At 53.7% G+C, this 69,864-nt stretch overlaps 1 protein-coding gene across 7 annotated transcripts; it reads right to left on the reverse strand.

The window, feature by feature from the left end:
• Positions 1-5,027: 5,027 nt before the first annotated feature.
• On the reverse strand, positions 5,028-54,670 carry FOXP4 (forkhead box P4). Of its 7 annotated transcripts, none has more exons than XM_079147767.1 (17): positions 54,222-54,670; positions 35,859-36,081; positions 24,106-24,201; positions 18,045-18,167; positions 17,441-17,527; positions 15,889-16,036; positions 15,588-15,798; positions 15,250-15,354; positions 14,539-14,626; positions 13,434-13,517; positions 13,124-13,292; positions 12,957-13,033; positions 12,307-12,408; positions 8,900-9,021; positions 7,190-7,256; positions 6,875-7,044; positions 5,028-6,726 (listed from the first exon to the last, which is right to left on the reverse strand). In XM_079147767.1, exons 2-17 carry the CDS (start codon positions 36,063-36,065, stop codon positions 6,579-6,581), a joined length of 2,004 nt encoding a protein of 667 aa, XP_079003893.1. In that variant the 5' UTR covers positions 36,066-36,081; positions 54,222-54,670; the 3' UTR covers positions 5,028-6,578. The 7 variants fall into 7 exon arrangements, with proteins under 7 accessions (XP_079003893.1, XP_079003891.1, XP_079003892.1 ...); XM_079147765.1 differs by having other exon boundaries at positions 13,124-13,328; XM_079147766.1 differs by having other exon boundaries at positions 15,588-15,801.
• Positions 54,671-69,864: the final 15,194 nt, after the last annotated feature.

Genomic DNA, 69,864 nt, shown 5'->3' on the forward strand with positions numbered 1-69,864 from the left:
TTCCAGTATCATCTCTCAGGACTCCAGCCTCCCTTGCCTCCCTGGGTGTCCCCAAGATCCTACCCAGTCCCACTCTGGGCTTCTCTCTGTTTTGTGCCGCCCTTTGGGGAGCTCTTCTGCCAATTCTAATCTTCCCACTGAGGTTCCCCATCAGCCTTATCTCCTCCAGGAAGCCACTCTGACTACCTCTGAAGGCCACAGAGCATGGTGGTGGCCCCACTGATGTGCCTCTTCCCTGTGTACTGAAGTACAGGATCCCCCTCTGAATGCAAACTCCTCAATATGACACAGGCCGAGTCTTTTAGCTGTTAATAGCATCATCAGTACCCACACTTCCACATAATTCTCCCCTTAATCTTCTGATTAGTCAGAGATTTATTTTTTGGTAGGGGGTAGGGAGATTGAATCCGTGGGCGCTTAAGCACTGAGCCACATCCCAGCCTTCTTTATTTTTAGTTTTAGACAGGGTCTCACTAAGTTGCTTAGAACCTTGTTATATTTCTGAGGCTGGCCTCAAACATGTGATCCTCCTGCCTGAGCCTCCTGAGCGACTGGGATCACAGGTACGCACCTCCCTGCCTGGTTAGTACTGAGAGACTCTTAACACTGCTTTATAGGGAAGGAACTGCGCTCCATTCACTTACCCAAGACCTGGTCCAAGGACGCAAGTGTGGGCTGGTAAGGTCAGAGGGGGCCAGGTTGTTGGCACCCACAGGCCTCCTTGCCTCTGCCTCCCCACTTGGGGTCCACCACTTGTTCTCCCACATGAACTTCCCCAAGCCCCACCTCGGCCCCTCTGCAGGCCTCTCCCCTTTTCCAACGCAAATGTTCCCTTCTTAGCTACAGGGCTCTTCCAAAGAGTCTTCGGACACCTGGGTCCCCAACGAGCACTTGGACCTCCAAGCCTGTGTGGTAATGGACATTCAAGACGACATGCTATTAACAGCCATTGTGGAAGCTTCCCAAGGCCACAGAGCTGGCTGCTGGGGCGCAGAGGCGGGGTGGCCAACTCCTGCAGGGCCTGGACTTACTCCCTTGGGGCCCTGGACTCAAGAGAACGGGTTCCCTGAGACCAGAGACCTGTCCTGTATCCTCTGGTGACCACCAGCCCTTCCTGATGTGCATGAATACTACGTCCCAGAACAGGAGCAGGAAGGCCAGGCCAGAAACCCCGGGTGCTGACTGCCAACGCCCCTCAGCACTGTCCCCCGAGCCCAGGTTCACCTGGCTGCCTCCTGAAGGTGGCCAGCCCTCTAAGGCCCACCTGGCGACCCCCAGCCAGGACACAGGGCCCCTCAGCCAGGCTGCCAGCAGGACCACCTTCTGGGAAGGGGCTGTTTTTCTAAACTTTTGACCCAGGCCAGTGGAGGGGTCCCGGGACCTGAGTGATGGGGTGTCCCTGTGATCTCGGTGAGGCGCGGTCCCCGCCAGGCTGGCTGTTCATGGACTCATCACCCGAAGACGGTTAAACATGGAAGGGACCTCTTGACATAAACGGACCTGGCACGGGTGTGGCATGGGTGTGTCTTGGCGTGCTCAGGGGTGTGGGTGTGAGTGTGTGGGGGTGGTCCTAGTGCAGTCCCACCTCAACAATGGCCTCTCTGTCTTCACGGGCCTGGCTGGCTGCTCCATCAGGAGGCCCCCGAGTGATTATTTTTATAGGGTGTTTCAGTCTCTTTCTCCGGTTCACTCTGTCCTTTGGTGATTGTTCCAAGCTCAAATTTACCTCCTGCTACCTAGGGAAGGACGGAGACTGGGCACTCTGCAGCCAGGGCCGAGCCAGGGCTGAATTTCTGCGGCTGTTCATCAGTTTCCCCACTGGGAGTCTCCAGAGAAGCAGTGGAGGTGGAGGGGGAATGTCAAAGTCAACAGTGTCACTAGGAAGCTGGGACGAAGCCATAGAGCCTCCAGCTTCCCTCTTACCTTTCCCCACTGCGACCGATTCCTCCTTCTCAATGCTTTACCTGTTCGCCTCTTTGATTTCCTGTCTCAGTTTCCTCATCTGTAAAATGGGGATAATCATTGTATCTAATTCAGAGTTGTTGTTGTATTTAATGAAATACAGAGCTTCTAGAAGAATGTTTGGCATATAATAAGAGCACATTAAGTGTTGATATTTATTACTACTATTAAAAATATTTGAGCCCTTCACTGCTTGGCTCCAAAGCTCTCTTCTTTTCCACTCACTCTCTTCCTCCCTCTTGCCTCCTCCCGTTTTTCTGCAGGATGTTTCAAGGGTCACGGTTGGAAGGACCTGGCAAGCTCCAAACAGCAAAACGAACACTTTTCAGCCTTGGGCGAAGCCCGGGGCTGTGCGGCGGGAGCTGGTGAGCCCCGCCCCTCCTCCAAAGCACAAGTTGGTCCCGAGGAGCAGGTCTGCCTTGTCTACAGCGCCCTCTGCTGGCCCTTGGCAAAAGACCTTGGGCAGGGGTGGCAAGCGAAGCGTCTTGAGTGCAAGGGAGAGATCTGCCTGCGCAGAGCCCTTAAAACGTCCAGCTTGGAGTAATTCTCTTTGTTGCCAGCCTGAGAACGTATTCCAAACATAGCTCCCCCTTCAGGGAATAAGGATAAGACCAGAGAGAAGCTAGACAGCATGCAGGACTTCCTGAGAACCAAATGTGATTGAGGGACCGGCAGAGGAGTTGGTTCCTACTTAGAAGGTAATAATGGTGTGTGTGTGTTGTGGGGGTGCTGCCCCATGTGGGAAGATCAGTAGGAAAATTAGTTATTGAGTCTATAAGGTACATGCACCCAGAAGGTGGTGATCCAGGGCAGCCTCCTATTTCTTTTTTCTTATTTTAAAAATGTAATGAATATATTTTTGCCATACTGGGGATTGAACCCAGGGTACTCTACCATTGGGCTACATCCCCAGCCATTTTTATTTTAATTTATTTTGAGACAGGGTCTCACTAACTTACATAGGCTGACCTTAAACTTGCTTGACATCTTCCTGCCTTGGTTTCCTGATTAGCTGAGATTATAGGAGTGGGCAGTCTCCTATTTCTTTTCTTTCTTTCTTTTTTCTTTTGGTACCTGGGATTGAAACCAGGGGCACTTAACCAAACACTGAGCTATATCTCCAGTCCTTTTTATTTTTAAACAAGGTCTCAGTAAGTTGCTGAGACTGGCCTTGAACTTGTGATCCTCCTGTTTCAGTCTCCCAATTTGCTGGGATTCCAGGTGTGTGCCACTGTGTCTAGCCTCCTATTTCTTCCTTCCTTCTTTTTTTTTTTTTTTTGCCTTACTAGGAATTGAACCCGGGGCTGACTCATGCTGGACAAATGCTCTACCAATGAGTCACACTTTAGCTTTCTTTCTTTTTTAAATTTTAAGACAGGGTCTCACTGAGTTGCTGAGGCTGGCCTCGAACTTGGAATCCTCCTGCCTCAGCCTCCCAAGTCATGGGGATTACAAGTGTGCGCCAGCCCGTTTCTAACGTTGCAAGACCTCATTCTCTGCCAGTGCAGAGATAGTTCTTCCTTCTACCTCCCAGCAAACTGACCAGACTTTTACCATAGCTCTGTTGGAGGGAGAAAAGGTAAAGGACTCTAGTTGAAACTGAAGCTCTGCCAGGGGTACTGTCCAGTGAGGCTGGGTGCCATCTTGTCTGGAGTCTGGAGTAGGAAGGAGTCCCCTGGGACCAGCCTGCAGAACAGACTCTGCTCCCAGCGGCAGGGTAAGGGAGCCAGTTGGGTGCTTGGCAGTCAACACCTCTGGATCCTCAGAGGCTTTTGGAGCCAGAGGTGGCTGGTGGGTCTCAGCTGGGAGGGGGAGGGGAAGCGGCCGCAGCAAAGTCAAGGGTAATTGTTTTATTGCATTGTAGAGAATGCCGTGTCCACAGATTACATGCAGCTACATTCTGTTGTACAGGGCCCCGCGGCCTCCAGGGAGGGCCAGGAGGGCAGATTATAATACACAGCAGTGCTACTTCATACGGTGTCTGGGGGACAGACTGTGGGCAGAGGGCAGGGAAACTGAGACTCCAAGCTGAGCCCCCCAGCCCCTCTCCAGGTGCCAAGGAGGGACCAGGAATTCACCCCAGGCTCTGTGAAAGTGTGTTGAGCTCTGGGGTGGGGAGGAGCAGAGGCCATGGGGATGAGGGAGGCCACAGTGAGCCAGACAGGAGGAAGTAACCACGGTGGAAAAGGACACAGGCTGGCCAGAGCAGGACAGAAGCCAGCAGACTGCACCTCCGGGTCCTGCCGGCTTTCTCCTTAAATGTGGCTTCGGCAAAGCTCCCGCAGTTTGGGAGGAATCCGTGGAAAGGGTGATCCATCCCAGTTCTGGTGCTTTCTCAACAACCCCCCCCCCACCCCAGATGCACTTCCTTCCTGGGCCTGCCCCTGAGGCCGGAGGAGGGATTGTCTAGAAGGTGACCTTGGCAATGGAAGAAGGGACCCAGCAGGTGAGCCCTGTGAGACAGTCCAAGGCCTAGGAAGGTGGGAGGAACCAGGCTCTGACATGGAAGGGGACCCAGCTGGGCCTCGGGCCATAGGCCCGGGAGGTGCCAGCCCCTCTCTGGTGCAACAGCCCGGGCTGCCTCCTCTCTCCTTTTCCTCCCCTGACCGACCAGGGCCTCTTTGGGAGTCTGAATAATCCCCTTTCCAACCACCAGAGCGCCATCCCCAGCCTGGCCCAGGTGCTACCTCACCTGTGCGAGCACTAAGACAAGGACGATGGGCCCTGAAAGGCCCCAAGGCATGGGGACGGGGTGTCTCGAAGGGTGGAGGCCAAGGTAGAGGAGCCCTGCAGCCACCCCCCTCCCCCCAGCCCAGGAACAGACCAACTCCCTGGCTGAGGACACTCAGCAGAAACTTGGATTCCAAACCTGTGAAAAAATGGGTGGGGGTGCTGGGACCTAGGGAGAGGAGAGGCCCGCCTAAGCGTGGAGGGGCCAGGAGCAGAGGAACCAGACACCCTGGTCTGGGGCACACGCCCACGTGCCGCCCGCTCGGCCCGCCTGCTCCCACAGCAGCCTTCCAACTTGACACCCCTCCCCTCTCCCCTGGCTGACACACACAGGGCCCGGTGAATAGAGGACGTTTAATATTTCTGTGCTGGTCACACGGAACACAGGTGGGGACACATGGGGGAGGGGGAGGGCCCCTGCCTCTCAGGAGGGGTCGCTTGTGATGGGGTATGTTGGGGTTTCTTGGGAAATATCCAAGGAGTCTTCTCAGCAAAGGGGCCTGGCCGGGGTGTTCTGAGCACCCGACACACCCTGTCCTTGGCCTTAAGTTGGGGTCCCCCATAGGGGGTCTGTGGAGAGTCTCACTTTTCCAGCGTTTTTGCTGGAATCCACACTCCCAGCGTGATGGGGACTTGGTCCTAGAGAGGGATATGGAGAGCCCTCAGGAAGCAGCCCAGATTTGGGGACCAGGGCTCTAGTGCTCACGGCCTCCCCTCTGCCTTCTCTCCTTCCTCCAGGCAGGGAAAGAGCAGAGAGTAGGCAAGAGGGCCAGGTCCCAGGGTCCTCGGGCAGGGGTGGAGGGAGAGGGTCTTGCCACCAACAGACACTGTAAACTTTGGTTTAAAACAATAACTTAAGTGAAGGGAGGGCTTCCAGCCTGGGGCCAGGGCGGGAGCTGGGAGAGCAGGGTGTTGGGAGGCGACAAAGGAAAAAGCCAACAAAAAGTTTTGGTTTTTGCTTCCGGCATAAGAAAGGTCTTTGGTCATCCGTTTAACTGGGGGGATGGGGAAGGGGCGCTGAGGGAGGGGGAGGACTGCAGCGGGGTGCAGGCGGGAGGGGAGGCTGGGGCCAGCCTCCCCTTCCACTGCCCCATGCTTCCTAGTAGTGGGCACTGTCAGGCCCCAGCAGGCCCGGGCAGCTGGGCTTCACCTGCAGGAGTCCACCGGCACAGCCTCTGCAGGAGGTGGCGGGCACTGGTGCGGGGCACTGGAGGGGCACCCAGCAAAAGTGGGGCAGGAGGCTGTTGGGCCTGGACCTGGCCTCAGGTGGGGGGAGGGCTGGAGCCGGGAGGCCCCGCTGGCACAGACCCCCACTGGGCACGCACTGGTCCATCCCAACAGCCCAAGGGCTGGTTTCTTGCAGGTGGTGGGAAATTTCATTCCCCCGCCAGGGCCAGGGCAGGGCTAGGAGCTGGAGCTGGAGAGTTATTTCTTCACAGTACGGAAAAGAAGGTGGAAGGAAGCACAAACTAGGGAGGGCCTCTGGCCAGGTGCGGCCAGGGCTGGAGAGGGTGGCTTAGCCCCGCCTGCGGGTCTCCATGGCGCTGAGGGGCCCTGTAGGGGGAGCCGGTGGGGGACAAGGGCCCTGCTGCTGCTGGTGGTTGGGGGAGGTGGTGTTCAGATGTAGGGGAGGGTCTGAGAGGGGTCTGGGCCCTCCGTGTCCTTTGCCGGTCCCAGACCAGGGGTTCGGTGTCCCCTTGGGGGCAGGGACCATCCTGCCCCCAAGCGTTTGTCAGTCAGGTCGCAGTGGGAGGTGCTGGCCCAGGCCTCCCCATCTGAGTCCTGGAAGTGCCTTCAGGTTTGAGGGGCTGTGGAGAGGGGGTAGGTGGGGCCGGGTTTCTGGGCCGGAGGGGTCTCCCCGCTGCCCTGCCTGCCCCTCCAGGCCCTTAGGACAGCTCCTCTCCCGGCAGCTCCTCCTCCAGGTCCCTGTCTTCTGGAGGCCCCACAGTGCTGGGGTTGGGGGGACCCAGTGGGGGCCCAGGTCGCCTGTCTTCCTCCGCCTCAGCCGGCTCCTCTTTCACCTGCACTTGGTGGCTAGGGGCAGAAGAGATGAGCTGGACAGGCTTCCCCTCATCCTGTCTTCCCTCACGCACCCAAACCTCGGGCACAGTGGGGAGCCCCCAAGGTCTTTCCCAGGGCCCGAGATGCCCGAGGTCTGATGTCCCGGTAGTTCTCTGCTCACCTGTACTGGGGCGGGGAGAGGCGAGGGGGGCTGCTGCTGCCATTGGTGGGCAGCGGTTCCACGGGGGCACCCACGTCGTCATGGCTGAGGGGCAGGAGGCTGCTGGCAGAGCCGGGGTTCAGCATTCCAGGGCTGTTGAGGAGGGGGAAGCTGCTCTCGGCCAGGGCAGCCTGGAGCGAACAGGATTGAGCCGTGTCAGCGGCTCCAGGAAGCCAGTCCCCTCCTCCCGTGGGCCCTCTGCAGAGGGCCAGCTGAGGCCGGGGCAAGTCAGGGGTGAGGAGAAGGGAGCTGGGTGGGCTGGAGTGGCCCAGTCACCTGGTAGCTGGCATTAAGTGCTCCGTAACTGAGGCCAGAGATCATGTTCTTCACCAGGGTGGGGCTCCTGGGGGAGAGAAGGCAGACCGGCTCACTCGGCTCCCTACTCACGCCTTCTCCCTACTCACGCCTTCTCCCTACTCACGCCTTCTCCCTACTCACGCCTTCTCCCTACTCACGCCTTCTCCGGATCCGGAGGGTTTGTGGTGTGCCAGGGACTGTCCCTTCATTTCCCGGGAGGTCACAGCAGGATCAACCTGTCTGCTGAGGCCTGCTGTGTTCTTATCAGGCAGTCCTGAAACTCACCAGGCCCTGGGCAGCCACAGCCCCTGCCTAGGGGCTTAGCCCCCACAGGGGCACGGGCACCTGTCCAAAGTCTCAGGACTAGTAAGGGGAAGCAGGATCCCCCTACGTGTCTCCACATCAGGCCACCCCAGCCTTTTTTCTCTCTGCCTTGCATTTTCTAACGTTTGACAAAAGCCTGAGCTGTATCTTCCAGAGTTCCATGTCTGCAAAATCCACACTTTCTTGCCATCCTGAATTCTGGGACTATGCAATAAGTCATTTGCTCAGCTTGTCCCTGGGTACTCCATACAAAAGCCTCTTTTTTTTTTTTTTTTTTTTAAATACCAGAAAGTGTTGGGAGAAAGCAATGGTTCAAGGCTGCCTCTCTACCACCATGATGACCCTATTTACAAAACGTCTCAGAGATTTTAAAAAACTGGTTCAAGATCACACAGCTGATCAGACACAGAGGTGCAATTTGAACCCAGGTCTTTTTTTTTTTCCCTTTGGTACCGGGATTGAACCCAGGGTATGCTTAACCACTGAGCCACATCCCCAGTGCTTTATTGTGTATTATTCAGTTGAGTTGAGTTGAGTTGCTTAGGGCCTCACTAAATTGCTGAGGTTGGCCTTGAACTTGCAATTCTCCTGCCTCAGCCTCCTGAGCTGCTGGGATTACAGGTGTAATCTGGGCCTAACCCTGAACCCAGGTCTTCTTATTCCAAGTTGGTAATGAGACATGGCAGTAAACAGCGTAGAGACGGGTCTGTGGGAGATGGCTTCTCCTGGATGCCACCCAACTGCCTGGGGAGAAGGAATCCTGGAGGGGAAGGGGCACTACAGAAGGATTCTTCTAACTTGCTTCAGGTCTCGCTCTCCTGACCTACTTGCCTGACCCGGGGCCCCTGGCCCAAGAAGCACAGGAAGAGGTAGGCTGAGCGGGGGATGCCCAGGGTCAGGAGAAAGGTGCCATGAGGGAGGACAAGACGGAGGTCTGGATCCTCTCTGGGCTCCTCAAGTTCCATTTACAGTACTGTGTGACCTGCTGCTAGCCCTTTGCTCTCTGCCTTTCTCCCCTGCCAAATAAAGAGGGGGGCCCAGGGGTCTCAGAGGTTGGCTCATCCCATGATGAGTAGGGGAGTGTGGACCCTGGGGACAGCAGATGCCTACAACCCAGATCTCATTGTGGCTAGTTTGGGCTCTGTCTCTCTCTGGTACTAGGTCCCCTAACTTCCCCTCAGTCAGAACTGGGGGTAGAAAAAGATGTAAATGCCCACCTTCTGATTCCAGCTGTCCCTCTTTCAGCACTGGACTCCTTCACGCCTTTGCTCTCCCTGCTTCCCCTAGCCGGCCCCCTGGAGAGCCTTGGGGTGACCTGGCTCATGCCCAGGGCAGGTGTGGCCCACCCAGGCCTGGCCCACATACCCTGTCATCTTTGGTGGTCTCCGCTTCTGGTACTCCCGCTCGTCCACGGTCCACACAGCACCCTTGACGTTCTCCACGCGGACGAAGCACTTGTGCAGGCTGAGGTTGTGGCGCACGGCATTCTGGGGGTGCAGTGAGGAGGGGTTGAGGCAGTTGCTGGGCCCTCCTCCACTCAGGTAAGCCCACACAGGCATCTGGTCCAGTTCTACCTCCCAGGCCCAGCAGTCCCCTGTCCCAGGTCAGGGACAGGGAGGAGAAGGGCCGGGCAGGAGCAGGGCCAGTCAGAAAGTGGACTCCCAGCTTGCTCACCATGGACAGCCTTTGAGTACCTCCCCCTCTCCCTGCCACGTTTAGGAAGATTCTGTCTATGGACTATATGATATCTAGGTATTAATAATTCATCTTCCCAATCATCACCCCCCAGAGGCACACGGAGCCCTATGCCCAGCTTCTGATGAGCGTGGTCGTGTCGGGCACATGTGGAACTTGTGCTCAGCTTTTACAAGTTTTGGAAATAACTCATGAACCTCACTGCTGCCCTCTCGGGCCCTAGGAGTGTGGGGGCCGTGCCTTCTTCATTGAGAGCAGGAGGCGGGCAATAGAGGCCTAATACACACTTGTGGAAATAAACAAGCCAGGAGGAAGAAGAGTAGTGTGCCTAAGTAGTTGCCTAAAGCAGGAGGGAACGGGGAAGGGACGAGTCACCCTGTTGCTCCCCCTCCCCCTGGCAGGGTAGCTTCAGGAATTGAGGTCACCTGGTTTGTAGGACGCTTGGTGAGGATGGGGTACTAGGCTCTTCCCCCCCACACCTGCTGCCCCGCATCCATGGCCCTCTGTCCTATCCCTATGCTCTCCGCTATGCTTTTCTGTCCCCCACTGGTAGCCCCCAGCCATCACCATCCCTGCCTTCGTCCCTGTCCCCATCCCTTGTCCTCCCCCCCCACCCCATTCCTGTCTCCTCTTTACATTTCTAACCGGGGAAGAAAGCGGGCATGGCGGGCAGCCCGGGCCCCTGGAGACCCCCTCCCCTCTCTCCCTTCCAACTCTTGCCACTTGCAACTGGCCCGATTTCATTACCAATTTTAATTTGCCTCTAATTAAATCCTGTGTATTTTTCCGACTCGCTTGCTAATCCACGAGGGAGGCGGGCGGCTGGAGTGGAATCTCTTGGAGCGATAATTACAAAGGGCCTAATCACGCCGGGGCTCCTGCCTCGGAATAAATTTGCCCGCATTACGGGGCTCCGATCCTCCGCTTTGCAAATGAGAATGACCCCAATTTCCGAGGATGGCCTCACCGGGGCTTTTTTCCCTCATTTCGAAGCCTGATTCGTGATGAGAGACTAATTCGTTACGCTGAAACATTAACGGCAATTTAAGGGGTCTGGCGGGGGCTGCGTAAACAAAAGGATGGGCCCACAACATGGGCCCTGGGAGGGGATGGACACGGGGAGGGCCAGCGAGGACCATCAGCCTGGCAGATGGTCGCTCTGTCCCCGTATGAACAGCAGCTGGCCTGGCCCACACCGGCTCCCAACCCTTCTGCCCTAGTCTGAAGTAGATAGCATCTCAAGGTAGGGGCTGGGAAGGGTAAAGGAAGATGGAAAGAAGGAAGTCAAAAATCATTTAGTGGGGGAAGCGGAAGGACCTCGAGGGGCCAATAAATAGGTAGAAAGTAGAAAAGGCACAGAAAAAGAGTCGAGTACAGACAGGGCATATTTCTCAAGAAACATGAATGAAGCATGGCTTAGAATCAAAACCCCGATGGTCAAAGTAGACCTGAAGCTGAGACGGATTCTGCTCTGCTATAGGAAGGTGCTGGCCATGCAGTGTCCTCAGGTGGTGGAGGCAGCACGGCAGAGCACTGCTAATTAGGAAGGTCACTCACTCAGCCATTCACTTTCCCCCAGCCCAGCCAGCTTCATACTAGGACCCCCACTAGGTGTGGGAAATGGAGGTGAAGACCAGGCTGCACAACCAGTCCAAGGTGGTCGGTTTGGAATATAGGGGAGGGGTGGCTTCAGGATGGTCACTGAGTAGTTAGTTTAATGAAGTCAACTAAGCCAGTTCCTTTTGACTACAACAGAAGCCAGAAGTAGAAAATTGCAGTGAAGAGGGGCAGGTGAGAGAGACTGAGGTGGTAGTGGTGGTGGTGGTGGTGGATAGTACGCTGTCTTCAGGGGGGTTGCTGTCTTATGGAAATGAGGCTCTACATTGCTGCTCCTAAGAGCAAAGTATTAGAATGTAAAATATTAAAGTGAACATTAGATAATTGTAATGATCCCTGACATTTGTACTGGACTCTGTCACTTCTAAAACCTGGTATCTGATCTGGCCTGGAAGCTGGAGACAGGACTAGGTAGTCCCAAGAAGGCCATGATGGCTTAGAAAGAGGGCAGAACTGTGGTTGGCAGGAAATGACATCACTCATAGCCAATCAGAACAGCCTCACTTCCAAGCTTTGGGAGTTAGGCATGAGGCTACAGAAACCAGGAAGCAGTCCCTCCAGCTGCACTCAGTATACTCCCAGGGCAGACCCCACCTGGGGCTGGGCTGCTGGTAAGGAGGGAGGCCTCAGTAACACTTGTTGAAACGTGGTGACAATGGGGGAGGTAGCCTGCTTAACTGCAGTTCCTGCACTAGTCAGCAGGGGGACTCAAGAGCCAGGGATCCAATTAAGGTTCTGAGATGTGGACCCCCTCCAACCTTCCCACAGGGGCCAACACTTCCTCCTCCTTCCCTCTACGCCATCCCAATTTAGATGTCACCCTCCCACCCTGCTGCATGAGCGGCACACACACACACACACACACACACACACACACAGACACATGCATGCGTATACATCTTATTTTAGCAAAAAATAAATAAATAAATGCCTTAGCGCCCTAGCCTACATATTTGTGTTCCATTTTTCTAGGGTCCCCCTCTTGTCTTCCTCTGGTCCCCCAGGAAAACTCTCTGGTTGAAGGTGTTGAAGTAACTAATTGGATATAGACAATTATCTCCCTGTCACTGGAGGCAGAGACGGGGGAGTGTGCGAGTGCCTGTCTCCCGGTATACAGTCCACGAGCCTTGGTCCACCGTGGCCAGGCCCGCTTACCCTACCACATGCTACATAAGCTGTCTTCAGAACAGGTGGTTGTACCCAGGATATCCAGACACCTAGGGCCTCTGAATACCAAGCTTGGGCATCACCAAGTCCTGAGGCCTGACCTCATGGGGCTGAAGTCTTTGGGGAGGTCACAGGAAGGATTTCTTCCCAAAGGGAGGAATTGAATTCGCAGCTCCTACTGAGGTGGAGAGAGGGCCTATGGTGCTGCCTGGATCCTGCTGGGCCATTTCAACAGAACTAATTGCTGATGTCCAAGGGCAATGGGGGCGGGGCAGGGGCGGGGCGTGCCTCACCTTCCAGGTGGCAGTGTTCCTGCGGAAATAGGCGAACATCCTTGTGAACCAGTTGTAGATCTCGTTGAGGGTCAGCTGCCTATCTGGGGTTTCCAGAATGGCCTGCAGGCAAGGAAAAAGCCAAGGGGCCCTCAGTCTGGGCCTTGGAAGGACACAGCTCTGTGCTTCCTAGAAAGCAGTGTGCTTGGGACCACGGCCATGGGTTGGGGACTGTTTGGAATTCAATCTGTGGGCACAGGGCACCCTGAGCACGGAGGGCATGTGTGAGAATACGTGTGAGGCTGGGTGTGCCTGAGGGAGAGACATCAGTGTCTATGAGTGCTCGTGTGTGAGGGTGAACGTTGTGTGAACACTGACAGAGAGGGAACCCAAGGATACCCGCAAGGCGGAGCTGAGGAGAGAAAGCAGACAGGGCCACCTGAGCGTGCATATCGAAATGAGCACACGAACGACAGTGTGTGCCCCCAGAGACACACCCATGCAGGCTGCGGGCCTGCAGACCATGCAGTGAGGGAGGACACAGGTCAGGGGGAAGCTCCACTCCTTGGCCCAGGAGCCCCCAGGGGCTGGGACTCCCTCCCTGGGGCATAGGGAGGCCTGGGCACAGCCTGGGTGCTGCTCCCCAGACTTACTTCTGCTCCCAAGCTCACCTGGCGGATGAGAGAGGCATAGGTGAAGGGAGGCCTGACATCGGCATTTTTGTAGAACTCATGGTTCTGGGCCAGCTCTGGGGAGACAGGCAGAGGAGGAGGTAGCCAGATGGGCCTCCAGGGAAGCAGCCTTCCCAGCAGTGGCCCCACAGCCCACTTGCCCTCACCTGAGGAGATGGGGGAGCAGAACTTATCACTGCTTCTCCTGCGGGCAGGACCCCCGCTATGCAGGGAGGCAGAGCCCAGCCCAGGGGGCCTCAGGGGCGTGACAGGAGCGGCTGCCGAGGTCGGTGGGTGCACGAGACCATCTGGGAACGGGTCTGCAGAGACGGTCACCTTGGAGAATGAGGAGGAGCCAGGGACCGGGTTCAGCTGTGAGCAATGGGGAGGGGTTGAGAACCAGCCCCTGGGGGTCCTGAGGGCCCATGGGGTTGTGGTGGGACCGGAGGAGGCTGGAGCCATAGGAGAGTCACTCACTGGCTGGCTGAAGGGCTTGGGCTCAGAGGGCCGCATGTGCAGGTGGGCCATCATGGCCTGCAGCCGTTCGCTCTCCTTGGCAAGCTGTGGAGAGGTGGAGAGGCTGAGGCAAGCAGGAGGCAGTGGGCTCCTCTTCCTCCTCCCATCCCACCTTCCGCCAGACTCCTTGAAGAGCCCCTTATTCCCCCGACTAGCCTCCACAAGTCAGCATCTGGACTCCCTGTCCCCTGCTCCCAGAAGCCTCAGCAATTCTCGGCTCCTCTGGCCAATTCACAACCTCGAAGGCCAGGACCAGGGGCTGCTAGCTCTGTGAAGCCTTTCCCTTTCTCCTCTGGCCCACAGCCGTCAGAGTCCGCCCCGTGTGTCCCACATTGGAACTCAGCACCACCCCTGCACACTGGGGGGCCTTCGTCAAACCAGCACGCAGAGTCCAGAGACTGGCTAAACAACACCCAAGTGCCTAGTGCGTGGCACCTGTGTGTGAGGACCTTCGAGTACTGAATGGAGATGCAGGGATGAATGAATGGTTCATTCACCCCATTCATAAATTCAATGCATCTTTCATGACTACCCTCTCCAGGCAGGGCGCTCTGCTAGGAGTCAGAGGAAAATGGGTAAATATTGATTGGCTAATTGACAGACTGTCCAGGGTCACCTCTTAAGAACTGTCCTCCAGAGCTTCAATGTGGGAAGCCAGACTGCCTTGGTTCTAGACCTGGCTCTGTCACCCAGCAGCTGAGTGAGCACCAGCAAGTGACTTTGGTTTTTCGTGCGTGAGTGTGCTCACTGTGTGGCTGGGAATAATCACAGTACCCGCCACACAGGTTGCTGGGAGGACTCCTTGAGCTACTTCGGTACAAAGCAGGTGCCTGATGTGCTAGCTGTTCACGTCATTTTAATTTTTACATAGCCTGAGTCTCTTCTGTACTTCCTAGCAGAGATGCCCACAATTTTGGTTCACCCCTCAGAATCCAGCTGTCCTCACTCTCACCACAGTTAATTAGGACCTAAAAAGAATAAGATCATGGCTTTGACCATGAGACTCTAGAGACCTATCCTGGAAGGTGCTGTGGGCAGGGGCCCTCCTGCATCCCATGGGCCACACCTGGATCTCCAGCTGCTGCACCACCTGCATCTGCACCCGGCACTGGGCTGTGCTCCGGTCGTCCAGGGCATGCTCTGTGTTGAGGTGTCTTCAGGGGAGGAGGCGCAGAGAAGAAAGAGTTACCCACCTCCCCAGTCACCCGCCAATCCCGCCCACCACGGCCTGAAGAGCAGACAGACCAAGAGATACAAAGAAAAGGGTGGGAAAAGGGGGCAACGGAAGAAGCCTTCTCATCAGCCTCCTTTGATGTCTTTGCTAAAACCCCCTCTACAGAGAGATCTAATTGCAAATGAACTAATTAAGTAAACCTCTGACGAAGCGTGAAAACAATTTGTTTGACCCTGATGCGGAGTTAATCAGTCAGTGACAGAGCCTGGCACGGTTGTGGCAGCTGGCCGCCTGCTGCCAGCCGCCTGTCCACCTCCCTCCCTGCCTGTCCCCAGCCCTCAGCCCATCTCAGGCCATCACTGTCCAGGCTGTGGGGAGGGTGGTAGCTAGAGAAATGCTCCCAGCTGGTGCCCCAGGGAGGGGTGGGGGAGGCTGCAAGCCTAGGAATACAGATGGGTGGGGTGATCAGGGCTCTATGGGGGAGAGGACCTAGGTTCCCTGGAGTGAGACAAGGACAGCTGGTGACCAAAGGCCCCAAGGGGGCAAGCTCTGTGACAGAGGTTGAGGGGCCCTTTGGGGAAAGGCTGCCGGGGTGCCACCTACTTGATAAACTGGCCCAAGTCTTCACACAGGGTCTCACAGCCTGGCCACTTGCACTCTCCATGTCCGTAGAGGGGGTGGGATCCGGGGGTTTCCTCGTGCGAGGAGCTGGGGGGGGAGAAGGGGAAGTGGTGGTTGGAGACCCTAAAGACCCCAGCAGCCCTGGGCCCAGCTCAGCACCAGTTCCCCTGCTGGTGAGGTTTCTGTCCAACTACAGGCTTCCTAGGGGCCTCACACCATCTCCTAAGCCCTGGGATGGAGGGTGAACTCCGGGGTCCCTGGCTCCTAAACCCTCCCTCCCTAGGCCCCCAACACACTGCCCTGAGGGCCCAGCCCCCTACCTGTCTCTCCGAGATGTGAGCACAGTGGGCTGTCCGTTGGGCAGGGGGTGGTGAGAGAGTGGGGGGGACACCTTGGGGGGGGCCGCGAACGAGGTAGCGGTGGCAGCTGTGCCAGTGAGGTCCAGCCCCTCCTGCTTGACGCTGTCCTCGGCAGGCTGCCCTGGGGCACTCTCACCCTTCCATAGCTGGGGCAGGTCTGACGGGCACACAGCTGCTGTGGGAGAGACAGGGGAGGCTGGCCGGGCCCCAGGAGCATGTACGGCCCCTGGGTCCAGGGAGATCGGGGCTGGGGGGCACTCACCTTGCGGGAGGGTCTGGAGGGGCCCCGAGGCTTGGCTGGGCTGCAGGCTGACCAGTCCCTGCCTCTGCAGGTTGAGTAGGTGCTGCTGCTGCAACTGTTGCATCTGCAGGAGCTGCTGCTGGAAGGCCAGCTGCTTGTTCCCCAGGGCCTGGGAGGGTGCCCGAGGGGGCGGGCAGAGAGGGTTGCCAGCGGCCTCAGGCGTGCTGTCTGGCCCCCACCCTGCAGCCACCCCCTCCCAGGGCCTGTCAGCCCCTGGAGCTGTCGTGGTGGCGTCTGCAGCTGCAGCTTCTCTGCTCCCGGCCCAGCTTCCATAGGGCTGCATGCCTCCTCGCGGTAAACACACGCACGCATGCACGCACGCACGCAGGCGCGCAAACACACACAGCCAGACCCAGACACGCAGCAGCAGGACACCCTCCCTCCTTCCCCTCCTTCCTCCGCTGCTAGCTCAGCTCACAAGGCAGCTGTGTGCCTGGGGGTGGGGGCCCTCATCACCATGATAGATAGGCCGGTCAGATGTGGGGGCCACTTCTGCCTAGAGGGCACCCTTCCCACATGCCTGGGGTCCCCCTTCTGCTGGGGAGAGGGATTGTCTCCCCATACCTGGATCCAGCTGTGTCTTGCTTTTTAGACACAGAGAATCAAGCAGCCCCATGGGACTCAATAGGTACGATCGGGCCGGTAGGCCAGGCTCAGGGAAGCAGGGTGCTGGGCCTCGCGGGCTCTACCTGCAGCTCACCCGCTTCCCCCCACCCCTCCCACCCCGCGTGAGTTTTCACACAGGCACTGACAAGTCAGGCTGTCAGCAAGTCTTCTGAGCCCTCAGAGCCAAGCATGTCCTGGGTGTTTTGGAGGCTAGAGTGTCTGCCTGCCTCCCTGCCCTAGGGAAGGGAGGGTGGGGGGTTGGCTCCTCGATAAGGAGACAGGAGGATAAGCTCAGCCTAGAAGTTTAAGGGCAGACAGGCAGCAATTACAAGACCCTGGAGGGCCGCTGGGGGTTTGGGAGAAGGCCTGGACATCATCAGGGCAGCCTTCTGGGAAGAGGCTTCTGTCACCCTGGGGATGTGGTTTGGTCAGCAGGAGGGAAGCACAGGTCTCGGACATGGGGGAGGACACAGAAACTCAGGAGGTGCTGTGGCATAGATGGGGCAGGGGCTGTGCACCGGGCAGGGCGTCATTAGAAAGGACAGAAGCACCAAGAGACAAGTTGGCAGGAAGATGGCATGACCATGTCACAGCTGGACTTGAGCGTGGACAATAAGGTATACAACCTCCGTGTGTGCGAGGCAACACACGAGGCAAGAAGAGGGAATGAAGGGGGACGGGGATGGGGGCATGCGAGTGGGCTGCCGTTGCCTTGATCCCCCCCCCCCATCCACGGATCCCTTCTCCTAACTTTTTCCTGATTTTTCTATTCCTACCAGGTGATTATCTCCTGATCACTTTCAGACTGCCAGCCTCTGGGCAGAAGAGAGCTGGCTGTAGGCACAAGGGTGGGGGTTCCTAGGGGTACATCCAGTGCCTCGACAGGGGCCCTGCTGCAGCCTCTCACCTCTTTGGGCTGCTGTTTCCCAGCCTGCTGCTGGGTGAGGAGCTGAAGGTGCAGCTGCTCTTGCTGCTTCTTGTAATATTCCTGCAGCTGGCGGGGAGCAAAGGGATGGTTACCTGGCAGGGACTGCTAACTGCAACCCCAGCCCGGGCTCCCGCGGGGTAGGGGCGTCTCATAGAAGCACAGCCTGGTGTGGGGAGATTTGTTCTCTCTAGTCAGCCTGGAGGGTCCTGGAGCAGGACTTGGGTAGGGAGAGAGTGGGCAGGGAGGGGAGGTGTCCCACCGTCGAGAACCCCCCAACCTCTTGGTGGATCTCCTGAACAGTCCTAGGGACAGGGGCCCAGGATGTTCCAGTACTTTGCCCTTGATTGGAGTTCCAGAGATAGAAGTGGGGCCAGAATACTGGAAAGGAGTATGGGGGTGGGGTGAGGGGCCGTTGAGACTGGACCTTTGGCCTCTCCCTGCTGCCCTGGAGGAATGCGGACCAGCCTAGCCTGAGCAGTCTCTCTGGTTTCTGCCAGGGTTTGGGCACTCCGTGAGGTTGGTAGCAAACAGGGAGGGATGCGGGAGACCAAGGGCAGGGCCACTGCCCAGGGGCCAGACTCACCTGCTGCAGCATGAGGGCCTGCTGCTGCTGGAGCAAGGCCTGCAACTGTGGGGGTGACAGGATCTGCTGCATCTGCTGCGGGGTGAGCATCTGTGGTGACATCATAGCCACTGACACGGGCACCTGTAGGATTCACCCTGTTAGCTCGAGGCAGTGCCCAGGGACCCACCCATAGCGTGGCAGAGGGGCTGGGCTCAGATTCTGGCCGTGCTGCTTACTGACTGTCTGTTTGGACAAGTGACTAACCCTCCTGATCTCCATTTTTCTTGTGTCTAAAATGGAAATAGCAATAGTGGCTGCCTCATGAGGTTATCATGAAGGTTAGTTAATCTGAGGACAGAGCCTGGCACACAGTGAATGTTTTTAAGAGTTGGCTGTTACAGTAGGATGTTCTGTCCTCCATGTAGACTAGACCTCAGTGATGCCAGTCAGGGGAACCCGTGCTCTGGAGGGTCACCCAAGAATGGGAAGGAACAGCACCGGCACATTCCCAGCTCACGCAGTCTGAGACTGCCAGCCATGGCAAGCCTGGCCAGTTGGGCAGTCTGCTGCCACAGGAAGGATTAAAGGACTGGCCCACCTCAATACCAGCCCTGCTCACAAACATGCCAGGCACTCTGGCACAGCAGTTTAGATGACACATAGAGTGGTCCAGATCTCAGGCAAGGGCCCTCTGGTGGTACCATCCTCGGGAGCGAGTATGCGGGAGGCAAAAACAGCAGGCACAGGATTAGGTGGCAGGCCTCTACTCCAGCTCTGCACCAAACTCGCTGTGCAGCCGCCAGCAAGTCACCTGCCCGCTCGGGGTCAGTGTCCTCACACGTAACACTGGGTTGGACTACAAGAAATAACTCCTGGGGGACCACCCAGGGCTCTCGAAGCAGAGCAGCTTTCTGCCTCCTGCCCCAGATTTCTAGGGGACGCAGAGGAACCAGGTGCAGGGAGAAAGCGCAGGGAAAAGCAATCATTATTCCCAGCCTCTGAAACCGGCAGGCTTGTGCAGTCACAGCCAGGCAGGTGCAAGCCACTATGCTGTCCTGGGACTAAATCCAAGGGTGCTCTACCACCGCGTGACACCCCCAGCCCTTTAAATCTTTTTTTTTTTTTTTTTTTTTTTAATAACTAAGTTTTCTTTCTTTTCTCCCTCTGTGGTACTGAGTGAGGACTGGGTGCAGGAGTACTTTACCACAGAGTTACATCCCCAGCTCTTTTTATTTTTTATTTTGAGACCGGGTCTCACTGAATTACTGAGGCTGGCCTGGGACTTACGATCCTTCTGCCTCAGCCTCCAGAGTAGGTAGGATCACAGGCGTGTGCCACCGTGTCAGCTGAACCCGTGTTTCAGCAGGACAGGTCTTCTGATGGGGCTGCCACCCGGCCCACTCTGGGCCCTGTGTGCACAGCACTCCCAAGCCCTGGCAGAGGGCCTGGCACACAGTAGGCACTAAGTATTTGCTCCTCTGAGCTGAAATGCCTTCCCCAGCAGACCAGAGGCCCCTCTGAAGGCCCAGGGAGGGAGGGAGAGAGAGGTGTGGGCCAACACAGTCAAGGAGGAGTGGCATGCAAGGACAGGTGAGTTCCCCAGGGGTCAGCCCTCTCCAGGCTCTGCCCCGCCTGAAGGCTGGGGAAGGAGTTGCTTCCCTTCCCAATCCCCAGCAGGGCCACAACTCAGCACCCAGCCACCCCTAAACCATGGCTGAGGAAATCCCCAGGCACAGGGTGGCTCACCGCAGGGAGGTGCAGTGAGTCCAGAGACAGCAAGAAGTGCCACTGCCTCCACCTCTTTTTATGTCCCCCATAAAACTAGTGGCTGGGATCTTACCTGGGCTTACTCCCTTACCCCAGTCCACAGGGGTAACAACCTGACCTAGTTTTTCGACGTGGACAAACCATGTGAATGGGGACCCAGGGACCGATAAGGCAGCGGGGGATGTGCACATGAGCCCAGGGCAGCTTCCTGGTTTGTTTTTAAACCCCACTTCTACCTTTGAGTATATCAGAGAGGTCTGGTGGCCTTAAGTGGCAGGGCAGGGGTTCTAGTCCATGTCTGAAGTCCATGGAGTCCAGTTTTCCATACTGCCTGCCCCAACCTGGAACAGGCCTGGGCCATCTTGGAGCTGAAGGGGCCACTGTGGCTGAGATTCCAAAGGTGAGCTGCCCTTTTTGTAGCTGTATCCCAGCAGAACTCTCTGGAAGCCAGCCTGCTGGGGTGTCATGACCCACACCCCAAGGAGATCTAAGCTTGGGGTCAGACAATGGCACATAGCCATCCTCCTTGCAGAACCAGATCCTGAGTCCACAGGTGGCTTCTCAGAGAACTTGGGTCTTACTATCAAAGACCTGGGTTGCAAAAGGCTCGGCTGGTAGTGTCTAATGCTGAGTAGGTACCACAGGTTGTCCTTTCTTTCCTCCTCCCACAGGGACATCCAGCAATGAGAGGCATTATGTAGTGATGAGCTCCCAGCCCTGAATAGAGTCCAGTAATCTAGGCTCTTATCCCTGCTATTTCCTGTTCTTTGAAGTCACCTGGCCTCAGTTTCCCCAACCGTTTACTGGGGTTTGGATTATCTGCCCTCCCCACCCCACAGCTGCACAGAGGATGCTGTGACCGAGCAGGTGCAGTTACTTGGCTAAGCCCTTTATGTGGCTCATCTCCATGAATCTCCACAACAACCCTGTGAGGAGGGCACCATTGTCTTTGGCCTGAAGAGGTTAAATAGCCTGCCCTGCTCCAAAAGGGATAATAGAGGGAAGGGTCACTGAAAACTGAAGCACCAGGCTTGTCACGTAAAGAACAAGCTAGAGGAGAAGGACATGTTCCACAGCAAGAGAGACTGAGGCCAGACACACCGCGAGGATCTTTCCAGGTACCGGGACCGTGAGTCACTGACAGTAGCACGCAGGAAAGGATGTGCCTTTCTCCCTTGGGCTTTCCTCCTTGGAGGCAGAATGGAAGAGATGTCCTTGGAAGGCCTCCTGGCCTCCTGGCCATCCCTGCCAATTGGCTGAGTGCTGCTGCACAGGCTGCTCTGGAAAGCTGGACTGCCTTGTATGTACTTGTCCCAGGTAGCCCAATGGACCCAGGAAGGGTCAGTGGGATGGCAGAACCTAATCACCTCCCACCTGCCCCTTGGGATTCTGAGACTGGAGCGGGAGCTCCCCTGGCATCCCTGTGGGCCTCCTAGACTGGGATGTGTTGGGATAGGCATCTGTCAGCTAGTAAGTTGGGCAAGGCCTGCAAGTCCCCATCTGGAGAGCGGCCAGGGCAGCTAAATGCTTACTGAAGCCCTGGCAGGGGGAGCCAGCCTGATGCCAGCAGCTGATCCAGCCCCACCCCTAGCAGCGCTCAGGCCCCAGCCCGCTACCCACCATGAGTACAGGATAACCTGACCGGAAAGATCTGGGACAGTGCCTGACAGAGGTAGCTCCTTTGGGGGCTAAGGGTTGGAGTGGATGCAATTTGGGACCAGGGTAGATGCAATTTGGTGTCGGAGTGAAGGATCCAAATTCCACATCTTAAGTGTGGGGTCTGGGGATCTCAGGTGAATGAGGAGCAATGTAGAGAGCAGGCTGGGGCATGGTGTGGGTTATCTCCCTTCAGTCCTTAGCCTTATTCTGCACTGGAGCTGCAGCAAAATAGTGATGGGATATTAAGAAGAAATCCAGGCTGGGAACAGTAGCACAAGCTTGTAATCCCAGTTAGTCAGGAGGCTGAAGCAGAAGGATGGCAAGTTGGAGGCCAGCCTCAATAATGTACCAAAATCCTGTCTCAAAATAGAAAATAAAAAGGGCTGGGGATGTAGCTCAGTGGTTAAGTACCCCTGGATTCAATCCCCAGGACCAAAAAGAAAACAAAAACAAAAACAGAAGAACTTTCAGATATACCAGATGGGGAGCAGACAAAGCCAAGGGACCTGGTCCTGGCCACAGCCATCCCCACCCCACCTTCCAGGTACCCGCACTGCTCTGTGGTCCACACTTCCCTGCCTGAGGTCCAGACCTGGCCACACCAGGCAACCTCCCTAGGCTGCAGCCGAAGCCCTAATGTGGCGGCTCCTCTGTGCCTGACTCTAGTGAACCTGGCTGGGAGGGCAGTGGGCAGGTAACCCCGCTGGGGAACACAGTGGCAGCCTGAGGAGCCTGGCCACCATCAACCTCTCCTATGACCCACTTTGCTCAAGTTTCAAATCTACGACATGCACTTTCCTGCCCGGCCCTGGCTCTGGCCTCTCCCCACCAGTCTGCAACTCATAGAAAAGCCATTTCTAATCCCTGGACCCTACTTGGGGACAGAGACCCCACCTCCTTGGAGACTGTGAACTTAGGATGGGGATGTTGGGTATCAAGAGAGCTCAGCATAAGGCGCTCTAGGGGAATCAGACACAGTGCTGAGGGCAGCCACTCCCTGAGACCCAGAAAACTACCGGTCCCAGTTTCTGGACTTGGTGCTACTGGTGCTCTTACTGTGCTAAGCATGCGGCATCCCAACTTGGGGACTGAAAGGGTGAGTTCTGGGACTAATAGTCTGAGTTCAAGTCCAGGCTCTGCCCCTTCTTAGTGGTGTGATTTTGCATGATTTAGTTAGTGTTTCTGGGCCTCAGCTTCCTCGTCTGCAAGGTGGTCCTAGTAAGTTATTTCAAATCTCCTACCCCAATACCCAGCCAGGAAGTTCTTCCTGATGTCTGACTTCAGTCCCTCTACCACAAGGCTCATTCCCTCTTGCCTCAGGTCTGCAGGCCTCTTGCTGGTTTGGGGGAACACTCCTGTTCCACAGCTTACCCCTCACTGCTGGAGGAAGGAGGTCTTAAGTGTGGGGAGAATTCAGAAGAGCAGCCGAAGGCCACTGCAGTGCAGGAGGTGTATGTAGGAAGTCCCCCCAGTCCTGATACCCCTGGGGGTAAGGACCTTCTTTCTTCCCCCTTGGCTGCTCTTCCAGACTCTGTCCCCACCCCCACTTGGCCACACCCATCTTTGCCCAGCCCCTTTGCAGTGAGGGCTGTCCTGCAGGTTCCAGATTATTCAAAGAGGCTACAGGACTACTAAAGCGGCACAGCTGCCCAGCACTTTGAGCTTCTTCAAAGCGGTTCCCAAACATACTGTTTTTTATAAAGCCAGATGCTTTGCCAGAGCACCGGAATCTCCCCCAGGACCAAGGCCAGTCCCGGGTACCTCTGAGAGCATCGCGGCCCACCCTTCTAACCCCCCAGCCCTCTGACTCCAGAGCACGGGCTGGGGGCTCAGGATCTCAGGATCCGCTTGGCTTGCTGGGCATCACGCTTGCCCTTCCTCCCTTAGATAAACTTCCTTTCAAAGCCCTGCCTAATCCTCTCCCCAGTCCCCAGCTCCTGCTGCTGGGGAGGGGGAGGGAGTGCTGCCCGAGTGGTGACCCATCCAGGACTCAGACAAGTCTCCAAAGTTCTTTGTGACGCAAAAAGTAAACAGAAGGCCTGGCTCCCTGGCCCCCAGGCCCCCAGATCCCCCTCCCCCAGCCAGCCAGCCAGATGGGCCGGCAAGCTGGGGGGAGGGAGAAGGGGAAAAAGGGCAGATTGTGCAAGGAAAACAAAAGAGACAGAGACATCAAGAGACAGGAAACGCGGGAAGACCTGCAGAGAGTTCATGGTGAGAGACAGGGGAAGGGAGAGGGAGACCCAGCGACCTGCAACGGAGACGGCGGGACAGAGAGAGAGGACAGGGTGACCCACAGGGACAGAGAAACATGAGAAGGGACTGAGAACCCAGGGGAAGAGGCAGGGAAGGGGAAACCCAGCCAGAGAGGGACAGAGGCAGCGAGAACTGCAGACAGATGCAGACTCCCAGGGACAAAGAGGCAGCAAGGCTGGAGGAGGCCTGGCTGATCAGGTAGAGTTGGGGACAAAGTGGAAGTGCCTGGATTCCAGCCTGCAGTGACTCTATTTCCTTCTGGAAAGGTGCCCACTTTTTTGGCACTGGGGACTGGCAAGAGCAGTTCTCCGTGGGGTCCTTGACCTCCCTTGGTGCCAGGACCACCCTGGGTCTGGCCCCACCCCCATCCCAGCCCTGTGCCAGCTGGCGCCCCCCTCACCTGCACAGCAGAGGCAGACTGTTTGCTGTCATTGTTCCCAGGGGAGCTCAGGCCGGAGGCCTGCTGCAGCAGGAATTGCCGGGCCACCTGAAGAGCCTGCAAGACAGGGGCTGAGTGAGCTGCACTGCTCCAGCAGGGAGAGTCCAGGGCAGTAAAAGGAAGGTGCCAGAGGGAAGGCAGAAGGCTTAGGGGTGAGAGGGTCGTAGGTCCACATCAGGTTCAGTACTGCCACTGTCGGAACCATAGCCTAAACAGACTCACTCAGGGACCAGTGAGATTCTGTTGGGCTCAATGGGGACAGCAAATGGAAGGGTCAGTGGTCAAAAAGGACTCCAGGGGAAAGTGCAGGGGGTGGGCTCAGGGCATTAATAACAGGTACTTTCTGTTCAGCATCTGCCATGTGTCGAGCTCTTTATAGGCAAGATCTGAATCTTCCATCATAAGGCTTGAAGTAGGGATTATCAGCCCCATTTTGCAGATGAGGAAATTGAGTCTCTAGAAGGTTAAGTAACATGGCCAAGATCATATAGCCTGGTGGTATCAGAAACGGGTGTGAGCCCAGGAAGCCTGGGTCCAAGGTCATCTGCCTTATTGGGGTGAGGGATCAGTGTGGGTACCAAGGGAGCGGCAGTCACTGGGGAGTGAGGCTGCATAGGGGAGGGGATGAAGGCAGAGCCTAGCGGTCGGGGCACAGGGTCTGCAGAATCCAGGGAGAGTGGGTACAAGGCCTGGCACTGGCAGAATTAGACGGAGTCTTAAAGGCCACCCCTGATGAGCAGGGTGCATGAGCGTCTGGGCTTGGAGGCCATGGTGCATGAGCCTGTGGGGTCCCAGGAGTGGAAAGGGTGGGGGGTGAGGGGTTCCAGGAGTGGAGAAAGGGTGTGGGGTAAGGGGTCCCAGGAGTGGAAAGAGTGTGGGGTGAGGGGTCCCAGGAGTGGAAAGGGTGTGACGTTCATGGAGGAGCAGCTCCAGCAGGTCAGTGTGACATCAAGGAGTCAGGGACCTGGGAGCTGCTCAGTCAGAAGTCTAGCAGGACAGTGAGGTGTCAGGAGGCCCAGAAAATTCTCCAGAAGGTCAGCCAAGCCTTCTACACCTCAATCTGGGTCAGTGGGGTTGTGGGGACCTGTCCGCCTCCAGGTTCCTCGAAGACCTGCTCAGGAGCCAGAGCAGTGTGTCCAGGCCCCTGAGGCCCGCAGGTTTTGGCACAAGGCAGACCTGGGCTCGAATCCTGACTGCACCACTTACCAGCTGTGACCTTGAGCAGGTCATTCTGTCTCTCTGCACTTCCATTCCCTTATCTGCAAAACTGGGACACTAGCTGCCTCTGAACGATGGGGGATTAAGGGAGCAGTGCTGGCACCTTGTCGGCATTCGGGAGGTGTCCAGCCTTCCCTCTGGGCTGCTCCCAGAGGTGCTCTACCTGCCTCCCCCAGCGCAGCCTGGCAGCGTGTGACTTGTTAAAGGAACAAGGCCCGCCCGCCTGCCCTCACGTCTGTGTCCACACCAGGGTTTCTCCTCACACGCACGGCCATTCACCTACCCTCCCTCAATCACCTTCAGAGCAAAACCTTTCCAGTGGAAGTGTGGTCCTCCCTCACCTCCCAACCAACACCCCAGCATGGCTGCGCAGCCCACAGCAGACACCCCACCTTGGCCCTTCCCTCCCCACATCCACAGCCCGCCTCCAGGGTGCTTGGGTTGAGTTGCCTGAGGATGGTCGCTAAATGCACCCTGGCATCTACATGGGACCATAAGTCTCCTCAGCAGTCTCCAGGGCCCCTTTGTGGCCTCCACACCCAGAGAAACTCCTGGGCTTTCAGAGGAAGGCAGGAAAGCAGAAATCTGAGTGGGCTCTGGGAACCCATGGGAAGTGGACACCTTGCTGGGTGAGGAGAGGCAAGGAGGTGGCCAGGTGGTCACCAGGAAGGAGTCACAGATGTAAAAAGCTGGCTTTTACTGACTTCTTCCAGGACTAATCTAAAGGTGGAGTTAGCATGGAGGGGGCCCTGGGGTCAGAGGCCAGGGGGCAAGGTAGTGGGAGAAGAGTCTACCAGCCCAGGTGACCCAAAGGGGACACTGGTCAGGGCCAGAAGATGAAGCACCCCAGATCTCTGCATGGGGATTGAGAATGGTAGAGGAGGGGTTCTAGGGGACTTTGTGGGGGAGAGCCCCGCTCAGTGTCCTGGGGTTGGGGAGTGGTCAGAAGAGTTGCATTCACTCCTCACTGATCCCCTGGAGCATGAAATTACAAGATTTACAAGAAAGAAATGACAGGGTCTTGAAATCTCATTCCGGGAGGCTCCGCCCCACCCCTTGCCCTGGAAGCCCCTAGATGGGGCCCAAGCTTCCCGCTCTACCTGGCTGTCAGTTCCTTCTCCCAGTCCGCCCTCCTTCATTCACATCTAACTTATGAAGTACCTAGGGGCCATGCCAGGTGGGAGGGATACAGAGAAACAGGTGTGTGGTCGGTCCCAAGGGCCTCCAGTGCTGTGATGAGGACTCTGCAGATACCAGTGTGGGCAGCCTGAGGGGTGCTGAGACCTCCTCTGCTGGGGAGGCCTCCTAGAGGAGGCGGGGCCACCAGAAGGGCCAGTGCACTAAGTAGACAAGGGGTGTTCCCATACATGGCCACACCGCAAAGAGGGAAAGAGGGGGTCTTGAAACAATCCCGAGGGCAGGCAGAGTAGCTGAGCAGTGCTGGTAGCAGCAGGAGACTGGAGAAGACCTGGGCCCCAGATCCTGGCTCCCATCTCACCCATGCATTTCTCATTCTTTGTTCACTCACGTTCACAGTCACCCACCAGGTGCAGACCTGGGCCTGGGGGAAACAGGGAGCCCATGGTGCTGTGTGAGAGCACTTCATATAATAAGCCTACAGCCCAGCCCTGACTAGATGGTACTAGGTCCCACCTAAGGACCATGCTGCCTGTGCCAAGTGGTGGGAGTGTTGGGCAGATTCCGGGCTTGGGCTAAGCACCCCTCCTCAGACGGCCTCCTCACCCATGCTCAGTGCCCTTTAAGTGCTGCTTCAGGTTCTACTTCACGGCCTCACCATCCATACACCCAGATCCCCAGCCAAGGATAGTGCTTGGGAGCCTGGGGTCCCTCTGGCCTAGGATGCCCTCCCTACTTTAGAGTGGTCACCCTGGGGATGATGTACATCGAGACTTTCCAAAGCCCAATCTGAATCACACCCAACAGCGGAAGGTACCAAGGCCAGTGTCCACACTGTCACTGGGGCCTGATAAAATCTCCGGACTGCCTACAACAGGTCCTGACCCAACACATCCAACCCCAGCTTCTTTGATATGCCAACCAGAGTGGAGCCTCCTTAAAAGTGTGGATGTTTTCAAATGTAGCTGTGAGCCCCTCAGCTGCCAGTCCATGGCAGATAAGCAATACCTATCAGTAAGATTCGTTTTAGTCCAGGCTGAACACAGGAGGCAAGCACAGGCTGACCCCAAGTTCGAGAGCTAACAGTTACACATTGCCTTGCACTTTTCAAAGTTTTTCTACTAGCATTTAACAGAAGCGTCACTGCATGAATCAGGCAGAGCAGATGTCACTGTTCCATTTTATGGACAAGGAAACTGAGGCCAAGGTCCCAAGAGTAGACGTTGTAAGAATCCATATACTTCTGACTGCCAAGCTACCACGTCACCCCCACTGAGGGGCCTCGAGACCCTACACAGTCAGTGAGGCCTTTGCATCTGCTCTGCCCCAGTCTTGTGCATTCTCTGGTGTGGAGGGGAGGTGAAGCTCTCTAGGTCAAGATCCTCGAGGAATCCCCAGGAACAAGGTGGGTTCAGTGTCCCTTTCCTATAAACCAGAGGTGTCCAAACACAGTCCTGGTGGGAAAGGCACTTGGAAGCCCACACTTGGGACAAGCCACAGGGGACACTTGAGGGAGAAGGAAGGAAGGAGTGGAGGCTGAGGGCGGAATGGAAAACTAGCAGCCATTTGGCCCCTTAAACCTCATTTTCTTCCTTTGAGGCCTTGCATTGAAAATCACATTCCCAGCTCTATGGTTTGGGCGGACAAGGTCCACTCTCCTCAAGGGAAGCAGCATCATCTTTTCAGTCACAGACCCTGGTCCTGGCTCCGCATACACGGAGTGACCTTGGCGACGTCAGATCAGTTCTGTGAACCTGTTTCTTCTGTGAAACTGGGCTAACTCCACACTTATTTCACAGAGTTGCTGTGAAGAATACAGGGGACAATGTACATGGAGGGCTCAGCACAGTGCCTGGCACTCAGTGGGTCCTGGATGAACATTAACTATTATAACTCATTTTTCTTTTACCAGGCAGCTCCTGGTCATTTGCCCAGTACCACCCAGAAGGCCTTCTCACCAAATCCTCTTCCAGGGGCCCCCACAGACTAAGAACAGTCTCCTTCATGAAGCTGCACTCTCCTACCCCCACCCCGATTTGCAAGTCATTAGCAGGATCTCTGCAATTAGGAACAAACGGCTTATGACGGATGGCATCTAGGCAGGGTGCTGGCATGGAGGGACCTGAGCTGTAGCTGGGAGGCAACAGGGGGGTGGCTATGAAAAGAAAACCTGTCTTAGGGCAGTGGGGTCTCTCACCTCCAGGATGAGACGACACCCTCATTTCTGCAGCTGAAGATTTGAGTTGGGAGGTAGGGGGAAGTCTCCTTGTCCCCAAGGAAATCAAGCACAGGGCTGTTACCAGTCCTTTCACCAGGCTGGAGGTTGCCAGCTTCATACTGGGCTCCCCGCCTTACTCTCTGTGTGTCTGAGAGAGCAGAGGTGTGCTGATCAGGGAGACAAGCTAGAAGGGCTGTCACAGACTGCAGCCCTGGTGAGCTGCAGGTGCAGAGGGCATCCAGGCGTGTGTCCTTCAAATTACTGATCACGATCCAATGGTGGGTCATAACATCAATTTAGTGGGTCAGAAACACACACACATACACACCTATTTATATTTATACTGATCTAGTTCACTTTATAAATGAGAACATGGAGATCCAGAGGGACGCAGTGGCAAAAGCAAAACCTGAATAGAAGATAGACTAGGCCTGAAGCTGGGCTCTGCAGAGGAAGAGGAGCCAGAAGCCAGGATTGTGGGGAGGGGCAGCAAAAATAAAACTCAAAAGCTGTGTCTCTGGTACATTTTGGCAAAATTGGAATTCAATCATATCCAAATTATTGTGAAAATTTAACATTCTGTGGAGTAGGCTGAACTTAGGAGAAGCGGGGGCTAGAAGGGTTTGAGGGTGCTGGCTCCCTCACCTTCTCTCAGACCTGAAGAGCATTCCCAGGAAAGCCCATGGCCTCTGCCCCAGGATGGCTACCACCGGGAGACCAATAATAATTCAGAGTTACTGCATCCCAGGAGGCACCTGCATGGTGTCGCACCTAGGGGCTTACCTTCCAAGGCACTGGTGCAGACGCTAAACAAAGAGGAGAGCAACCCCTGGCCTCATGGAGAGGGTGGTGGTGGGCTACCTCACGTGAGGCCTCTGAGGAGACCCTTGGCAACAGCAGGAGGCAACTGTCCATGGGAGCAGATTCGAGGTGGAATTCACAGACAGGACAAGGGCCCCAAGGTAGGAAAAACTTGGTGCATTATGAACGAAAAAGGCCAGCAAGGCTGAGCAGAGCAGCCTGAGGCGAAGCCCCAGAAGTGTGTGAGGCCAGGTTCCACAGGGACAATTTTATATATATATAAAAAATATATATATTCTTTATATAACACACACACACACACACACACACACACACACACACACACACACACACACATTCTTTAGTTCCTTCTATACTTGAGGAAAAAAATCAGTGGAGGGTTTTGAGTAGAAAGTGATACAATCTTGGAGGGCAGCTACTTAGCCCACTTTAGTAAACAGCAGGAACCTAATAAGCACTACCTGATTTGAAACGAACACCCGCCCTTTAAAATGCAACTCCCCAGCGACTAGAGGGTAGAGGGAAGGAGTACAGGGAGAAGGGGTCAGAGATCAGTGGCCACAACTGACCAGGGTAGATATAAGTTCTTGACCAGCCAGGTCTTGTCCTCCAGCAAAGAAACATAAAAATGAAATTACACAGAGAAGCGGGGGGGCCAGGAGGGTTGGGGAGAAGAGACCATAAAACCCCCGAAGTGATTCTACACTTTTTTCCCTTGGAGAAAAAAAAAAAAAGAAAAGCTTTTTGGAAAAGGCTGTAAATTTTTTTTACACCAACCTCGTAAAAATGACATCGGCACATTCTCAAATTAGAACCATTAAAATGAAAACCAGCAAGGCACAGACACAGACAGGCCCACGTGGGTGGGAGACACATGCAGGGTCCCCAGTGCCAGTTTCAGGACCCAGCCCTGCATCTATCTGGAAGGCGCCTCCTCTCCACGAGGAACTGGCTCTCTGGCCTCCGAAAGATGAGCGTTAGCAAATGAACCAGAGTCCAGAAAAAGGACCACCATCCTTTGCAGGGCTCCTCCATCCTCTCCCTTCCTGGAGCTGCTGCTCCAAATGCTGGAGGGCTGTGGAGAGTGGTGACAGATCCTCAGCAGCTTCCAGTGACAGTGCAGCCCATGCCCAACCCCAAACAGAAGACGCCAGCTTCACAGCCCCTGAGAGTCAGGGCAAGGGGCTAGGGGCTTAGAAGGGACTAAGCTCACTCAATGGCAAGGAGTGAAGTCACAAAGTAGAGGGGCGGTTGAGGGGTAGCAGCAGGCAGGGGCTTTCCTCCCTCTTGGAGATTCTTGGTAATGTCCCAGACACACAGCTTGCCCTATCTGTGGAGTTCTCTGGAAGCAGAAACAAGTCTAGGGCAAGGTCTGCTAAGTGAGCCCCCTAGACACTTCTGCAGGGGGCTCTAAGGTGGCATTCAGAGTACAAGCATGTAATTCTCTTCCTGAGGACCTCCATAGGGCTTCTCAGAGTAAAGGCACTCACTCCTCCAGGAGAAAAACCAGCTCAACCGCTGAGGGCTCCCGGTTGAGTCCTGCCCTGACAGGGTGGCCTGGGGTGTAACCCTTCATGCTTCGATCCTCATATAAATCCCACACCCTCAGGAGAAACATTCACCCACCTTCCCCAAATTCTTCTTCATCCCCAAAATCCTTATCAGGAGGGACACGAATTCTGGAACAAAATGGCGTGAGGAGCTGGCATATGTCTGTAATCCCAGTTACGTGGGAGACTGAGGCAGGAGGATCACAAGTTCAAGGCCAGCCTGGACAACTTAGTGAGGCCCTGTCTCAAAATAAAAAAATAAAAAGGGCTGGGGATGGGGCTCAATAGTAGAGCTCTTGCTTGGCATGTGCAAGGCCCTGGGTTCAATTCCCAACACTGCAAAAATGGAGGGTAGACCGGGAAGCAGTTCAGTGGTAGAGTGTCCCCGGGTTCCATCCCCAGTACAAGGAAAGGAAAAAAAAAAAAAAAAAAAAGCCATTGGGAGAGGTGAAGTAGGGAGGGGGAAGGAGGGAGAGGCAGATGGGCAGAGACCTCAGCAACCCAAGTGAGAAGGGAGGTAGGAAGCTCTCCTGCTGGGAGACTGGACTCCTAGTCTCAAGAAAGCAGGGACTGGGAGATCCCTCTTCCAGGCCCAGGCTCTTTCTTCTGCCTTTGCGGTTTAAATTCCTCTTGAGGCAAAAGATAGGGTGGCCTTTGGTGGAGTGACCCTCTGCAGTGGTGGAGGTGGGCGCTCTGTTCTGACACATCCTCCCTCAGTTCTGCCACCTCTCACCTGCCCTGATCACACTGTTTCCAGGCTGAGGTGAAGTTTCTATGCATTTCCCAGCAGCTAGCATGAATGTGAACAGGTGTGAAGTCTCTAAGCACCCCCTCTGAGGAGCTCAGATCCCAACCCTCCCTCCATAACCCAGCACATCAAGGGGCTCTGTCTCCAGGAGGACAAGAAGCCAGAAGGTGCAGGACCAGAGGCAGAATCTGGGGCAGGAGGCTGGGCGTCCTGAAAAGAAAGTCCAAATGCCGGTCTAGGAGACTACAGACAACTGTTGATAGTGTGTGCATTGTGGGGAGGGGCTGATTTCCCTCTGGAACCTCCCTTCCCACTGGATCCCCCTAAAGCAGCTTGAGCAGAGGAGACCAGATGGAGGAGGAAAGTCTCTTCCATTCTTCTTCTCCCCTCCCCCAACTCTCTGCCCCCCCATTTCTTTGGAGGGGGGGGTGAGTTAAAAGCCCATTAATGTATAGAGCCCCCCAACCCTTTTGAATCTCCTCACAGGATGTGAACAGGGTGGGATTTGGCCCAGTTGCCATGGCAACTGCAGTGGGAGTTCCCAGACGCTAGGCAACCCTCCAGTGACCCTCTCTGACCTGTCACCCCCGCAACCCATGGACAATGGGAATGCGCTCTAGAGGCCCAGGCAGCCTTCCAGCCCAGCCGCCAGCAGCTCTGCCTGCCCCCACTGGTCCTGCCGGCTCAGCCCTCCCAGCCCCAAGTCCAGTTCTCCTCCGCCAGTGTGCCCTGTCCAGGCCCTGAGACCTCCCCAGGTTCTCTGCCTACCAAAATCTGGTGCATGCCTCTCCCAACCCTGACTGTCCCTGATCAGAGAGCCCAAAGGGCATTTGTGGGGTTAGGAACCCCACCCTAGCCCCACCACACTAGGAGCATTTTCACATAGGTGATATCAGCTTGATACAAATCATAAGGACAACTTTTAAAGAAAAAAACATCATATGGGGTAGAGGTGCAGAAAAGAGGGCCACAGGGTAGAAGGTATTTGCCTTGATGAAAGAGGGGGTTATGTACCAGTATGTCCCTCCAGTCTAGGGTGCTCTGCATTGGCAACTGGGGATCCGTAACTCTTCAGGGCTGTCTGCTGAATGACTGAAGCCTCCAAGGCCCACGGTCCTCTGGCACCGCCTTCTCTGGGTAGTGGCTCTGAGGGATTGAGTCTATAGACTGGTGAAAGCCCCAGGGACAGAGTGAAGGTCCTTTGGCTCTGTCACCAATAAGGGGGCTGGGAATGCTGAAATGGGGCAGCTGGCCATGGACCCTCTCTGCAGGCAGACCTGGCCTGGCAGGCGGGCTGGGTCACCCCCCAACCTCTGTTTAAATAAGCTCCCAGCTTGCTCGTTGCATGGAAACCAAGCGCCTGCTCTTGTTCTGAAGTGACGTGGCTGCCCTCTTTAGTGCTGTTTGTTTCAGCCTAAAGTCCTGTCACCAGCCTGACTTCTGACTCCGTGTGTGTGTGTGTGTGTGTGTGTGTGTGTGTGTGTGTGTTTCTCTCTCTCTCTCTCTCTCTCTCTCTCTCTCTCTCTTTCTCTCTGAAACTCCCAAAGGCCAGGATTGCATTTCCAGGGTGTGTTTACCCAGAACAGAGGGACAGGGAGCAATACACAGACAAAAGGAGAGGGCTTTGGAGACCCAAGAGGGGCACAAACAGGACAGGGCCTACACAGGATCCTCTGACCCAATCTCTCAACCCCCTGCCTCTGGAGTTCACAGGGATGCCAGAATAGGCACTTAGGGCGTCTGGCTGGGAACCTTTATGTCAAGAATGGCACCCTCTCATCTTACCAACACACATCTGTTTAGCCCAAGAACCTTCTCTCTAATTCCTGCAGGGACTGGGGTATAGAGGTGTAGCTGCTGCCTTTATGTCAGCATCTGCCTCCGGCTGCCTCATCTGAAGTGAGAACTGACCTTCAGGGATGACAGGCGATTTAATGGCATGGTACACATGAAACGTGGCCTCCAAAAGGGAGGAGGAACCAGGGGCCATATTTATTAGCCCCACAAATAGGTGTTCTTGGGGTACCAGGAAAGGGTGACCCTTGCAGCTCCCCACAAAGCATTATTCATCTATTGGGGGTGGACGAATGGCCCACAGACTGTTTCATTTTTAATTGAAAATGTTGTAATTTTAATTTTGCAGGGTTCTTTTCATAGATTGGAGCCAACAAAACCTTTTTTAAGTCTCAAATATTTTCCTTGGCCCTGGGCACTACGCCCATAGCAAGCCCAAATGGATAAAACAGTCCTCCTCCTGCCTCCAAATCCCCACCCCAGTTTATTTGTGAAACCGATATAGGATTTTCCAGGACTTTGGGATATTCCCCAAAACAAACAGGAATAACTGGAATGTGGAATATAGATGGTAAAACACGGCAATGCAGAACCCAGAAACCTGATCAGCACAGACAGTCCTGCCTCTCCCCACCCCAAACATCTCTCCAGCTGTCGAGAGACCTGGGCTCATGCTTCACATTAAGTAATTTTTTAAAAAGAAAGTCTTGTTATCTCCCCCAATCTTTTAATAGCTTTGTTCGCATGGTGGTGCAGGAGGGGAAGGGCTAGTCATACAAAACGGGTGGCCTTGAGGACTTCCGATGGGGTGTGTTTTGTCATTATTTTGATAAAGGGTAGGATTTTGCCCTTTGACCTTCTGTACCCAGCAGAAGACAGAATCCCTGGGGGTCTCTTCCCCAGGGAACCTGCATAGGGAGGCTCAGGAGAGCCAGCAAACCCCCCAGGACCATCTCCTCAGGGAAGAGCCCCTTCCTGCTCCAACCTCCACTGTTGGCAAGAGGGAGTGGTTTTTTTTAAAGTCCTCAATTTGTTCATAGTGTAAGAAGGGTTTCACGCAACAGCATCTGATCCTAACCCAGCATTTTGGATGTCCAGGGTTCAGGGAGGCCTTTGGTAAGGGGCTGGCTGGGACCTAACCCAGGCTTCTTCCATTCTTACTTTAGAACTTACTGACCAGGTCAGGGTTGGTGCTGCTTCTAGTCTAACCTCTGGTTCTGAAGAGTCTGATGGGAAAGGGCTCCTTAGGGGTTACTGGAGGAGAGGGGGAGCAAGCCCTGAATCGGGGTATGATGGCACAGCAGGTACACAGCAGAAGCAGGGCTGGGGGTGTTGGCAGGGACAGGCATCCAAAGACCCTGTTTTTCCATGTTCCCAGCAGAGTTCCCAACAGCCAGTGCCACCAGCAGTGGTTTGAGGAACAGAGTCAAATAAGAAGAGAATCTCAAGGCCAGGGCTGGCTGGGCCGGTTCTCCTGAACTTGTCAAGCATGATTTTCCCTTTTTTTGCCCCAGGTAGGGCTGGGACCTGGGGGCCCTGCTCTGTCATCACCCAACCAGGCTCCCCACCCTAGTGCCTCTTGATCCTCAGGCAGGCTAGTCTTGAACTCCTGAACCCTGCACTTAAAGGTAGAGAAATGGGCACAGAGAGGAAAGGGGGACACAGAGGGTTGCCAGTCTGAGTCCTAAAAATAGAGCCCTGCCTTTGCCTCCCTCTCTTGGCCTCTTGGTGGCTTTGGCCCCTGGTGCCTGAAAGTTTAATCTCTTCACAGCTTGGATCAGAGATTCAGGCAGACTTGGAGGCGGGGAATGTTTTATAATACAAATAAAGTGAAGATACCCCTGTGTGCAAAGCACCCCCCACAAAACACACACAACCCTGCTAATTTAGTCAGTTTGCCAGGAATGCGCAGGCGCACGGGGAGAGTGAGGCAACCACCCACTCAAAACAGACTCCAAAGCCTACTGCCCAGCGTCTGTCTGTCCTTATGTCATTTCTGGGACTGTTCCAAGCTCTTTAGACTCGGGCTGCAATACCACTTCTCTCTTTCCCTGGGGAACGCTGGCTCCCCTAGGCTCAGGGTGGCTACTAGAATGAGAGGCGCAGGAGTCCCAGGAGGCCCGACCTTCTCAAGAATGTCAAAATGAGGTTGACTGGTGGGCGCAGCCACGCACAGGTGGCCAGGAGGGAGTGGGACGAGGCCTCTGGGAGGGGCACTGGTTCCTACCTGTTGCTGCTGGAAGTGCAGAAGCTCCGCAGGGCTCATCTCGCCGTTGCTGTCTGCGCCAGTCGCGGCGTCCCTACCTGCTCCGCCTGCAGCCGTGCCTGCAGCCCCGGCCCCTCCGCCGCCATCGGCCTGCCCAGAGAGGCTGCCCACGCCGTTCTGACCAGACGGAGCCGACCTGATTGTCTCTGAGGCGGATTCCACCATCATGTCGCTCTAGCGGGACCTGAAGGAGGAGAGACACGGGGGAGGGGCTGAGGCTCGAGGCTAGACGGGCAGGGCGGGTCCTACCCAGGGCGGCAACCGATATGCCCCCAAACACAAACGCTGCCATCACAGAACCCCCTACTCCCCGCTCAGACCCGGCCTTGGCGCCCTGGGGCTTGGAACTTCCCTCCCTAACTTCCCAAAGGCCACTCCTGGGACCCCTCCCGATGCCACATCTCCCTTAGGCCCGGGTAAGGGGCAGCTCCAGACTAGCTAAGGCCTCCATTTGCTCCCCTCCTCACTTCCCGGAGACCTCCCGCAGAGGGGAGGGTGGAGATGACGCCCTTGCCCAGCCCCTGGGGCCTTAAACCTGTTCTGGCCTCTCCCTCCAGGTCAGGGAGGGGAGGGCAAGAGTTGGGGTCTGGCCAGAAAGGGTGTTCCCACAATAAAAGGCAGGCAACAGTTCGCTGGGACCCTATTGGTACCCCTCCCCCCACACCTGTAAAGGACTTGGGGTTTCCTCCCTTCTAGAGAGGAAGTTCCCTCAGGGCAGGGCCTGCCTCCCCAGGACCCAGGAGGCCTTAATCAGCATTCTTTGTTTCACAGTAAAGATGGCTTCCATCCACCTAGCCCCTACAGGGAGGCAGACACTCAACAGGTGTGGAAGTCTGCAGTGAAAGAAGCCCTGGGTCCACATTCCATTCCCATTCTAAACTTCTCAGCCCAGCACCTGACCCAAAGTAGACACTCAATACTAACTGCCCATGAGAGACCATCATTCCTCCTTTCAAGAACTGCAGAAGGCTGGGGGTGGAGTTCAGTGGTAGAGCACTTGCCTAGCATGCAGGAGGCTCTGGGCTAGATCTCCAGCACCTCCAAAAAAAAAAAAAACAAAAAACAAAAACCCAAAACAACTGCAGGAGATAGTTATTATCACACCAATTTACAGATGGAAAATATGATGCTGGGCCTGTAGCTCAGGGGTAGAAGAACACTTAGCATGACTGAGGCTCTGGGTTCCACAATCAGCACCTCCCAGTAATGGGGGGTGGGGGGGGTAGCTCAGTGGTAGAGTCCATGCTTAACATGCATGAGGCCATGGGTTTGATCCCCAGTTCCAAATAAATAAATAAAAACTGAGGGTTCAGAGTTAAGTGCCTCAACCAAAACAAAGTCTTATCCTCTGATCAGATATGACTTTTAAGAAGTAGCTGAAACTCTTCCCACCCCAGCAAAGGAAACTAGAACTAGGAGAGACAATGGCAGTGAGGAGGAAGAGGTCTGAGCTCCCTTCCATGAGTCATGGAGGTTCTAATGTCCCATGGGCTTGTACCCAGACTGCAATGAATATGGGGAACGATAGCATTCAAAGCTGTCCTCAAATTCCCAATACCCCACAAAGCCATAGCACCTTGAGAGGAACATGGATTTCACTCAAATTGAACATGGCTGGCATCTACCACAGATTACTGCCGCATCTCAAACTCTCTGTTTCCTTGTCGGTCAAAGTATTTAATCCCACCTCCTAGAGTCCTTTGGGGAATAAATAAAGCAGTGCATACAAGGCACCCAGGAGAGGAGCATCCTTTATGGACCAGCCCCTTCCCCATCCACCCTAATTGTGAAAAGTGAAGACTCAGGCTCAGAGAGGTCAATGACTTGGCCCAAATCACAGACCTGTAAGGGGTAAAAGCCAAATGAGCATCTGGCAAAGTCCATGGAAGCTAGCCAATGTTCTTTCCTTATTTCTTGATCCCTTTTGATCATAACCACATGGTCTCCCTGATCCTAGGTGGGTGAGGGCCTTGCAGGTAACTGATAAGAAACAGCAGGAAGAGGTGGAATTACTTTCCTAGTCCCTCCCCCAAGGTGGCCAAATCCTCTCCTTTTTCCCAGGGAAGATCCCTTCTCTCACCAATGGACCACTTGGTGTTTTTATCCCTACTAGAAGCAAAGCAGGGAAGAGTATGGGATGGGAGAGAACAGAGAGCAGCTAAGGGTTTGTGGGGAGCCACACCACTGTTCCCTGTGTCCCCTTCCCGATGGGTCTGTGTGGCCCCTCTTGCCCACCTCCACCCCATGCTACTGGAGTGCCCAGTTTTGTGAATTTTTCTCTATGTTCCCAAGGGCTTGCTTCCCAACCCCTAGCTTCTGCTCCCACTCCTGGGCTCCGAGAGGGGCGAGGGCTAGGATGGGGGTGATGGTTTGGAAGAGATTGAGCACTTGGTCTCAGGCCTTAATGGCCATGTCAGCCTGAGGGCTAGTGGCTGCCAAATGATGGATGGGGTGGGCGCCATCCTCCACCCACCACAGCACAGGCTCTAGTCCCCTCCCCTGAAGCCACCCACCCTAGAAGCTTAGAGGAGCAACTCCCCCTCTCAAGACAGGGCCTCAGCTCCAAAAGGGGGAAGGGAAGACGGCTCTCCATCTCCCACTCCCCCAACCCTGGCCCTGCTGGGGGTGAGAGCAGCTGCCTGCCCGGAATCCAAGTCTAGCTGCTCTGAGATCTGAGACCCCTGGGCCCCAGGGGACAAAGACCAGAGCCTCAGGGATATGTGTGCACACAGGATAAAGCAAAGAGAATCTGGCAGTTACTTCCCTGGGGTGAGGGAGAGTGTCCCCTTCCAACATTTAAGAACACCATGAAGTTGTAGATCAGACAGCAAGTTTAGAAAAAGGAGAAAAAAAAGGGAGAAGGATGCAGAGGTGTCCCTTTCTTTCCTATCTTTTCATGGGGGGAGATACAGAGCGACACCCACTGAACAACATAATTGCTGCAATGTGGCGTGTAATAATAGCTATTCAAGGACTGATCATTCATATTAAACAGGGTGAAGCAAGCCTCTCATTTGCATGCTTGAGATTATATGCATTTGAAAAGTCATTTCCGCAGGGTGTATGAATGGCATTAATTCCCATGTGGCAAGCTCTGCCCCCTCCAGGGGCCTTCGCCCTGCTGACACACAGCCCTACACCTCCTTCCATGCTCCTGCCCACCCACCACCACTGGGCCCCCAAACCTGCATGGCAGGCACTCCCAGGTCACCTCCAAATCCTCACCTGTTCCCTGGGACACTTGCCCTCCAAGGTTAAGCATACCAGCAGCTTCCTGATCCCTCCTGCCTCTCCACAGGGTGTTGCAATAGGACTGGGGTGTTTCCCAGCACTGTGGGTGAGCAGATTCTGGATGCCTGGGGCCCAGGCAGTTAGGGATGGGATGAGGTGGGATGCTGGGGGCAGCCCTTGCTATCAGTGCCCTGTAACTACAAGGGGAGTGGGGGAGGAAGTCAGCCTCCATAGAGTCTGGACTCTAGCAGGCCCTTGTTACGCCACAAGTCAGTTGTGAGCGTTTTGCCTTCTCTCTGGGTCTCAACTTCTCCACATGAAGACTCACTGCTGGAATCCCTTTGCCAAAGGACTCCACCCAGTGTAGACCTGAGCTGCCAGCTCTGGGACTGGAGGTACATATTCCAAGAGCACCCTCTTCCCTACACTTCCACTCCTGCCTCCATACACCCCTACCCTCCCACCACACTCCTCCCCATCACCCCTTTCCCAGCCAGAGCAGCTGAACACCTGCAGGAGAGAGCAGAAGCTCTGAGAATTAGATCACCTGGTTTCAAAGCCCAACTATGGGACCTTGCAGGAGTCACCGCCCCTTGGGCTGCTTTCTCCCTCCACACAAGGGGAATAAGAGATCTTTTTAGGATTGACTAAAAGTGGGGCTCTCATCCTCACCCCGGCCTTTCCAGACCCCTCTCCTACCACATCATGGGGCCAATGGAGGCTCAGTAGTTTTAGGTGGTCCAGGACTTAGGTCTGAGGTTCCAGTACTACATGTGGGCAGGCCCTAGTCTCCCATCCCTCCTTTCGGGGAGCCGGGCACCGGGGAGCCTTGGCCAGGTCCCCGGCGGGCGTCAGCAGACTCAGTAGGAAGGAAGGAAGCTGGGTCAAAGCCGCAGCCTCCTCTTCCGCTCTGGGGGCACGCTGTGGCCTCGGGGCTCCCACTTCCCCTGACGCTCCAGGCTCTTCTAAGGACCAAGGCCGGCCTCGGAACTCTCCTGGCCGGAAGTGACAAGTTCCACCTACCTGAGGCCAAAGCGGGCACCCAAGGCCTGGGGTGCTTTGTCGGGGAGGGGGAAGAAAAACTGGGGAGCCGTACACGTGGAGAAACCTTTTGTGTCTTTTCGCGGGTCCATATGGCGTAGGGAGTATTAATTACCGTGGCTTTTTAATTAACAATCGTTTAATCTGAGCCATAACATTTGCTACGACACCCTGTGCCTCTACGCGAACCCGCGCCGCCCGGGCTGCCAACTCATCAATTAATTTTTATTGACGTTTTCTTCCCCAAACAGGCACAATACCAGGGTTTTCCAATTAACACCTCCGCGATCTCTAATTAGTGCAATTAACAGAGTGATGGATGCCCGGGGTTTACCCGAGAGGGAGGGAGTGGCGGGGCAGCCCCCAGCGCGCTCCCGGGGCGCGCGTCCGCTGGCACACACGTGCACGCGCGCAACTGGGGAAGGAACGCGCCTTCAGCTCTTAAGGAAGCACACCGATGGGGACGTGACCGCTGCTCACCTGTACACAGAGCCAAGGTGGTGGCTGGAGTTCAAATAAGCAGCCAGTTTCCAGCCCTTTCGAAACCTATAATCTAGTCCGGGAGACAGAAGAACTTGGCCCCCGCTGGGAGCCCGATCCAGAAGTAGGGAAGCTGGCAGCTCTAGCCCTGGCCTTATCACCAACTTGCTGAGTGACTTGGATAATGTAATTCTCCACTTTCCTCTGTATAGTGGTAAGAACTGGACTAGAGGTAGCTATTTTATCATTTATAATTCCAAGTACGAGGAGGAAGCATATTGCAATAAATAAAAGGTAAAATTTAAGATACAATATTCCAGAATAGGAGGGGAAAATAATGGATCCCAAATTTTAGTCAGAGTCACCGTGGAGAGATGATTATTGGGCTCCTTCCAGCGGTTTCTAATTCAATAGGTCTGGAGTGGGCCTGAGAATTTGCATTTCTAAAAAGTCCTTAGAGGATGCTAAGGGCTGCTTGTCTGAGGCAGCAGGTCTCCACTGGTGAACACTAACTCTAATTATGAGCTTCTGGATGACCAAAACTAGGGATGGATCTCCCAAGGTCATTCATTCATTCCTCGTGTATTAAGCTAAGCACCAGAGATCTACCTTCAGGAAACTGAAGTATGGTGCCCATTGAATAAGCAAGTGCAGGAGATGCTTTGAGAGCCATGTGTAAGAGAATCAACAAGGGCAGCCGGTAATAATGGGGGACCCACCTCTTCCCTTCTCCCAGGTAAATCTGGCTTTTTAAAACTTCAGCCACTAGTGGAGTCTTTCCCTCAATGATCCATACAATGTTCTCCATGAGCAGAACAGGACACTGCCCCTGTTCTTGTGAAGATCATGCTCCCATAATGGGAGGTAAGGAATAAATAAGGATACAAGAATTCATTAAACTTGAATAAAATAAATTCTATCCAGTGCAGGGAAGGAAGAGGCCTTCTCTTTTGAGGAAATAGCATTTAGGATCAGAGAGGAAGGATGAGTAGGCATTGGCCAGGCACAGTGCACACTGGATGCAGGGGAAACAGCACGTGCAAAGACTATTTATTTATTTATTTATTTTGGTACTAGGGATTAAACCCAGAGGTATTTTACAACTGTGTTACATCCCCATCCCTGTTTATTTTATTTTGGGGGTGGGTACCGGGATTGAACTCAGGGGCACTCGACCACTGAGCCACATCCCCAGCCTTATTTTGTATTTTATTTCGAGACTGGGTCTTGCTGAGTTACTTAGCGTGTTGTTTTTGCTGAGGCTGGCTTTGAACTCTAGGTCCTCCTGCCTCAGCCTCCCGAGCCACTGGGATTGCAGGCGTGCACCACCCTGTCTGTCCCTTTTCATTTTTTAATCTTTGAGAAAGGATCTCCCTAAGTTGCTGAGGTTGGTCTTGCCCGTGTGATCTTCCTGCCTCAGCTCCCCAAATTGCTGGGATTAAAGGCGTGTGCTACCACCCCCACCAGTGCCAATGCCTTTATTTAAAAAAAAAAAAAAAGTCACCAGTTTCAGACTTTTCCAGAACTAAGTCTTTGAAATGGATACACTTCTAGATTATAGATAAAGACAGACATGTGGGTACCACATAGAAAAGACTGTTAGGAACACCTTATTTTTCCTTCTTTTCTATCCCCCACCCCCAACTATACTATCAGATCTTACTTATGTCAAAGAACATAAAGCACAGGGCTTTTCAGAGCCAGAAGTACTGGCCCTACAAGTAAGTGAAGGATACCTCTCAATGGGAGGACTCAGGGAAGCCTTCCCCATGTAGCTCTGACCTCTCACTGGCTTCAGACTGCCAGGTTGGGGAGGGCTCTGCAGCAGCACCAATTGTGGGCCTTGTCCTTACATAGCCAACCACTCATTTGCCATCCTACCTGCTAACACTGACCTCTGATTACCTTCGTGACATTAAGCAATGAAGTCACCAGTCTGAGCCTCTGTTTTTTTATCTGTAATATGGGACTAATACCAATAAACCTTCCCTCCAGGAATGCTATGGCATCAAGTAAGACACTGCACAAAGAAGATAAGTCAGAGAAGGGTACTTACTTAGTTATGGGGCCCAAAAGTCCTTTTGCAACACAACTCTGAGTGGGCTGGGGTTTAAAAATTCACACCAGCCCTTGGATCAGCACTAGAGAAAAGCATGTCCAGACCCATGGGTGAGATTGCCCATGTGAGGCTGGGGACATAGCTTAGTGAGAGAGCCCTGCCTAGCATGTGTAAGGCTCTGGGCTGATCCCCAGCATGGAGGGTAGGGGGACTACAGCGCTAAAACAGGTCCTAAAACCAGAACTGGGTGATGCGTTGCAGAACCCTCAAGTACTAACCAGCAGTGTCTCTCCTCAAGTGGCGCTGAGTTCCAGAAGAATCTTAATCTCTTCTGGGGCCTGGGGACATTGCTCAGTGGCACAGTACTTACCTAGAATGTGAAAGGCCTGGGTCAGAGCCCCAGTACCAAAACCAAACAACAATCCCTCCCCAAGTCCCTGCCCTCCCTCTGAGACTACCATGTGTATCAGAGGCTGGCACCCTCTGCTCCCCTCCCCCACACTCAAACTTACCAGCCCCACCTCTAGAGAGCACTCAAGGCCTATTCCTGACACAAATTTCAGAGCTGGAGGGGTTTAGTACAAGAGGTAGGGCATGGACATGCCAGTCTGAAAGACTGTAACATCCTTTAATTTGAAAGGTGAGTCGCTGTCCTGTGCTTCCTGTTCCAAGTTCTTTCCCAAGTCTCAAATAACTTTATTTTCTAATCCTGAAAGTAAGAGACATCTTGGTGGGGCTTCTGGTATGTGTGTGGGTGGGTGGGTGGAGGGAGTACAACGGGGAAAAAAAAAAGAAGAGTACTCATAATCCTACCACCCAGCGACCTGGCCTTTGGGGATGACCCTTCCAGTCAATCCACTTTCACTCTTTTGGAATACAAATGCTTAAAAAGTGAAATTGGGTAATCGGTACATGGTTTGAATTTTCCTATTTTTCCACTCACCACTTACTATCATAAGTATTTCCACATGGCATCGAATATTTTAAGCAACAGTTTTTAATGGTCACATCGTTGCATGTTCCAGAATTTATTTAGCCAATCCCCTAGAGTTTGACATCTAGGCTGTTATCTCCCCCACACCTTTTTTTTTTTTTTTTTGCACTAGAGATTGAACCCGGGGTGCTTAACCCCTTAGCCACATCCCCAGCCCTTTTTCCTATTTTATTTAGAGACAGTCTCACTGAGTTGTTTAGGGCCTCAGCAAGTTGCTGAGGCTGGCTTTGAACTGCTGCCTCAGCCTCCTGTGGCTCCTGGGTGTCACCGCACCTGGCTTATTTATCTTTTTTTATTACGATGACTCTAGTAAATACCTAGAACAGGTATTAAACAGGATACCTTGCAGTTTTGACTATCATATTTAGAAGATGGAATTACATATTTTAAGGTTCTTTTTTTAAACTATATTTTTTAGTTGTAGATGGCACACAATTCATTTATTTATTTTTATATGGTGCTAAGGATTGAACCCAGTGCCTCACATAGGCTAGGCAGGTACTCTACCACTGAGCCACAACCCCAGCCCCTATTTTTAATTATTTTTTTTTCCTATGGTGCCAGGGATTGAACCCAGGGCCTTGTGCATGCGAGGCAAGCACTCTACCAACTGAGCTACATCCCCAACCCTGAGGTTCTTGATTTAATTTTTTTCTAGGTTATTCTTTTGTTGTTGTTGTGTTGTTTTTAGTTATACACGTCAGTAGAATATATTTTGACATATTTGTTCTTGATTTAATTGATAGCCATAAAATCTGTACTAATTTGTCCTCCTCTGGCAATGAGATCATTATCTCACAAGACTCACAAAGCCTCAACTTTTTGGTGGTTTCCCGGTATTCTCCTCAGTTCCTCCTCAGAGATTTTCAGATCTGCATAAAGCATTCAAAATCAAACACTACAGAGCCGGAGGAGCCTGTATGGGCTCCCTGGGTTCATAGCTGGGCAGGGTCTTCACCTGTAACTGATGTGGGGCACAGCAGTTACTGTGGTCTTTGTAAATGGAGGTGAATAAGACGCGGGGGACTTATGTATTGATGTAAGAAGGAGACAGAAGCAAACAAAGGGGCAGGTAAGCACACCTTTTAATGCAGCAGAATCACTTAGGGAGCCTTAGAAATAAACCATTCCTAGGTCCCACTAGAGGTCAGTTAAATCGCTCTCTGAGCAGAAAGACTCAGGCTTGAGTAACTCACAAAGCTTTTTCCAAGTATTCTGAACTTCCAGTGTAGCCAGGGTTGAGAATCTCTGCTCCATACAACACACACACACACACCTTTAAATTAGGCACTGGGGGCGATGGGAACCTGGAGGGAGAGGGGTACTCTGCAACAGCTTCCGAAGGAGGTGACTTCTGGGCTGAGTCATTAGGCAGGAGCAGGCTCAGAGCACAATTTTGTTTTTTTTGTTTTTTTTGTTTTTTTTTTTTTGTTTTCTTTTCTTTTTCCTAACAGCACTGGAGATGGAAGCCAGGGCCTCACCATGCTAGACAAATGGCTCTATCCCTGAGCCACACCCCCAGGTCCTGTATTTTATTCTTAATAACACCCATTGCACTCAGAGCCCCTGAAAGCCCTTACCTGTACCCTGTCCCTCCTCCCTCCCATGCAATCCTCTGCTCACTTGACAGAGGAAGGAACCACTCTTCGAAGATGCCAAATGACTTGACAAGGTCACCTGGCTGCTGAGCGCTGTTGGGCTCCTCCCTGCATCCCATCACAGAGCCAGCAAGGCCCAGAGGGCAGTTGCTCTGGCATGATTCTGTGGAAGCTGAACCCCTTTCTCACCACCACTCTCTCCAAATTTACCTTTTACTGGCTCCAGACCTAAAATGCTCCCACTAGGCCCTGGCAAAGAGGCCTGGCTCAGCTCTCCTTCCTACTACTCTGACCAAAAGGAAGAATTAACAATAAAAAAGAGGGAGAACCAAAGATTCCACTCCATCTCATTAAGAAAGTAAACATAAGAGCCATCTAAGTGTCTAATTAAGCTTCTAATTAGTCCCTGCTTGTTACTAATGCAAATTAGATTACTCCGCTTAACTACAGCATGTCCACAACACCCTTGTTAATTGCGGCCTTTTGAAATTAAATTACTCCCTAATTAGCATATCAAAGCCATTGATTCGGAGCTGGGAAAGATGAGGGCAAGAGGAGCCGAATGCCAAGTTTGGTTAATCAGAGACGGCTAATTAAATAGTGACGTCTTACGTGGGGGGCCTGCTGGTTAAGGAGTAGGGGCAACCCACTCAGGGGCAGAAATGGCCACCTGGAGCCTGGTTCTGGTAGTGGCCTTGACACCAGGGCTTCCTATGGGCGTAGGAGGGACTTCAGTGGGCCTGCAACAGACCACTGGGTCTGGCCCTCCCTTAACCTCTGGCTGCTGTCTAGCCTTGCCCCTGAGACGCCCTGGCCTTGCTTCATCTCCCTAGATGATTTCTAGGTATGGCATTCACAGAGATCTTGAGCACCAATTTAGGGGCATCCAAAGCACGACCACATTGAATATGGAACGCTTCAGTGCCCTTCCACTTCTCTCTGGACTCGAGAAGGGTTCCAAAGGGGGGCTGCTCTGTCCCCAGAGGTTCAGTACCCATTTTTGGTTCCATTCTTGGAAGAAAGCCCCTTTTCCCAACAAAACACACACACAGAGAATAAGTTCGGGGAACAGATGATCTTCACAGAGGGGCTCACCTGCCAAGGGTGCACTGTGCACTGGTTTCAGCTTAGAACAGGACCCAACAGACAAAGACCTTTATAATCACCTCTATAGTGTAAAGTAAGGAAAAAGAATTATCCAACACCTTCATTTTAGTTTTTGTTGTTGCTGTTGTTTGTTGTTTTGCTTTTTTGTACCAGGGATAGAACCCAGGGGCACTCAACCATTGAGCCACAAACCTGTTTTATATATTTATATATTTTATTTAAAGACAGGGTCTCACTGAGTTGCTTAGGGCCTACCTAAGTTGCTGAGGCTGGCTTTGAACTCCCAATCCTCCCGCCTCAGCCTCCAGAGCCGCTGGGATTTCAGGCATGTGCCACCGCACCCGGATGCCACCATCAGTTTGTATGTAAGTCGCGGTGTGGAAATTAGATTTGGGTCAGTGTCCTTCTTGGTCTTTGCTGAGCCCTTGATGTACAGACCCTAAAGAGCCTTTGGGACACGGACCCCCCCTAGATTTTCCTTGGATAATATTGAGACTGGTGAGTCCTGTCAAAGCTGCTAACCAAAATGCCCTCTGGGGCTAGGATTGTCACCAGGAGGCCAGGTGAGAAACAGCTTTCACTCATTCCTAGTTCCTCCTTATCCACACAGAAATATGGGCTCAGTGTTGGCCGTGTCTGGGTTGTTCAAAGGAAGCCCCAGTAAGAATACTTGTGGAAATTTACTAAGGCATTGAGTTGTGTGGTGGGGTGGGGGAGTCAGCAAACCTGAGCAGAGGTGGATTTATTCAATTTGTGATCTCAGTCTTCAGGCCAGCATTCCCAAGAGAAGTTCCCAGTTAACTGTGTGACCCTACGTAAGTCATATCACCTCTCTGGGCCTGGATCCTTCACCTGTCAAATGAGAATACTAATTACCAAGATCTGGAAAATCTCTCAGGGCTGGTGTGAGGATCAGAACAAGGAGGGACATGAAACTGCAAAGCACAGTTCCTCGGTCAGTCTGGTGACCACCTAATTCTACCTGCTACAACCCCCTCCCAGATTTCCTAATGGGGATGCCTTCTAGAACCTTTTTCTTCCATCTCCAGGCAAGGGGCAGAGCCAGGGTTTCCAAGTGTCCTTAAGAATGCTGAGGGCTAGTTCTGCAGATGCCTAGCTGTTGGGAAGCTAGGAAGTACCACACCTCTCTGCTCTGCCCTACGTTTATTGGACCAGCACTGGCAGGGGCAATTACTATGGATTCCTTAAAAAAAAAAAAAAAAAAAAAAAAAGTAGAATACCATACTGGAGGGTCCCTAACTGGGTTTTTCTCTGTCCCCCTCTCTCTTCCCAACTACAGTACAGACTGTCCCCAGCCCTCCCTCCCCCAGTCCTCCTCTCTAAGTTCATCACCAGTAGCCCCTGGATCACTCAGGGTCAGGGTCAGGGCCAAATTCCCAAAGGGTGAGATTTTGTTTATTTAAGGAGAGATCAAACATGGCCCAGGGGAGAGGAACTCCCCATGCCCCTACCACTATCTCAAAAAGGGTGAATCTCAGACACTACTCAGCTCACAGGTATCCACACAGGCCAAACTGAGCAAAGGGGTCCATAGCAATTTTATTTTAGAAAATAAGTAAAATTAAAAGCAAAGCAGAAAAAGAGAAATGGGGGAGGGGAAGAGTGTCCTGGTGTGAGGGGGAGGGAGGACAGAGGCACGCAAGGGCCAAGCTGCAGCCCGCCTAGCACAGCTCTCTCTCCCAAGGAGATTCAATTAATTGATAACAAGAGGCATCAAATTAATTTCTGGAGGATGTGAGATTCTGATGAAGGGAAATCTCGTCGATGGGATCAGGTGGGAGGGGGTGGGCAGCACCCCTTTTAATCAGGCTCAGCTGCCTAATTGGCAAGGAGGAGACTTCCATGGGTCGTAGGGTTCCCTGCCCTGAGCTCCATAGTACCCCTTTGGAAAAGACCTAGGAGGCAGTGGCTTCCTGTTGCTGTTGGAACAAAGAGAGTGTGCAGCTGAAGCCAGGCAGAGGGGTCTGTGGGTGTCCCTCACCAACTGTACAGTAGGAAACTGGGGCCCACAGGGATGACAAGTGGTGCCTAAGGTCGTAGAGCGACATAGGGCCTCGGCAGCAGTGCCTTACTGGGTTCCCATGATGTATGTGTGTGAGTCCGGAACCTGTTCAGAACCCAGACCCACCAAGTCATTCCTGAACTCAGGGGTGTAGCACAGAATGTGGGTGGTCCTCCCTGCAGCTGAAAAACACAGGCTGCACTGCCCAAGGCCCCTGCGGACCCCCAGGCACTGGTCCCCAGCCCCATGCCAGGCATTTTCTCAGCACTCAGTGAGGGCCTAAAACATTTCTCAGTTCAGATCTCAATACCCCTAAGAGCTCCAGAGAAGGGCTCCTTCAGGGGTAACCTAAAGCAGTGCCTCAGCTGAGGAGGAGAGCAGGTAGCCCTGGCTTGCTGGGAAATCCCCAGTTTCTTGAAGGAGGGATTCTCAACTCAACACACCCTTGACCTTCAAAGTGCCTCCTGTTCCCATCTAGAGGCGGGGAAGTCTGGAGCTCAGAGTTTTGCTCCCCAAGTGACCCCTTCTGAGTTTCCCACAAATCTTGATGTTCCATCTCCCTCCAAAATTTTCCCCAACAGCACCTTCTTCCAGCATGCAGACAAAAATCTGCACAAGAAACACCGAAGGCAAGGAGGAAGTCTACCTTGGCCCACTTTTGGAGCAACTTTTTGGATCTGGGGCTCCTAGAAATATGGACTTCTAGAAATGAATGGAAAGCCAGAAGTCATATTCCAGGGAGCCTGCTCAGACCTGACCCAGGGAGGAAAAAGAAAAACAAAACCCCCATACCTGCCCATCCCCACTTTCCCCTCCTCCTGCAGGGCTCTCCCAAGGACTACCACAGGTACATGTGTCCTGTCAGGACCCAGGCCTGCCTTATGTGGTCAGAACCCACGCAAAAGATCCACACTCCCATACTTGCTCCATTTCAGATTTTCCAAGTTGCAAACAAGCCTGCTCCAATTTCACCTCTTCAGAGTCCCACCAGTGTCCCTGCACTCAGTAGGTACTCCACGATGGTCCAGTCCCTGAGCCACCCTGCCCTCAAGTGGTCATCATTTTGCCCTCCTCTTTCCTGCCAGTCAGAATTCTAGGTCTCTTCCATGCCTACAAGCCCTGCCTACCTTGGACAAATGTCAAGAGGGTCTTTATTCTACATTCATCTTCACGGTCTGGAAAAACCCTCTCAACCTGTCTCCATTTACACGGAAGCCCAGGTTAGATGCCATCAGAACTAACTCAGGCTGGGAAAGGAAACAACCTTTACCTCTGCCTTGTACCATCAATGGACCCCACCCACCCTGAGGTCTCAGTGCGCAAAGGAAGAGGCCCAGGAGGTGGGCAGAACGACTGGAATTGGCAGGAGAGAAGAAAGGTGCAGGGGCTTCAATTAAGTGGGAGAGCTGATGAAAACAAAAAGACCCTGGCTTGGGCTGGTGGTGGGCAGTCCTGGAACCAGGGATCAAGGCAAGGGAGGGCTCTGGCCAGGCAACACACCAGAGTGACTCCACAGCCCCTCACCTCATAGCCTGATGCTGCCTGTACCTTTTGTGCCGGAAATCCTGCTTCCCAGCCAGTGTGCCTTAAGCCCAGAAGCAGCACCTCACAAGACCACCACAGCCACAGTCACAAGGTACAGACATAAATTTTGGAGGAGAGAAGAAAGAGGGTTCCCAGTGTGATCCTGTCTTAGCAGAACTGGCAGTGACTGCAAGTGTGCATTTCCATGGAAAATCCCGGAAGGCAACACTGAAGAAAACCAACAGCTTCAGGCTCAGGGATGTTTCTTTTTGCCTCTTAAAGGTGATCCATTTAGCACTAGATCCCCCCAAAGTTGTGGCCAAATGTCTTCCATAAGGATGTGAGAGCTATGATTTCCAAAAACGAGAAATCTCCCTTTTTGGAGAAAGGGGATGCCTGTCATTTTTACTCTTTCATGTTCTGGGGAATTTTTATTTATACTTTTATCCATAAGCATCTTAGCAATACCTGGGAGGACACTCCAAGGCACTGGCGGGGGGCATCAGATTCCACACCCCAGTCCTCCTCTAAAGGGAAGGTACAACCTTCATGCTAGAGGGAAGAGAGGAGGCCAAGACAAACTTGTGAAGGAAGCAGGGTGAGTGGCGGCCCCTCCATCCCTTCCCCATAGCAGAGGCTCAAGCCCTGCTGGTTATATTAGGGTCAGGACTCCTACATTTTAGTCCCAGCGCTGCTACTAAGTAGCTGTGTAACCTCAGTCAAGTTGTCTCTTCTCTCTGGGCTTCTTTTTCCAGCCTATAAAATGAATGTTAATACTCCAGTATTTCCAGTATTCAGCCCAATAAGTGGCCTGGCAGTGCTAGTAAACTAACAATTTTTAAAAGCCATCCCTGGATTGGCACTACCATGCACCAGGCACCATGCTAGGAACTTTACCTCTCATTCAACTCCCAAGCTGACTCTCTACATTGGGTATTATTGACCTACTTTACAACCTAAGAAAATTGAGGTTCGAGGAGCTTAATTAAGTTCCCCAGAGTCCCATTTCTATTGCCAAGTTCCACTCTGACACATGTTCTGCCCTGGGGAGGCCTGTGTTCCTTGCTCTGGGTTCCAGAGTTCTGGAACTAAGTCTGAGGAAGTCATCCCAGCCAATGGAGCCCAGAGTCCTGACAAAAATAGTCCTGAGGCTGCCTTGGCCTGGGCAGCTGGGATGGGGCAAGACCTAGAGAAGGGAAACTGTGAGGAAACCCTTGGATGGAATTATTTAAGAAAGGTAAAGACATTGCACCTGCATGGGAGGAGGGTGTAGGGGTTGTACTGCCCCAGTGGGAGTGACAGGAGACCTCCAGGAAACCCCCAAGGCAGTGGGGAGGCTAAGGGTTAAGATGTAGGGGAGGAAAGGCCAGTTGAGCAGGAAGGCTTCTGGAGATGTCCCTTCCCTCCCCTGCATCTCGCACCCCTTCTCTGCAACCCTGGCTGCTCCCATCTTATCAGTCTCTCCTGCCCCAATGCTGAGGTCCAGAGAGCAGACTTGAGCTTTATCACTTAAGTACCCCAATACCCAGCCTGGGACCCGCCCAGTCTAGGGGCACAACAAACACTTGGGGAATTACTGGATCAAAAGAAATATCCCGGCTGTCGTCCTGCTTCCCTCCCCTCAGGAAGAGGTGTGTTTGGAGTAGGGGCCCAGCAGGATATACACATTCCTGGCAAGAAGGAACCTACCTGCCTACAGCCAGAAAGGAGGATTCTGGCCGAAGACAGAGAAAGGGGGATGGGGTGTCTAGGTGTAAGGAACAGGGGCAGGTCTCTGCCATTTGAGCCCATCCCCAGGTATTTTCTTCGGCTCTGGTGTCAGGCCTTTCCTTTCCTAGAGCTCAGGGGTTCCCAACTCCAGAACTCCTGATAAACCTTCCCAGGACTAGGAGAATAGAAAACTCCACCTGGGGGCCCAGGGAGAAGCTGCTAGGATGTAAGGTTCCAGTGGTCTCCCCACCTTAGTGCCAAGGCTGGGGCCAGGGTAAGGTGGGGGGTCTAAGGATCCAGGAGCACAGATTAAGATCTCATCTAAGGACTTGGGGAGGGGGCACCCACAGCACCATCTCCTCCCCATGCCACCTTGCCCCAATGACTAGAGTGGAAGTCACACCAAATGAGAGCTCCGGGTGCACTGTCTTTAGAGCAACTCAGATCTAAAGGCACTGCGGGAGCCGGCAAGCTACCTAGGTGCCCACTGCAAAGTCCCTGTGCCCTCCTTGCAGCCACCAGGTGACAAACAGTCTCAGAACCCCAAGGGGCAAGAAAAAGTTTCTCAAGTTAAAAAAAAAAAAAAAAAAAAGGCTTCAGACTTCCCCACAGCGGTTTTCCGCGGGGGCGGGCAGAGGTTGTCTGAGGCCGGTGGCTCCCCTTCAAACAGCTCCTCTCGGTTCGGGTCCTGTTGAAGGAGCAGAGGGAGGGGGCTCCAAATGCCTGTGACCCAGGGCATGGAGGGCAAGAGGCTGGTCTGTCCCGGTTCTCTGTGGAAAGTGAGCTTGGGCCCCGGGAAGTTGGGCGGTGAGACCGCTCGGACCCTCCCACAGCCACCCGCCACACAGACCATTCCGCTGCTCTTCTGCTGGGTGGGAGAGGGGGCTCTTGGTCTAACCACGGCAACCGCCCCTTAAGTTGCGCTCCCCGGGGCCCTCAACACCTAACAGTTCGGTCTGGGACGAATCCAGGCGAGTGCTTTGAAGCAGGGCGAAGATGCTGAAGTTCAGATAAAATCCCGCATTGGCCAAAACGCTCTGGGCTTTCTCCGAAACTGTAGCTTCAGTGTTGGGTTTGCTCCTCTGGGTCCCTCGCCCCTCTCCCCAGCTCAGGGCGTCGCGGTCTACCAGAAGGGAGACCCCGCGGCGCTGGGGTGCTCCACATGCGGTGATCTCCAGATGCCTTCAGTCCCAGGTGCCAAGTAAGCTAGGAAACCGTCCGGCGGGGTTGGCACGTGAAGTCGGGGGTGCAAAGGGAGGAGCAGGGCGCTGAGTTCAGGGCCCCCGTACCCTTTCCTCCCAACCTAGAGGGTCGGAATGGGACATGGGTGTGTTCACGAGGTCGCCCCAGTCGGGGGAGAGAGGTAATCCACCGCCGTCAGGGCCTCGGCCTCAGAATCCGCATCCCGCGAAATTACACGATCCTTTACCCAAGTGGCCGAGACACCAGGTCTCCCAGGGCACCCTGCATTCTAGCGCCAAGGGCTCTGCTCTGGCGCAGCTCAAGGAAGTTTGTTTGGCGTTGAAGCGGAGCGCGATGCTGGAGCGCTGCCGGGGTGGCCGCGGGTCAGAGAGGTGTCGGGGGAAGGAAAGGGGTTGTTCACGGGGGACACAGAGTCCTCAGTCTGGGAGGACAGAGTCCTGCTTGGTCACTCCGGACCCTCTTCCCTGGTGGCCTTCCCCCCACCCCAGTACATGGTGGGGTGGGAGCTTTCCCCAAACCGAGTGAATAGAGGTATCCGCCAGATCGGTCCCTCGCCCTGTGGCTCCGGCGCACAAAAATCACAGAGGCCATTTCCAGACGCTCTCAAGTCCCCAAGAAGTTTTCCGCTCTATCTCCGAGCTCAATGAAGGATGGCAGAAAGAGGATTGATTGGTCTCAGAACTTCCGAGGTGCGACCTCAGCAACCCAAGTCCCCTCCTCACTCAAGGCGACGCGGCGGGTGGGACTGTAGTACCCCCCCCCCCCCGCCCCGGCGCCCCAGTCCCTCTGCCTCTGGCCTATTTTGGAGAGTCCCGTACAGACTGGGAATGGGGGAGCCCACTTCACCACTTCCCTTCCCAGCTCAGGAAAGTCCGGGCCGGGAACTATTCTTTGTCTGACTCGGGGCGGGGGGGGGGGGGGGTCGCGCCCCCTTACACCCCATTCCCAGCGGCGAGGCCCGGAGGGGGCGGAGCCCAGATTCTTGGGGAAGGGCGGGCCTCAGTGGCCTCTCCAGCCACCCACCCCCGGCCGGCCCCCGCTGCCCGCCGCCGCCCCCCCCCTGCCACCGCGCAGTAGCCCCCACCTGTTCCCAAGGCAGCTCCGGCCCGCAGGGGCCCGAGCCGGGGGTGGGGTCTCGCGGCTCCCCCGGGGTCCGTGCACTACAGTCGGCCCCGGCTTGAACAAAGTGCGCCGGCCCGGGCCCGACTCCTCCCGGCGCCCGGCGCGTCTCCGGCGGGCAGTTTGCAAACACAAAGTGAGCCAGTGAGCGGGCGAGAGAGTGCGCGAGCTAGGGAGTTGGTCTGGTCGCCGGCCCAGCCCCCACCCGCTTCCCCGGGCCCGACCCGCCACCTACCTGTCCGGCCCGGCCGCTCCGTGCGGGCTCCGGCCCGTCAGCCCGCGCAGGGCATGGGGCTCGCTCGGGTCGCAGCCCGGGCCCGCCGCCGCCCGCCGGGGCTGCCCCTCCGCGCCGGCCCGCGCCGCGCAGCTCTCGGGCGTCCTCCCTGCGCGCCGCGCCGACCGCCGCGCGCCTCAGCCCCGCCGGGGCATCGCACTTTGTGGGTAGCTCGGCTCGCTCCGGCTCCGCTCCTCCTTCCCGGTCCTCCCGCGACGTTCGTTAGATCGCTCCGGCTCCCGGGCTCCGGGACCCCGGCGTCCCCGCCCCCGGCCCAGCCCTGGTTCCGGCCCGGGCTCCTCCCCGCCGCGCCGCCGCCGACTGCGCCGCGCCCTCCTCGCGGGCTGGGGGCTCTGTCCCGGCCGCCGGCCTCACTGTCCGGTCCGCAGGGGTGGCCGGCTCCGGACTCCGAGGGGCTGCGACTGAGCCCGGGCTGCGAGTGGCTGCGAGCGGGCGGCGCGCGGGCGGGGCGGGAGGGGGCGGGGGAGGGAGGGGTGGAGGGGAAGGAGGGAGCGCGCGGAGCGCCCGGGAGGAGGGAGCGAGCGAGCGAGCGGCGGAGGGAGGAGAGACCAACTTCTAGTGCTACCATAATTCGCCTAAAGCAGGTGCAGCAACTTTCACCCCGCGAGGCAGCCTGCCGCGAGCGAGAAAGACCACGTGGACCGAAGTTTAGGGGAGGAAAAATGGGGACGTGGAGAGAGGACTTGGGGCTACAAATTTGAGAAAGGCGGTAGGCAGAGAGACCCCAGAGATTCGCCCTGGCCTCGGACCAGTCCCGTGGTGCGCTTTGTAAACTCCGGCCTTTCCGTGGAGTCTGGAGGTACGGCCAAGTCCTGCTCCCATACGGTTCACTGGTTCCCGGCGGGCTGCGCCTGGCGCGGGGAGTGGCCCGGGCCCCTAGAGTCCGGAGCCGCCGTCCGGCCCCGGCCTGTCTTGCCTCCCTCCGACTCCGCAGTGCGTGGGGGGTGGGGTGGGCTTTCTGAGCCGGGGTGGGGGCGGGGAGGCTCCTTCTGGGTGAACAGTCACCCCCCACCCCGCAGCTCCGCCGAGCGCTGCCTCCCTAGCGGAAGGGGAATTTCCCGTAAAGTGCTTTGAGAGCCCGTGAAGAAGGCGCCCAAGACTGGATCCACGAGGGCACGGCGAAGAGCAAAGTCGAGGCAATTATCTGGACAAATTAGATTGTAAACAAAACTCAGCGTCTCTGCATACCGTTTCTGCCCAGACTGGAGGGACTGTCGGGGTGGCCGTGGTGTGTGTTTGGGTGGGGAGGGGGACATCCGGGCGAGGAAAGGCCCAAGATCCAAGGGGGAGGGCTATGGTGGGTGGCAGAGATCGGAGATCGGTGGAGATCTGAATAAATCTTCACACTTCCTTCTCCGCATCGGAAACATCTTCCCTCAGTCCGTGTATTGAGGCTGGGTAGAGGGAAGAATGCCTCAGGGATCTTTAATGAGTGCCCTCCACCCGCCCAGTGATGCCAGGTCCCCAAGACTAAGGGAAGAGCTTGCTGCAGAATGAGGGCAGTAAGGCAATAATGGTTCTTGCAGGCTCCCCTGGCCCCGGGTCACCTGAGACAGGTGGACCAGGGGCAGACACATGATGGCCCTGTGGAGGATGGGCTGTAGCAAGAATTAATGCCTAGTTGCCGGAGGAGAAAGGATCTCTTGGAGAAGCCTCTTCCAATAAAGCTTGAGAGAAAGGGGTCTCAGAGAGGAGGCTGTCCTTTCTCTATGGTTGCAATACCCAGTATTTTTAATGTGCAGGGATACTGTACAGGTCCAGAGTTTCTGTATTTGTCCTATTGGGCAGGGGTGACAGAGCCTTTCTCTGAAATGTAGTTTGAAGTTGGGGGAGAACACTCAGTGCCATTTTACTTGTTTATTTATTGTGGTGCTGGGGATTGAACACAGGGCCTCAGGAATGCTAAACACATGATGTACCACTGAGCTCCATCCCCAGCCCGATGGCATCACAGTGACCTTTCCAGTACAACTACCATGCCAGCATTAAGCTAATGTTTGAGTCATACCACATGCTGGACACGTCGATTTATTTAATCTTTACACTAGCCCTATGAGCAGATAGTTCTGTCATTTTCCTCTTTTAGAATATAGGAAACTGAGGCACAAAGAGACCTTGTCACTTGCCCAGGCTTCCACAGTTGATAAGTGATTGAGCAGGATTCTAACTAGAGCCAGTTGGGCAAGGACAGTGAAGATGCTCCTGGAGAACGTTTAAGTGCCACTGCCTACTGTAAGTTACCTGCCCGCAAGGGTGTTTGGGGAAGAGCAAAGCCCTTGGTAGTGTGATCCAGTTTATCTTCTGTGGAGAGCCAGCTCAGTAGATGTCATGCTGTGCAGACAACCCTGGACCCAGCCTGTAGTGGCAGGTCCTGTATCAGTACCGCTGGGCCTGTGAGGATGCCGCTCAGCCCCCTGCCCATTCCTTATATTACAAAGGCTGAGGGGAGAGTGAGAATTAGGGGCGTTGGATACAAAAGAGGGGATTTCTGCAAGGAGGAGGAAGAGGAAGTGACCTCCAGTGGGCTATTCTCATACCTGGGAGCCCTTGTCCCATCTCATTTCTGTGTCAGTCTTCCACACCTCTCACGTGGGGTCCCTGGGAAATACTTTTGCCTCCAGACCAGCTCAGTTCTCAGCACCTGTGAGTCTCAGTGGAAGGCCCAAGGGCGTCAAGAGACCCTCTCTTGTCCTCACCTGCTGAGCATTTTAGTGAGAGAAACAATGTCTCTCAAAAGGGTGGCACAGAACAAATGTCCCCAAATCCTAGAATCCTGCCTGATGTCCTTCTTCCGGGTGCAGAAAGTTTTGGGAATAATTCTCATGAGTTTTGAGAATAATCCTCCACTCCTGGGGGGGAGTGATGGGACCAGGCAGGAGAGACAACTGTCTGTCCCTCACAGTATTCAGGGCAGGCGCATATGCTCAGGTGGTGGAATCAGGGAGGCCAGGTTAGGAGCACAGGGGTTAGAGCCAGGCAGTGGTGGGTTGATCGTCAACCTCTGTCACTTACTACTGTGTGACCTGCGCAAGTGACATGATGTCCAAGCCTCAGTTCTTTCACCTACCAAATAGGGAGACTACCTCCTCAGGTGGCTGGGCGGAGCTTCAAGCTGAGTAACCTGCTCCTCAGTTCCTCAAGTGTTTTCCATAAATGTTTATTTTTTTCCTTTTGTGAGCCCATTTCCTCACTTAAAAATGAAGAACATCAACTTCAGAAAGTTGCGAATCATGAGTTTCCACTTATTAAATGCCCGCTGTGTGCCAGGCACTTGATGAACATGCTGTTTAGCTTCATCACCCCAACTACAGTGGCTCTCTTCCCCATTTTACAGCGGAAACTCAGAGGTTGGGTAACTAGCGTCAGGTCACACAGCTAGAAGGTGGTTCAGCGAGGACTGGCTTCCAGGTCTTCACATCCAGAAACAGATGCCCTTTCCCAGGGTCAGCTGCTTCACTATCATGGGTATGAAGTTAGCTAGTGGATGAACTTGTATTTAGTACCAGGCCTGATACCCCTTAGGAGGAGATGATGGTGATGCTCGAAGTGTATCTAAAAAGTATTTTATTCCCATAGTCCTAACACTTAGGCCCAGATATTTTATAATTTCATTTATCTATTTCAATCTTACCTCAAAAATTTTTTTTTAGGTACTGAACCCAAGGGCACTGTACCACTGAGCCACATTCCCAGCCATTGTTTTTTTGTTTGTTTATTTTTAAGTTGTTGAGTCTGGCCTCAAACTTGTGATCCTCCTGCCTCAGCCTCCTGGAATTGACAGAATTACAGATGTACACCCCTGTACCTGGCTCAAATATTCTTTTTCTGTTTCTCAGGGAATAACACTTTATTAATAAGAACTGTACTTCTAAGTATATGTCAACAGAAACACCTACCTAAGTATGTTCACCAAAATGCATACACTAAGAATGCTATGTTACCTATTAGTATATGCCAACCATTCATAATAGCCACCAAGAGTGGAATAGTTCAGGGGATCGGGATGTCATACATGGGCTAGTCAATTGTCACATAGAACGACGTGGAGGAATTGCACATAGTATTGAGCATGAAAACAAAAAACAAATAACAAAGCACATAGCTCGATTCCATTATTTGAAAATTTAAAACTGGTCCAATGACTCGATGGTGTTGGAACTCTGGAAAGTGACCTCTTCAGGTAGGGAAGCAACTGGGAGGGGGCACAAGGGAGTTTCTGGGGATCCAGGAATGTTCTTTTTTCTTTCTTTCTTACTTTTTTTTTCTTTATTTCTTTTTTCTTTTTCTTTTTTTTTTTTTTTTTTTTTTTTTTTTTGTGGGAGTCGGGTACCAAGAATTGAACTCAGGGGCACTTGAATACTAGCCTCCTTGAGTTGCTTAGGACCTCACCATTGCTGAGGCTGGCTTTGAACTCAAGATCCTTCTGCCTCAGCCTCCCGAGCTGTTGGGTTTACAGGTGTGAGCCACTGCGCCCAACCCAAGTAAATTTTGTACTCAATCATTTAGTACTAACCGGCTCTTTTAAAATGTTAAGGCTGGGGTGCAGTTTAGTGGCAGAGAGATTGCCTAGCACATGTGACGCCCTGGGTTCCCCAGCATGGCAAAAAAGGGGGGAAATGGGTTAAGTGAAAGGTGTCTTTTTATTTCTTGCTTTTACTTGTTGGATTTTACTCAACTGCATGTTGTCCAGGTGAATTCGGGTTTGTTACATGTATCTCTAGGTCATTTATTTTAAGAGACTGGCAGAGAGCATTCCACCCTATCAAGCTCCCTCCTGTTGATGGACAGTTAAATTGTATCCATGATAGTCCATTGAGGGTTCTCTGCAGTGGGCTTCCTTCCTGACCTCCTTTTGCCTCCTGCTCAGGCAAGTTTCCCCTGCTCCTCCTCTGGAATCTTCTCCCCTCCCATCTACCCTACTTCCCAGTCTTTCTGACCCTGAAAGACCCAGGTCTGTGCTCGAGTGGAGGTAGGGTAAAGAAGGATTGGGAAGCCCTTTCCTTCGTCACAAAGGACACTGTTCCCCAAGATAAATAACGATTTAAATGAAGAATTCTTTCATTAAGGGGGAGGAGAGGGTGCCTAGGGCACTGAGGAGGTTGGGTTGCTCCTCTGGGTGCCAGGCTGGCGAGGTGGCTGGGTCCTGGGACGTGTTTGCAGAACCCCTTGCAAGTCACTTTTCAGGACTCAGAGATTCAGGTTTTCTTCACGGTGGTGGGCACGGCACTTTGGGCTGATGGGTGGAAAATCAGTCATTAAATATCAGGAAATGAACATAACTTGACAAGCAGTGAGCAGTTTTGTATTAATTAGAACACAGCATCTTTGGGTCAATTGAGATCCCTGCTAGGGAAAGCAGACTCAGTGTCTTATCCTTCCCACCTGTCATTCTTGGGGTTGGGAGGCGGAGGGGAATGCTTGGGGGCGGGGAAGGGCCAAGGAGCAAAGAATCCCCTGGGGGCTTAGCTCAAAGGTAGCACACTTGCCAAACACACACTATGCTGTGAGTTCAAACCCCAGCACTGCAAGAAAAGAAAAATGAAGGAGCCCCTTCTCCCTTTACTTACATTTCCCCCCTTTTTTGAGACAGGGTCTCAAACACTCAGGTTCAAGGAATCCTTCTGCCTCAGCCTGCTAAGTTGCTGGGACTTAGATGTGCTACAAGTCCTGCTTAGTTCTTTAATTTGAAAGAGCTACCCCACACCTTCCTCCCTTAGGAAGATTCTTGGATTTCATTCTCAATTCTATTATTTTCTAAGCTGAACTCCTGAAGCAAGAGGCTTGGCCTGGGTTTCCTTAGCTGCATGAGAGCCCAGCATAGAGGTGGGAGGAGAAGCGGGGCGGGGGCAGAGCTCCTGGCAGGAGCTCTTGATTACCCGGCCACTCCCACCTTTTCCCTCTCCTCTTTAGCACTCAGGTGTCATTGAGGTTACAATGTGTCGTGGACAACTTTTATGTCAGAAGTGCCTGGTAACTTTAAACACATTGTAAACTATTTAGCCATTTATGCCTCATTTTTCCAATTTTATAATAAAGTCCCAAGGTTAGGGACCCTGGATTCTAGTCACTTGGGGATTGCCCATTGCCCCCAGTTCAGTGTCTTTTACTTAGTGGGTACACAGTGAATGCATGTTGATTTGATCTGATTATGATATAATACTCTAAAGCATTGTTAAAAAAAACTAAGACCCCTTACGACAAGCTGGGGCCCTGCAGGTGTCAACTGAGGTTTATAGAATGTATGCAGTAACAGAATCTTTCCTGTTTTTACTTATTTTTTGTGCCAGGGATTGAACCCAAGGGCACTTAACCACTGAGCCAGATCCCCAGCCTTTTTAAAAATTTTATTTGGAGACAGGGTCTCCCTGAGTTGCTTAGGGCCTCTCTAAGTTGCTGAGGCTGGTTTTGAACTCAAGCTCCTCCTGCCTCAGCCTCCCAAGCCTCCGGGATTACAGGCCTGTGGCACTGAGTCCAGCCAGTCTTCACTGTTGCAAGAAAAGAGTTGGTGGTTAAGGATGGGGTGACAGAAGACGAGACAAGGCAGCACCCTCCCTCCCTGGGAGTCATACTATCCTCCCAGAAGGCGTACTCCCCGTTCTTTTCATCGCCCCTCCTCACTCCCTTTCTGCCTTTCTGCAAAGGAATCATTCCTTTCCAAACAACTTAAAGGCCTGGGGCTTGGGGTCTCAGTCACTGGACCTGGAGAGCGAAGGAGAAAAATTAAAGTCAAGGTGGACTTACACAGGAAGTGCCACCATGTACTGGGCATCTACTGTTCACCAGGAGCTTTTCAGATATACTTTGAATCCTCACGATGGCCTTGGGATTTTTTTTTTTTTTTTTTTTTTTTTAAGAGAAAGCAGATCTCCAAATGACAGAAACAATGTAGGGTGGATATAAGGGAAGGTAAGAGAGAGTCTTTGTTCACCCTTATTAAGTGTGGCGTCCCCCTGGGCCCAGGGGGGGAGGTTAGACATTTTCTGGGGCTTCCATACACTGATCTGAGCCATATTCTATGCCAGGCCTGGGTCTCAGGGTCCACCTCCTCCCTGGTTCTCGGGCACCTACTCTTTTTTTCTGGCCTTCCCTCTATTGCTCAGGATCCTCTCTCTTCTAGACCCCTTTGCTCTTGACCCCAGATCCCTCTGGCCCTAAGACCTCCCTCACCATTGTTAGGTAGCAGGAAGTCCTAGAACCAGGCTGCCAAAAACTGGAATAAAGCTGGATCTTGCTGGAAAAGAACCTCCTGTGACCAGGCAGGTGCTAGACATGGCACAGATGACCTCGTTCCCCCTCCCAGCAGCTCACTGAGACAATGCTGTTGGTGACCCATTGCTGGGCCCTCATCCTGACCATTTAATAGTCTGAGGATCCAGTCACTAGGGCCTGCTTTTTCCTTCCCTGAGGGCTCCCTCTGGGCACTGGAACCCACACTGCCACTATGTGGGAGACAAGATTGCCCGAGTTGAGTAACACCCAGGAGAGCCCTCCACCCATGACCCCTGTCCTGGGCTAGGGTGTTGCTCAGTGGTAGAGCATCTACTAGTATGTGTGAGCCCTGGGTTTCATCCCTAGCACTATAAAAACAAAAAACAAAACAAGGGCTGGGGATGCAGATCAGTGGTAGAGCACTTGCCTAGTATGCATGAGGCCCTGGGTTCAGTCCCTAGTATCCCAAAAACAAAGACAAAAACAACCCCCAAACTGGATGTGGTGGTGGTGTACACCTGCAATTCCAGAAGCTCAGGAGACCCTGTCTCTAAATAAAAAGGTCTAGGGATGTGGCTCAGTAGTTAAGTGCCCTGGGTTCAATCCCCAGTACCAAACAAAGCAAAACAAAACAAACAAACAAACAAACAAACAAACAAACCCAACATCAAAAAACACTCCACACACACTATAGGACAACTCCAAGGCGTGTTCTATGGTTCCATCCCCCTGCAGATCTGGACTTCCTCCCCCGCCTTATTTGGTTCTCCTACTTCCCTACTGGAGTTTTCCATTTGCAATGGAATAGTTGTCTCAGGATCCACTTCTGTGGGAACCCAGAATAAGTCAGGTGGAGTCTATTATTGTCCTTATTCTGCTCATGACAAGACCATACCTCAGCAAGGCTGAAACTCTCCTGCAGGACCACAACTAACGCACGTGTGGTTCCACGATGGTCTCCTAGTGAGTGCAGTGCCTGTGTTCACCCCAGGGATTGTTGCAGAGCAGAGTGGTCTCTTCATCACTCCCCTGTGTGGCTTCTTGAGCACCCTTTCCCCTCAGGAAGTCAGGTTCAAGACCTTCTCCATCCAGATCCCAGAGGCTTCCCTCCGGGGGTAGGAGGTGAGAGCAGACTCCTCAGACTGACACTGACCGGAGGTGGGGAGTATTTCCAGGCTGCTCAGCCCTCCGTACCTCCACCTCCCGTACCTCCCGGTGGGCCACTGGCCAGCAGTCACAGCCAGTCCCAGAAGGCAGACAGAAAGAGAAGGGGTGAACACCTACAGGGAAGGAGAGGTGACAAAGGGGGAAAGAAAAGAGAAAGCCACTCAGAGGCCAGAACAGAAGAGGGCTGTACCAGGGTTACAGGGAAAGGCAGGCTCAGGGCTAGGAACTGAGGAATCTTCCTGAGACTGCATTTTACAGCCGTGTCTTCAAAAGAGAGGAGGTGAGAGAAGGGTTTGGTTTTTTGGTTTTTGCCATACTGGGGATTGAACCAGTACCCCCCCACACACACATGCTAGGCAAGCACTCTTCACTGAGCTATAACCCCAGCCCAGGAAAGGATTTTTCTTTTTCTTTCTTTCTTTTTGGTGGTACTGGGGATTGAACCCAGTGGTGCTCTCTCCCATTGAGCTACACCACCAGCCCCTATTTGACTTTCTTTTCTTTTTGGCAGTGGGGATTAAACTCAGGGGTGATTTACCACTAAGCTACATCTCCAGTTCTTTTTTATTTTTATTTTTTAAATTTTGGGACAGGGTCACACTGAATTGCTAAGGCTGGCCTTGAACTTGGGATCCTCCTGGCGGCGTCCTCCTGAGTTGCTGGTATTACAGGCATGTGCCACCGTGCCCTCTTGATGGTGAAGCTTGCTCATCCTAGGTATGTGGCATGAGCCCTGCTGAGGACCTTAGGGCTTGGGAGAAATGGGTCTGCCAATGGACAAGGAGATGGGTGCCTGGGCACAGGATGACCTGATCTTCCCAAAGACTAAAGTCAGGGGAGAACGTGGCATTTTCTACTTCTTTGGATTTCATGACGCCTTCGCCTTGGTTTAGGTTCTCCCAGAGGCCAACTTCAGGATAAGGATTCAGGGCAAGGAGACGGTCCCAGAAACACCAGTAGCGAGCAGAGTCTTGAGAAGGAAGGGAAGGCAGCCAATACAGGGAGACTGTACAAGTTACCATGCTGAGCAAGACGAGCACAGCCACCCTGGAACCCTGGGTGCTGCGTGGCGCGCACCTCCCGTCACCCGTGCATGCGGCCAGGGGCCAGGGTATTTATTCACCAGCCCCCTAACCCCTGCTTGAGGCCTGCTTGCAGGTGCATTCACTCTCCAGCACTTCCGTCTTGCCCTGGGCTACAGCCAAGGGTGTTTCCATGGCCAGAAAAAACCCCCAGGCACAGAGCAGGTGTTGGCAGTCAGCAGCCTTCTGCATCTAGAGACAAGTGCTGAGAGATGTGGGCAGGGCGCCAGTGCCGGCTGCACTCTGCCCTCCAACCTCCTCCTGCACTTTTGCTTTGCATGAGCCCCGGGGGTTCATTCGTGTCCCACTGTCCCCTCTCAAACACTTAGTGTTCCCAAGGCTCCAGCCTGGACCCACTGCCCCTTCGTTCTACCTCCCTTCGGGCACATCCACCCGCTCTGGAGGTTTTAACTACCACCTGCGAGTTAAATCCTCATACATCCCTATTTCAGATTTTAATCCTACGCCCATGTCTGTGGGTCTCCAGTGACAGCGCACTGGACATGTCCCCAATCACCCTGATTGAAAGCACGCCCTGCCTCAGCATTCTCTTCCCATTGGTGGTACCAGGATCTACTCAGTCCCTCTAGAAACTGATACCATTCCTTGATTCTCCCTGTCTTCCGAACTGCTTCCCGGGGTCACTCCCTCTTCTTCACCCACCCCTCCCCCTGCCATTGGTCAGGACTCTCATTATCTTCAAAGCCAAAGTATTCCTGTGGCTTGTGAGCTGACCTCCCCACTTCTGGCCTGACGCTCCCTGTGCCCCCATCCAGTGCCTTCTCCACAGTGGTCCAAAAGTTCTGTCCAAAGTGCCAACCTCTAGCAACATGTGGGCTTAGCATCTGTGAGCCCAGGGTTTCGATCCCCAGCATCATAAAATAAAGAGCCAACTTGGACTTGTCACGTTCTCCCCAAGATCCATTCCAGATTCAAACACCTTGGCCTGGTGCACTGGGCAAAAGGTGTTCTTTCTTTTACCTCTGATTCATCCTGGGCCACTCTCAGCTCTGCCTCCTGGGACTTGTGGCATGTACTGTGCTCTTTCGTGCAGCTGGGCTTCCTCTCCTACCCTGCCCATGCTCGGCATCCCTCTTCTCCCATTTGTTTTCGTTGCTCCCTCTAAGACTCAGCTCAGATGGCACCTCCTCTTGGAAGTCTTCCCTGAATGCCTCAGGCTGGATTAGACACTCTTCTTTTGTGCTCTTATATCAGTGCAAGCAACAGAAAATCCACTTCAAACAGGCTTAAATAACAATGGAAATTGATTGGCTCCTGGAACTGAAAAATCAAGGGGTAGGGCTTGTTGCAGACAATGTATGATCCAGGGGCTTAAAATGATGCCCCTGGGTCCTCCCATTGCTTAACTCTGCCTTTCTCTGGGTGGGCTTCATTCAAAGAGTCCTTGGAGGGCCTCACATAACTTCAGACTCACATCCTGCCCCATCCACTCCAATGAATTGTTCAAGGCAACACTGGCTCCTCTGGACCTCACTTGGGATTTACCTGCCCCTTCCCAAGCCAATCAAAATGGCCAAAAGCTTCCAGTGTTCTGCTTCAGGGGTTGGCAGACTATGGCCGAATCCTGCCTACTGCTTGTTTCTGTAAATAAAGTCCTGTTGGACACAGCCACGCCCATTTGTTTATGCATCCTCCACAGCTATTTTTGTGTTTCAGCGTTGAATAGTGAGCAGAGAACAGCAAACTTTCTGTACAGAGACAGTAAATATTTTAGGTGTTGAGGATAAGGTACAAAATGAAGATTATTATGTAGGGATATATAAAAAGAGAACAAATTTCTCCATCATTTTTATTGATGAAATTACAATAATCACTGAGTACACTTTTTTTTTTTTTTTGTCATACAAGTCTGCTAATGAATGGAATTTTGGGAAAGAAGTAACATTTTACTTCATTTGGGTTCAAAAGCAAGGCTTCTTATCATCAGATTGATGACAAATCTTCATCTATTAAAAACCATTCTTGCTGGTCATGATGGCTCATGCTTGGAACCCCAGCTACTCAGGAGGTGGAGGCAGGAGAATTGTAAGTTCGAGGCCAATCTGGGCAACTCAGTGAGACCCTGTTTGAAAATAAAATTTTAAAAAGGCTGGGGATGTAGCTCAGTGGTGAAGATGGTGGAGATATCCCAGGTCTTAGTGCATGGGGCTCCCTTTTTGAGGTGCCGTTGACAGATTCAGGTGATGGCAGGCATTTTATTTTACTTATTTTTTGATGCTGGAGCTTGAATTCATGGTGCTCTACCACTGAGCTACTGGTCACTTTCAGTCACTGAGTGTGGCGGGCATTTTAAAAGATATTTCTTTTTAAGACAAGTTCATGTCCATCTGGCCCCTTAAGGCTGACAACATCCCTATGATATAGGCAGGGTTAGGGTAGCTATGTCGCTTGCAGAAGGAAAACAGAAGCTCAGAGAGAAGTGATTTGTCAAAGGTTTCATAGCAAGACTTCTCTGGGACGCCTTTGAGTATTCTAAGACATGGGTCTTATAAAACAAAATGTGTCCTGATGATTAATTGAACAGGTGTGGTGGCCCCTGGCTAGGGGGGCAGAGCCTGGGCCAGGCTGGTTGGATTTGTGGCTTGCAGACTGTCCAGATTGCTGTGTCACCTGGTGGTCTCCAGGGATGGGGCTGCTCAACACAGCTGCTCAGGAGTTCGGTGTTGCTTCAAGAATCTCTGGCTGGGCATAGTGGCACAGGTCTGTAACCCTAGCTACTCATGAGGCTGAGACAGGAGGATCACAAGTTTGAGACCAGCCTCAGCAACTTAGTGAGAACCTGTCTATCAACAAACAAACAAATAGGCTGAAGACGTAGCTCAGTGGTAGAGTACCCATGAGTTCAATTCCCAGTACCAAAAAAAAAAATCTCAGCACCTAGGCCTGTCTCTCTTACTCATAATTCCCTGATGCAGGACAGGTAATACCAGCACAGCAGCCTAGAGCTACAAGGAAATCAGGCTTTAGGCAAGAATGCCCAGAACCACACACAAAGACCCTGACCCCTCACCTTGCTGCCTCCAGCCTTCAGGCCTGGCCTCATCTGGGTCTCTGAGGAACGTTCCTGGGTCCTATTGGCTAGGCTGGGAACAGGCTGGGGGCAGAGCTGCCCTGGCCTCACACAGGGCTCCCAAGGTCAGAGAAGAACTCTAGGGATGGGCAGAGGCCCCTGGACATGGATGCTGAGTTCCTTTCTAGGATGGTGAGCGCATGTGTGCATATTCACACATTCCCTTTCTCACACACGTACTCATACGCTCCCAGTCACACCCATCTTCACTGCCAGGATCTCACCTACACACTCATGCACATTCCATGGCTTCTCACACTTATTTGCATCCCGAGCTCAGATGACATGTTCCTATACACCTGCGTTCCTTTCCTGGGATTGCTCTAACAAAGTACCACGTACAGGGTCGCTTCAGACAACGGACACTGTCTTACAGTTTCAGAGGCTAGGAGTTCAAATTCAAGGTTTCCCCTGAGACCTGCAGGGGAGGATCTTTCCTTGGCTCTTCCAGCTTCTCGTAGCCCCAGGTGCTCCTTGGCCTCCAAGCGTTCATGGTGTTCTCTATTCATCTCTGTGTCTTCACGTGAACATCTTTTTCTTTTCTTTTTTCACTTTGAGAGAGTGTCTTGCTAAGTTGCCCAGGCTGGCCTCAATTCTGTGACTCTCCTGCCTCAGTCTCCCTAGTGGCTGGGATGACAGGCATGCACCACAGCGTGAGGCCCTTAAGGACATCTTACAAGCACACCAGTGCTACCTCTGGGCCACGCTACTGCAGTACAAACTTCTCATGACTGGTTACATCTACTTGTTCCTCTTTCCAAATAAGATTGCATTTTGAGGTGCTGGGCCTTAGGACTTCACTTTTTTTTTTTTTTATTTTTGGGGGAGAGGGAACAAAATTCAACCCTTCGGTTGAATTGGTCATGAAATCTCACGTGCACATACTGTACTCCCACGTTGATGCCCATCTACAAACTCCACATTCCCATACACACAAGATCACACTTACCCATAGGTGCTACCGGGATCTGCGGCACCCAGGGCCTGCACATGTACAATCCCCAAATCTCCTAGTCTGACACACGGCCCTGCACGGCCCCTTGGGCCCCCGGCTCTCTGCATCCCTGTGGCCACACTCCGAGGCCACCCCAGGGAGGTCATGCTCAGAGCTCTGCACATTTGCAGTCTCACACTTGGCTCAGTCTCACATCCCCTCCCACCCACATACTCTCCTCTCTGACTCCGCCTCCAGCTCGCAGATCCCCCCACCAACCCTGGCTGCTCTGTCCCACCCCGCTGGGCCACCCCAGGAAGGTCCCCTTGCTCTCTGGAATCAGGTGCCCCCCACAAGCCTTCCTCCTTCACAGACTCCCACTTCTGTCTCAGGGGCAGACAGACAGACAGACAGACACTCTGTCACACTCACACACGCCCCTCGGCAGCCCCACGGCAGCAGTCTGTTCCTCATTATGGGCCAATGCGCCTGTTTACTCACCCAGCTGGAGATGGTTAGAGAGTGATAAATAATGAAAGAGAAAACAGGCTTTTCCCCTCTGCGGCTTCTATTTATGTAACATGTGTCACAGCGCACTCACAGACTTTGTTTCGGAGCTGGTTGCAGGAAATAGTTTATTTTTTCCGGACGGTGGCTTGAGGGGTGGGGTAGGGGGGCCAGGGCTTGGGTTTCTGGTCTCACACCCATGGGAGTTTCAGGATCTGGCTCCCAGAGTCCTCCTCCCCTGACACCCCCAGGGGCAGACATCATGGCTCCAGGCTGCCAAAGAATGGGGTTCTCCCACTCCACCAATTTGGAAGGAACTGGGATGGCTGGGGCCCCTCCCAGCTGCCTCTGAAACCTCCCAAACAGATGGGCTTGTTTTAAGAGCCAGACAGCTTGAAGCTAGGACTCCCTGAGAGGAGGCGGTTGGACTAGGGGCTTCCTAGGTAGCCTGCACCTGCTATGGGGAAAGGCTGCAGAAGGATCCGTCCTACAAAACCAGAATAAACGCTCCACTCCTCATGCTCACCGACCACTCTTCCATCTGTGGTCTTTGAAGCCTCACGACATTTACTGGCTGCTTCTCAGGTGAGGTGACGGGTGGGGGCCGGCCCTGCCAGGACTCAGGCCTCAGCCTCTGGAACCCTGGGAAGGTTCCGGTCGGTGGCACTTGTGCCAAGGCTGGTGGGAGTGGTTCTGAGAGTGAAGCGGCTGGAATGGGGGGAATGTGGGATTTTAGAAATCTGAGAAGGGCTTCCTGCCCACTCCCCAAATCCTGAGTTAGGCATTCTCCATGACAAACTAGGAAACAGGAAGTGAGCGAAAGCTCCTCTGCCAAGGGCCCCACTGCAGGAAGGCTCGGGGGCGTTTGGAGGCCATGTACCCTCACCTGGGCCTGTCTGTGAATGCCAAGGCAGGGAGGTGACAACTGCATTTGACAAGGAGCCCCCCGCAGTGGCTTGCGGGAACCCAGAAGTACCAGAAACTACCCTGTCTGATTTCTGGAGACTCCACTGTGGAAGAAGGAACTGGGAACCCCCAACTCCTACCGAACGTTGGAGAGGGAGATAGGGCAGTGCAGAGTCCTTCTGCCCTGCGGTCTCAGAGGCTTCTGCAGGGGTGTCCCACAGGGATCTCCTGGACGGGGAGAAGGAACGGCCACATCCCCAAGACAAGGACTTTCAACACTCATGTGAGAGCAGAGAGCACTGGCCTAGTGCAAAAGAGACAAAGCCCCAGGAAGATCCTTTTCAAATTTAATGCTTGTCAGATACAGAGAGAGCTTCTCAGAGGCTGTTCCCCCTCCCTCTCCCAGGGTGGTGATTCAGCAGGTGGGGGTGTCTAGGAAACAGCCTGGTGAACAAGTTCCTGGGAATTGGGAATTAGAGACTGGCTGTTTCCCAAAGACTTGGAGACCACAGTGCCCTAAGTGGGGTCCGAAGGCAGCCTCCCCACTCCCCACCCACACTGCCCCCATCACCACACATAAGCTGAGAGGGAGGCACTCCGATCAGGAGGGCATTTGACTTGCTCCAGAGCAGATGCAGACTGATTAGAAGAAGGATAAAACTGGTTTAGAAAGAGGATGGGAGGGAA

The sequence above is a fragment of the Sciurus vulgaris genome, assembly GCF_902686455.1.
Source record: "Sciurus vulgaris genome assembly, chromosome: 7".
Classification (NCBI taxonomy): Eukaryota; Metazoa; Chordata; class Mammalia; order Rodentia; family Sciuridae; genus Sciurus; species Sciurus vulgaris.

What these genes read in the sequence shown, in the direction of transcription:
- FOXP4 (XM_079147764.1), bottom strand. Translation starts at nt 36,065, where the DNA reads ATGATGGTGGAATCCGCCTCAGAGACAATCAGGTCGGCTCCGTCTGGT. An exon ending in GACTTGGGCCAGTTTATCAA is followed by an intron (nt 14,627 to 15,249) that starts GTAGGTGGCACC and finishes CCTCCCCTGAAG; the next exon opens with ACACCTCAACACAGAGCATG. An exon ending in CCAAGCCCTTCAGCCAGCCA is followed by an intron (nt 13,329 to 13,433) that starts GTGAGTGACTCT and finishes CATTGCTCACAG; the next exon opens with CTGAACCCGGTCCCTGGCTC.